This window comes from Populus euphratica, unplaced genomic scaffold, assembly GCF_000495115.2.
Source record: "Populus euphratica unplaced genomic scaffold, PopEup_1.0 scaffold86.1, whole genome shotgun sequence".
NCBI classification, from domain to species: domain Eukaryota; kingdom Viridiplantae; phylum Streptophyta; class Magnoliopsida; order Malpighiales; family Salicaceae; genus Populus; species Populus euphratica.
Genome location: NW_011499880.1, coordinates 360,504 through 423,667, shown reverse-complemented (window position 1 = coordinate 423,667; position 63,164 = coordinate 360,504). Strand labels below are relative to the sequence as shown.

General features: G+C 31.9%; 5 protein-coding genes across 11 annotated transcripts; 3 read left to right on the top strand and 2 right to left on the bottom strand.

The window, feature by feature from the left end:
• Positions 1-18,757: 18,757 nt before the first annotated feature.
• LOC105129175 (NAC domain-containing protein 18-like) lies at positions 18,758-20,670 on the top strand. Its single transcript, XM_011031133.1, has 3 exons — positions 18,758-19,113; positions 19,223-19,530; positions 19,671-20,670. Exons 1-3 carry the CDS (start codon positions 18,906-18,908, stop codon positions 20,220-20,222), a joined length of 1,068 nt encoding a protein of 355 aa, XP_011029435.1. The 5' UTR covers positions 18,758-18,905; the 3' UTR covers positions 20,223-20,670.
• Positions 20,671-24,599: 3,929 nt separating this feature from the next.
• Positions 24,600-25,495, top strand: LOC105129174 (uncharacterized). Its single transcript, XM_011031132.1, has one exon. The coding sequence runs from the start codon at positions 24,850-24,852 to the stop codon at positions 25,177-25,179; it is 330 nt and encodes a 109-aa protein (XP_011029434.1). The 5' UTR covers positions 24,600-24,849; the 3' UTR covers positions 25,180-25,495.
• A 1,579-nt stretch (positions 25,496-27,074) lies between these two features.
• On the bottom strand, positions 27,075-30,945 carry LOC105129173 (mpv17-like protein). The gene is made up of 7 exons (XM_011031131.1): positions 30,375-30,945; positions 29,556-29,696; positions 29,352-29,465; positions 29,090-29,263; positions 28,460-28,575; positions 27,542-27,626; positions 27,075-27,423 (listed from the first exon to the last, which is right to left on the bottom strand). The coding sequence occupies exons 1-7, from the start codon at positions 30,849-30,851 to the stop codon at positions 27,418-27,420; spliced, it is 1,113 nt and encodes a 370-aa protein (XP_011029433.1). The 5' UTR covers positions 30,852-30,945; the 3' UTR covers positions 27,075-27,417.
• Positions 30,946-43,037: 12,092 nt separating this feature from the next.
• On the top strand, positions 43,038-54,391 carry CLUB (TRAPP II complex TRAPPC10/CLUB). Of its 4 annotated transcripts, none has more exons than XM_011031126.1 (22): positions 43,038-43,238; positions 43,316-43,545; positions 43,650-43,831; positions 44,419-44,602; positions 44,901-44,991; positions 45,676-45,836; positions 46,352-46,441; positions 46,552-46,713; positions 46,979-47,040; positions 47,212-47,302; positions 47,690-47,853; positions 48,000-48,213; positions 49,220-49,765; positions 49,867-50,079; positions 50,182-50,575; positions 50,671-50,761; positions 50,905-50,989; positions 51,188-51,377; positions 52,446-52,744; positions 53,674-53,764; positions 53,867-54,057; positions 54,088-54,391. In XM_011031126.1, exons 1-21 carry the CDS (start codon positions 43,175-43,177, stop codon positions 54,040-54,042), a joined length of 3,780 nt encoding a protein of 1,259 aa, XP_011029428.1. In that variant the 5' UTR covers positions 43,038-43,174; the 3' UTR covers positions 54,043-54,057; positions 54,088-54,391. The 4 variants fall into 4 exon arrangements, with proteins under 4 accessions (XP_011029428.1, XP_011029426.1, XP_011029427.1 ...); XM_011031124.1 differs by having other exon boundaries at positions 53,671-53,764; positions 53,867-54,046; positions 54,082-54,391; XM_011031125.1 differs by having other exon boundaries at positions 53,671-53,764; positions 53,867-54,051; positions 54,087-54,391.
• Positions 54,392-54,490: 99 nt separating this feature from the next.
• LOC105129172 (probable disease resistance protein At4g27220) lies at positions 54,491-58,689 on the bottom strand. Of its 4 annotated transcripts, none has more exons than XR_843018.1 (4): positions 56,685-58,689; positions 55,469-56,576; positions 55,336-55,409; positions 54,491-55,186 (listed from the first exon to the last, which is right to left on the bottom strand). XR_843018.1 is itself a non-coding variant. In XM_011031128.1 (4 exons), the coding sequence occupies exons 1-3, from the start codon at positions 58,433-58,435 to the stop codon at positions 55,404-55,406; spliced, it is 2,865 nt and encodes a 954-aa protein (XP_011029430.1). In that variant the 5' UTR covers positions 58,436-58,689; the 3' UTR covers positions 54,491-55,186; positions 55,359-55,403. The 4 variants fall into 4 exon arrangements, 3 of the variants coding, with proteins under 3 accessions (XP_011029430.1, XP_011029431.1, XP_011029429.1); XM_011031128.1 differs by having other exon boundaries at positions 55,359-55,409; XM_011031129.1 differs by lacking the exon at positions 55,336-55,409 and having other exon boundaries at positions 55,421-56,576.
• Positions 58,690-63,164: the final 4,475 nt, after the last annotated feature.

The window sequence follows — 63,164 nt, the reverse complement described above, 5'->3', positions numbered from 1 at the left end:
TTGTTGTTGTTGTTGTTGTTGTTGTTGTTGTTGTTGTTGTTGTTGTTGTTGTTGTTGTTGTTGTTGTTGTTGTTGTTGTTGTTGTTGTTGTTGTTGTTGTTGTTGTTGTTGTTGTTGTTGTTGTTGTTGTTGTTGTTGTTGTTGTTGTTGTTGTTGTTGTTGTTGTTGTTGTTGTTGTTGTTGTTGTTGTTGTTGTTGTTGTTGTTGTTGTTGTTGTTGTTGTTGTTGTTGTTGTTGTTGTTGTTGTTGTTGTTGTTGTTGTTGTTGTTGTTGTTGTTGTTGTTGTTGTTGTTGTTGTTGTTGTTGTTGTTGTTGTTGTTGTTGTTGTTGTTGTTGTTGTTGTTGTTGTTGTTGTTGTTGTTGTTGTTGTTGTTGTTGTTGTTGTTGTTGTTGTTGTTGTTGTTGTTGTTGTTGTTGTTGTTGTTGTTGTTGTTGTTGTTGTTGTTGTTGTTTTATAATTGTTGTTTTTAATTTGTACAATTAACCTCCCTGTGGTTCGACCCCGGTCTTGCCGGGTTATTTATTACTTCGACACTCCTACACTTGGGAGAAGACATCAACCTTTTAGTCGTGTCATAAAACAAACTAAAATCCAATATCTACAGATCCAGATATGACTCAATGACTGAACAGTGCTCCAGTTTGAATCGAATCAGAATCTCTTTTCTAAATCTAGCCTTTTCTTTATCCTTTCATTTTTAATAGTTAATCACATCAATCAATCCTTTGAATTGTGAGATATGTTTGTATTTAAATGAGTATTTATCATAAATTAAAGTTATTTTATATTATCAGACTTTTTATTATACAACATGTTCTAGTTAAGGAGTTATTGACACTTTAAATGCAAAATGATGATATAAAATCTTGATAAAAATACACTTTTAAATACTAATCAATGATTCTTGATTTATTTAATTAGAAGCATGCATAAACTTTTTTATTTATAAAAATATGTTGAAAAAGCTTGTATATATAAATTTTTTTACTGTAAAAAAAATATCTGACTGATGACAGAGTATAGGTTAGATAGGTAGTTTTTTACAAAACATTAAAGGATGTGGCTTAATAAATGTAGTTGCTACTGGAATAATTTTTTTCAAGTTTTTTTTATTTCACCTTTTAAACACCTATTATTCTTCTTCTTCTTCTTAAATTGTATCATTATTGTTTGAGGACTGTACTTTGTAATTTTATTATTATTTTCTTTTTGGGTTAGGTTATATACTAATCTTATAGATTTATTTTTTTCCCTGATTTCAATCTTAAACATTATCAATTAGAAGTGAGGTTTTATTTTTTTTTTGTTTTCTTTTTATGAATTTATTGTAGTCTTATTATTTAGATCTTGGGTTTAATAGATTAACTAGAATTGACTTGAATTAGTTTTTTTAGCAGCTTTTTCTAATTAATTTTTTTTAATTTTATCTTTTAACATTGAGTTGGTTAAGAATTAGGCTTCATATTTTATTTTTATTTTTAGTTTTTTGCTTTCTATAGAGTTATTTTAATCTCATGACTGGGCCTCATAGTTTTGTTGGTACCTTTTTAAATTGAATATTTGTATAACTGGGCCTCATAGTTTTCTTTGATTTACTTTATTTGGGGTTATGTCGATCTTATAATTCAATTGCGAGTTTGTAGATTTATCTAACTTGACTCGATTCATTTTTTTGTCCTTTTTTAGTTGATTTTTTTTTAAATTCACTTTTCAATAGCTAAATCTCTATTTTTTTTTAGTTTTTTTTATTTCAACATTTAACACTGAATCTGTTAGAAATAGAGCTTCATTATTTTTTTATTTATTTTTTATGAAGTTATCATAATATCACGACCCGACCATGATTTTTGAAGGAAAACTAACTTCACTCAATCTAGTTTTGCTATTTCTGTATTTTAAAAGAATTAATTATTCTAGGCATGTTTGGAATATGGTTATAATTGTTTTTCAAAGTGTTTTTTACTCAGAAATATATTAAAATAATTTTTTTTATTTTTAAAAAATTATTTTTAATATCATAATATCAAAATAATCTCAAAACACTAAAAAAATTAAATTAAAACAAAGAAAAAAAATTATTTTTTTAAAATATTTTTAAAATACAAAAACAAACAAAACTAGCATTTCTTTCTGCTCATGGTCTCTGTTATACTAGGTTCAGGTCTGTTTTGTTTTTCTTTCATGCGTGAATGTCATTTCCCTCTTTCTCTCCAAGTGGTTTTTATCTCCACTTTGATGTCTATCTTGCTATCGCTGGCTTATCACAAAAAGAAAGAAAGAAAAAATCTAAAATGCAAACAATTTTGACGAACAGGACCATAATTGGATAATGGCCTTCGAGATTTATCTCAAATCACCATCAAACCCTGAAATCACATCCAAAGTGTTTTGAAGTGAAATATTGGCACGCAGCAAGATATGTGATAACATTTCTTGTCGGTTCAAGGTGATTCAGTGGACTTGAGTTTAAATATTGGCCATGCGTCCCTTTCATCGTTTTATCTGCTTGGTTCATGCCAATCGCCAGTTTTTGACCTTAATTGTGAAAATGGCGAGTGATTGTGTTTGCGACACTATAAATTACAAGATCTGCTAGGGAAAAATAGCTTGCATTTGGGAAAGTAATCCTAGCTACGATGCGGATCCGGCAAAGCAAGAAATCCCCACTAACACTTGTTTCTTTAGCTTCCTTAACCTCTCTACCTGTCCTCTGAGTCACCATAATTTTCCTTGTTAATATGCTTATCTTTCCCATCTGAAAGGGAAATATATTTTCATGACTGGTAAAAAGATTGATGTTAACATCACAATCATGTTTTTATTTTCTGATTTTCAGGTTTGTCGGGCTTGTTTAGAAACGCGAATAAAATTATATTTTTTAATTTAAAATATTTTTATATTTTTAAATAGTTTTAATATACTAGTATTAAAAATAATTTTTAAAAACTAAAATAATATATACCTTTAAAAAAATATTTTAAACCCTAACAATATCATATTCCCAATCAAATTGTTACGGAAAAAAATAAATTTCAGAAAAGATAATGACATCGGGTTTGTCTTTAATACACCTAGCTACCATGCTACATGGCGATAGCATTTTTTAACACATATACGTACGGTGCTAGATTTTGGAGTTAGTTTTTTTCCCCTTTTTTTTTGCTAAATAAGATGTATATTAGTGGTTGCTTGTGGAGTTAGAAGGCCATCACAACAAATATAAAAAATTAACTTTTAAAATTGTATTCTTAAAAAAACCTATCATGTATAAGTTTAATTTTTTACATATAACAACCATTAAATCGGTAATCCCTTGCTAGCTACGTTTTAAGAAATCTTTAATTGAGTTAGTTTTATTGCAAATCCTAGTAATTAGTTTTATTGCAAATCCTTGTAACATTTTATTACATTACAATTATTATATATACCAAAACATTTAAGTAAAATATTGAAGCAACTCATAGTAGCCAAAGTTTTTTATATTTTTATCCTTAAATTTTTTGCCCGCTTAATATTACAAGTGACTTATTACCCGTTTATTAATAATAATAATCATAATTATAACAATAAAGAACAGATGATATGAGGGGAAAAAAAAAAACCAAGTGCGGGCTCGAGCTTTTTCATTAAGATTAGGTGGTTTCTGGCCTCTTGGCATTTGACTATTTTTTTATTATTACTTTCTATCAATAATTTCTATTGAATTAGTTTTTTTTTTAAGTAGTGATTATATATATATATATATATATATATAACTTCATGATATTTCAAAGAGATTAATTTGATTTATTTTATAAAAAAATCTAAAGTAAAACGAATGTAAACATTTCATGGGCTTCTATCTTGTTTTTTTTAATTATGAAAAAATTAGCTTTGTAGCTTAATATTCAGTTAGTATTAACAATTTTTTTTTATTTATCAGTTTATATATTTTTTTATTTGTTTTATAAAGTATAAATAACATATTTTAGTTTATTAATTAAAAAATATTAAGAATTGAGTTTATTAATTTATTTTAGTTTACTTTCTATAAAATTATCTCATTTTCAAGTAAATATCATGACATTGGGTTAGTGCTAGATTTTTCTATATGCTTTTTTATCATATGATTAAAAAAAATATTTTTGCAAAAATAAATAAATTATACCAGTGGAATCCATAACCTAAGTTGTGAGTTTGACAAGTTAAATCAGGTCGATTTAATATATCATTATCTCAATGTTAAAATAAAAGGATATCATCTTGAATTTTTATATCAAATCATGTTTTTTTTATTATTCAAGTTGTTTTGCACAAGTCAAATCGAAAAGATCACATTAAGACAAATCTTAAAAGTTTTGATTTAAAGCCTAAGCTAAGTAATGCATCAGATCAGGAGATTTTAAAATTAACTAGTATTAACCAGTTGAACGAAGTTTAATGATATTATCAATGAGTTTCTTGATATTATTTTTCTATGTTTAATTTTTTTATTCAAATCATAACATTGTGTGGAAACTGTAACCACTAGAAGTGGAATGTATCTATATTTTTTTTATAAACATAACCCAAGAAAATACATGTTTAGGCTAAGACTTCAAATAATACCAAAAAGAAAAAAGAAAAAAAGAGATATTTCTTTTCTTTTCATTTCCTTTCTATCATTTCTTGACTTGTTCAAAGTTGATCCATTTATTAACAATAAACTAAAATAGCAAGGGGTTTATTGTACCCTCTTTACAAAGCAATATTTATTTAAATAGTACTTTGATTTTTTTAATTAATATTTTTTTTTAATTTTATTATTTAATATTATATTTATTTTTTCATAAAATATCATACTCTCGTAACATAGATCAGAGATTTTGACTAGTTAACTTAGTAAACTAAGGTTTTTTTTTTAATTAACTTTTTTTTTAATTTTTTTTCTATAATATTGAGTTAGTTGAGAATTAGACTTCGTGATTTGTTTTATTTACTTTTTATTATATTATTTTGGGCTCATAATCTAAGAATAATGCTTACTTTACTAACCTAAGTTGACTCGAGTCATTTTTTGTGCCATCTTTTAATTATTTTTTTTGTAATTTCATCATTCAACATTGGGTTGGTAGGAAATTGACCTTCATAATCTATTTTGATTTGTTTTCTATATCCATCTTAGTCTCACGATCAAGGTCACAGGTTTTGACATTATATCCCCGGTTAAATTGAGTCATTTATTTATTTATTTTTTGTAAGAGTTATCTCTTTTTCATAACTCAAATCATTAGTCCTTTAATAATAAAACTTACTTTTTTTGGCTTTTCATCATCTCATGAGTCAAGTTGCAGGTTTAGCGAGTTAACTCAGTTAACTCTTTTTTTAATTGACTTTTTTTTTCTAAAATTTATCATTTAATATTGTGTTTGATTGAAATTTAGACTTCATAATTTATTTTAGTTTGTTTTTTATTATGTCTTCCAATCTCATGGCCCAAGAGGAGTGTTTAACGGGTAAACCCGAGTCTACTTAGTTTATTTTTTGTGTTATTTTTTAATTAAAATTTTTATAAATTTTATATTTTAAAATTGGATTCACAATGATAATTAAAAACTGAGCTTCATAATTATTTTTTATTTTCTCTTTATAGGTTTATCTTAGTTTTATGATCAAATTTATGAATTTGACAGATTAATCCAGGATAAATCAAATTATTTTTTCTTGTTTTTATGAGATTATCTTGGTTTGATGACTTAGATTATACGTTTAGCGGAATGACTTAGGTTATTTTTTAAAAAAAATTGATCTATTTTCTTGATCTTGGGTTATTTTTTTAAAAAAATTGATCTATTTTCTTGATCTTGTCCTTTAATATTGGGCTAATGAGATATTAGAATTCATAATTTGTTTCGATTAGCTTTTCATAAGGTTATCTAGGTTTTATGATCTGGTTTGTTTTTTAAGTTGTTTTTAAATTATTATATTTTTAATTTCATCCTTCAACATTTAATTAATTGAGAATTAGGCTTCATAATTTATTATAATTTGTTGTCTATGAGATTATCATAATTTCATAACTCGGGTCATGGATTTGACATGTTAATCTAAATTAATCCAAGTTAATCCAATATGTTGTTATCTTAATGTTAAAAAAAATATTATCTTGAAATTTTTTTAGTCAAATTATATTTTTACACGTTGTATGAGTTGTTTTAAGACTCGTAAAGTTAACCAAGTTACATTGGACAAACCCTCACATGATTTTTTCGCTAAAAAAATTATCAATATCTAAATATTTTTCTTATATATAAGAAAAATTTGACTGACACTCAACTTAGCTCAAGTCAATGATTTAGTCATCTTCCAATATTGTTTGAAACAAAATAAAAAGGATAAAAATTTCAAGATTTACGATTGGTAATTATAAAATATTCAATTTATACTAGTTAGTTTCCCATATGTTATTGTGAGGAAATTCTTAGCTATTTTATTTGACCTTGTTTAATCAGGGAAATTAACATCGTGGCCCGTCAACCTAGTCTTCAAGTAAACTGGGTAGAAGTTGACATAGTCTAGTTTGTCTAATTTTATAGATCCACCCTTAACTTAGTTGACAGGTTCAAAACTTGGTTTGATTTTTTTATATGAAAGAATTAAAGCTTTATCAATGTAATGTTTTTTCATTTAAAAAACATAAACCAATTTAACCTACATAATCCATAACTTAGGTTATGGCCTCTATTGCCCCTAACATGAAAAATAAGACTTTAAAAATTAAATGAACTTATAGAGATATAGAATGATTCATTACCTAGTTTTTAAGAAAACTAAAAATTCTAAACTATAAGGGCAACATTCTAGATTAAGATGACTTAAACTGATTTAACCTATCTAATCCATGACTTAGTTTATGGCCTTATTGGCCCCAATATAAAAATAAAATCTTAAAAATTAAATGAATTTATAAAAAAATGAAATCACCACTTAGTTTTTAAGAAAACTAAAAATCCTAAAATATATAATAGTCTTAGAGATTTAACTAAAGGGATTAACTTAGCTACGTGTTTTCTCCTAACTTTATTTCATGTATGCCACTAATTGTATAAATTATCTCTATATCAACTTGCAAGTTATTTATCATTAATTATTAGTTGAAAACATGTTAGGCTTATGATGATACCTAAAAAAGAAAAACCAATGGACCTAATATTAAAATCAATGTTGAATCAATGCATGATATTAATCTGATAAAAACTCATTTTAGGGTTAAAACGTTGTATTATACCTGGCCCTAAAAACTAGAAGACAAGCTAGCCTAATTATTCAGGAATCAAGCTTTAACCAAAACATGTTGCAATCTTGATGAAACTTGTTAATGTACGCAATTTTAATTATGGTTTTAAAAAAATATTTACACACACACACACATATATATATATATATATACACACACACATAAAAATGGTGACAACACAATAACAATGTTTATTCAAAGCCATCAAAAGTAAAATAAAATAAAAATACATTTAAACAAGTTGCTAATTATCAAAAATGAAAAATAATTTAACAAAGTGATAATATTGTTATTCTGAAGCAGTAAAATTAAAAACATATATGAGTGAAAAGTTATGATTTCTAAAAATGAATTCTTTCACACACATGCATATGTAAAATGATAACATAGTTTTATGAAATGATAATAACACTATAAAAAAAATAATGTATAAGTGAAAAGTTATCAATTTTTAAAAATAAATTTTTTTCACAAGCATGCATTTATAAAAAGATGACAGTATATTTTTACAAAGTGATAACGATGTTTTAATGACTAGTAAAAATAATATAATAAAAAAAATGCATGAATGAATAGTGACATAAATGAATATTGCAACAACATTTAATTGCATTTGTTAATAGTGACATGTGCAAGCTATGAGAAAGAAGTAAAAAGAAGAAGAAATAGGAATCTGACTTGCCTAACGACTGGTTCTAGGCGAGGAGAAGCTATTATGGTGGCTGGTAGTGGTGGAGAGGGTGGCGGCATCGCTAGTGATGGTTGATTTCATGTGATTTTTCATTTCTTTTATCTCTCATTTTCCTTTCTTTCTTCTTCTTCATCTCCTATCTAATGGATCAAAACACCTTTGTTTTTGCTCAAAAACTCTCATTTCCTTCTCTCTCTTTGTATTTTTTCCTCTTTGCCTCGGGTTGCATTATTACTTACTTTGCCTCACTATTTATAGACAAGGATGATGGTTTTGTAACCCTTGTTGGTGGCATGATTATGATCATTGGTTCATTTTGATTAATCTTCACCCTCACCATAGTTGATACTTTGGCCAAAATATATTTGAGCTGTTATTTCTACACTAGTTTTGATACTGTTTGAAAGGGTCAGTATCATAAAATTAAAAAATGGTAACGGATTTGCCGAAAACAAATATTATATCACTATTTTCTAATGATAGTAATGATGGGTCAAAAAATTTCAAAATAATTACTAAAAGAATATTTTTCATTGGTAATTATCAAAATAATAGAATATAAATAATTAAAAAATATAAAAATATTGTATTACTAATTCCATCAATAAAATGATATGTCAACATTTCATTACAAAATTCTATTATAAATTCTATTTATAAATTTAAAAGTATTATAACTAATATCAATCTTATTTCCTTCTTCTTTTTTCTTTCTCTTTCTCTTTAATTTTAATTCAAAACAACAATCATCTCTCATATTTTTTACAAATCTAGGCCCCATCGTCACAAATTCATATACTCAACAATCAATAGTGTTAACATCATTATCTTGATATAATTTTTTTAAAATATTCCTTACACCAAGTATAAAAACTTGCACATTTATATTTTAAGTTAATGTATTGATGTTTTTTTATAGTATTTGTTGTGTATTTTATTTGTATTTAAGTGTTTTACAATCTTTTCATATAGAATTGAAGTTTGGTTTGTATGTTAGGATTTGGAGAAATTTAAATTTATTTGTAATTTGATTAAATTGATTTTTATTTTCTAATTTAGATATGTTATATTAAAATAAATATTAGGTTATTTAATATGTAACAATCATAATTTGTTAATTTTATGCTTATGCTGGAAACTTTACAGCTCTTCACGAGAAGAAGGCACTATTTTAGTGTTATATATCAAAACAGTGATTTTTTGTCTTTTTTAAATTTATTGTAATTTTTTTAATTTTATTTTTTTTATATTTTTTTAATTTTTAAATTTTTTTTGTAAAATAATATTTTATTTTTTATTAAATAAGTTTTTTATTCAAAAATTTTTTTTGCTTTTGAATATTTGGCACAGGTCAAAACTTGAGTTATGTCAACCTTGACTGTGTTAAGTAACCTTGCTTCATTAAAAAAAAAATTATTTTTTTAAATGATTATAAAAATAAACATTTGTACAAAAACAACAAATAAAATTATAAAGGAGAACCATATTTCTTCGATCAAAATTATATTTTTTTATAAATTTATTTATATATTATTTTAATAAACATGGTAGACCTCTGTTTTTTTAACTATAAGCACTATTTTTCAAATAAAAATCTATCATGTTCTCGACAACTAAGATTTTTTTTATAAATATCAAAATAATGTTTATGTATGTTATATATGATTGCAGGAAAAAAAATTAGTTAAAATCAGGTCAAGAGTCTATTAAAAAACTTAAAGAAGGAAAACTTTATTTTTATTGAATATTCATTAGTGTTTTTTTTTTTTGCAATGCCATTTCCATAATAATAATAAAAAAAATTATCATTCTCACAAAAATCCATAGTATTATTTAAAAATTATGATAAAATTGAGAAATAACTTAAATTTTATGTTAATCACTTTTTATTGTGCATTTCAATAATTAAAAAAAAAGTGAAAACAAAATATAAAGGGATTAGGCGCCATAGGGGTGTATTTGTTATTATGGCAGCTGTTATAGTTGTAATTTGAAAAAAGTTATTTTATAAAAAGTGTTTTTGATTAAAGTTGATATAATATTTATATATGTTTGGTTAAAACTGTGGTTGAAATTGAGGTTGAATAAAAAATAGTTTAATGTGTTTGGTTAATAATGGTTTTGAAATTGAGGTTATAAATAGTTTTAAAAAATATATATTAATATTGATGATTTTTAATTTAACTATTGTAGATTTAACTATTGTTACTATATCATGAAATAAATAATACTTTATATAAAATATTTTTCATTGTTCCATTAAACTATCTATAATTTCATCACGTATGAAATATATCCGACAAGGACTACAGTTTTTTTTATTTCTTAAGCACGCGACAACATCAAGTAAAATATAATTAGGAACAAAATTGGAATTATGATGAAATTCTACAAATGGTATACCATCAAGCAATCTTTGTCTAATTTACGTAGTATCATTGAATAATGTTAAACACTAGTTTTTTGAATAAAATACAATTAAAAAATTAAAAATAATTTTTATTTTTTATTGAACTAGATCAAATCCAGCTCAATACATGTTGAGCTTTAGATCCGACCCGATCCACCCGAAACAGTATAGCATGCTAACTGTTCAGTGAACAGTGTAGTGTGTGCAGTATGTGAAAAGCAGGAATTCCTTGCTTTTCTTTCTTTATATTTTGAATGCAAAAATAATATGGGAGTAATAAACAATAAATTTTATTTTTTTATTATCAAATAGCTTAAATTTACAGTATAATTAAAACATAATCACAGCCATGTAAACATGTAAACAATCTGGCTTTAAAGAGAAGTGGTATTCACGTTTAGCCCAGTGAAAAAAGGTCCAACATGTGTGGCCTTGTGTGTTTGATCTCTCTCTCTTTCTTTCTTTCTTTCGTTTCTTTTTTTTTTTTCACTTGCTTGCTTGCTAAAAGGCTTACTGCATAATGTTTGCTGCAAGCCTAGTTTTCAGTGGTTGGAGAGGAGGGCAAATTCAAAATCTAGTTTTTGGATCTGAAAATCAAAATTTCAATCTATTTGCATTTAAAGAACTTAAAAAACACCATAATCTCAAAAAATGAGATTATTAACTTAAAAAATCCCTAATTAGTTTAAAACTAGAAAATTGAATAAAAAATAATCTTTTACAACCTAATCTAGATTTTTTATTAATATGAAAACTTAAAAACACTTCCATAATACTTCTCTCATCAAGAGAAATGTATTAAAACTAAATTTGGTTTTTTTTTTTGTTGAAACTCATTGACCAACTATTTTCTCTTTCTTTCAATGTAAAGTAAAATTTATGATCAAAACATTATATTGTCAAACTAAGAGATTAAAAATCAAATTTATAAAAATCTTTAGGCAAATATATGTAAGAAGACATGTTTTTTAACATAATTTTTCCTTGCCAAATTTGATCTGAATATTTTTTTTTTAAATCAAGTATAAACTTAATGTCGGACTGTTATTTTACACTAAAATATCTTCATTGAATGCACAGTTCAAAATCAATATAATATTAAAGAGTGCATCTCCGCATGGTCCACATTGATTTACTAATGGCAATTAGTTTTTGTTAATAATTTTCATTTTAATGCCCAAAAGTTAACCTACTGTTGCATTACTAATAAGGTATGCTGAAAGTGTTGTGTCCTTCACACAGCTCTAATCAGCAGCCTCCACCAACTTCCATGTGGAAAAGAACATCTAACATCAATCACCAAGCATCGGCGGATTTCGATATATCATCTCAGATATCAGTTAAGGCGTCTCTTCTTAATTATTAAACCAAAGTGGCTTCTTTCTTTCTCCTTATCTGTTGAATTTTATGTATGTCGTAGAATCCCGAAATGAAACTTACGGAAAGTGTAAGAGTTCCAAATGCAAAACAAATGCATCTTAGCAAACACGTATTCCCTTCATTTGCACTAGTTTTTGTATTTTTGGACAGGATACAGGAATCTGTTTCTCATTTTGGTAAGTCTGGTCCATATAGTAGGAAAATCGTGCTTGTTCATATGTTTTGCGATACCAAATGGAGAAAACTAGCTTCAGCCAATGGTTCATATGTTTTGCGATACCAAATGAAGAAAACTAGCATCAGCCAATGTACCAAAGATATGAACTATTTTGACATTTGACAACGCTTATACGTGCACATGATCTTTCCTTCCCTTTGAAATATATAATAACTTTTCCATGATCACAGAAACAGATTTCCCATTTTGATCTCATACTTTTTTCCTGTGACTGGGCTTTCAAGATTACGACCTGTATACGCATAAACAACTTGTTACATTGCATTTGGCTGGGAATTTAATCTCTGCCACTCAATCGTTTACCATAAACAAGTTTCTGTCAGTCATCGGAATAACACCTAGATATAAAGATATTATAAGCATATGTATGTGTAACTTGTTGGGGAAAAATCAAAATCAAAATTCAACACGTAAGTGTTTTTTTTTAGCAAAAAGCTAAATTAAATGAACCAGTTTACAAATAGTCAAATATATAGTGTAAGATACGATTGTAATTCTAGATCATTGAGCAAGATTCATGCACAAGGCTTTTCTTCCCTTGGAATATCCCGGTGCTCGTTTTGCGATTTTAAGCCTCAAGAACAACGAGCAATGATAAAAACCATCTATTCTTTAATTTGGATTTAAGCAGGTAATCAAGGAGAGGTCTCACAGAACACAATGGCTGTAGTACTGTCATCACCAGTTTCTTTGTCTTTTGATGCTTTTATTGCATTCACAAAAGTAATTTTACTATGACAAGCAATCAACGGGGACAGAATCACCACGTGCAAGAATGCAAGCTATTTGCATGATGGCGTATAGATTATAGGATAATGCCGTATAAAAGCTAGCACTCAACTTTTGGAGAAATGAAATCAATTGAAATGATCAGAGATTGTGAGTATGATGCATACAGGCCCCTAGTTAAATTTTTCTTATTGAAAGTTGTCACTAAAATCACGGAAGGCCTGTAAAGTGGGATGAATTAAGATCTCTTATAAAGATCAAATGCAAAGATGTAGCTCAAGGCCCCTGTACATGTTCTTTTTACGTTGCCATCTCAGAAACGCAAGCCCTTATGGCCTCCTTTGATGTTTATGAAGGTGGTCAAGATTGACTAGCAAGTGGCTTGGAGCTCAAATAAATGAAACTTTAGTTTTGCTGAATTTTGTGCACTCTGCCAAAATGAGTAGCGAGATATCCATCGCATGCTCAAGCGTCCTGGAATTGGTACTTGATCGAATCTGTTAAAGTAGAGAGAATTAGGCCTTTCCTATGGCGTAAATCAAGGAGAATTGCCTCAAGCCTCAGGATTAAGCTATGTTTGGTATCAAAAGAAATATTCCCATGGAAAATATTGAAGCCACGACGGAGAAAAAGAAAAGGATGTCTGCCAAAAACATTGAACCATGTCTTAATGCACGTAGAAAAATGATATAATACAAAACTAATAAAGATCGAAATATGCTTGTCAAAAGGCTCGTTCAAATCTAAAGTGAAGGGATCTTATCATGCATGGAAAGCAATTGATATTAGCCACATCCACTGCAAAGATATCAACAAGCTATATCAATTTATGAGAATTCCGAAGCATTTTGACAGTAATTTCCCTCAAAACAGGAGGACAAGCCACCACGAGCTTCTAATTGAATTTGTATGATATTTAAGCAAATTGGTAATAGTAAATGTTAAAATGTTTTTATTTTGTTAAAATTAAAGAATCGAACTCGAGACTTCTTTGAACTATAATATTAATAGACACAATGCCTATACATGCAAGGTTCAACGGCATTTATGCTTGTTGCAAAAATATATTTGAACAAGGGTGTGTGTGTATCGTAATAATTAAGAATCAATAAAAGTTCTTGTATTGCATTGTACGTATCCCCTTATTATTATTATTATTATTATTATTATTATTATTATTATTCTTTCGTTCGTAAATTTAATAAAGTGGTGGGACTCCTCAATCATAAAGACAAATGAGTTTAGTAGAGACATGGAGAAATTTGGGTATGAAATTGCCATATTTTACTGTTTTTTTTCTTTTTAATATTTTTTTTAAGAAATATAGAAAAATAAATGTGTACAGATTGTCAAAGGAGGAATTAGATGAAAAAACATTTACATAAAAATCAAAGTAAATATTCTACTCAATCTTAGTGTTCCTAAAAAATCAATTATATTGAGTTCATGTTTGAAGGGATCTCGATGCCAGGCTTAAGGTAACATTCAATGTCTTACACGACATTGTTTCACTAAGAATTGCCGTGCATGTTCAATTTAATAACAAATTATACAGGTTTTATGTTAGATTTACTGCTAAAGCAGCTTTTGATACAGGTGTTGATTAGAATACAACTTTCTTTGATATTGTAGAAGTTTATGAATCTATGGTGAGAAATGGACATTATTTTTATTTTTATCTCACAAAACAACAATGGAAAACTTACAGGCATCATTGTGTATTTGGAAGTTGTCATTTGGTGCTGTAAATTCTGAAACTCTTCTAGGAATGTGCACTGTTGAAATTGAGTTGCGATGTCCATCTGCTATAACATCAGTACTGTCATTCATTGGCTGCTTAAACATTTATCAAGGAAAAGATCATGGAGTGGAGGTGGTTGTTGCAACCAAATATGCAGAATTGCCATGCATGAAGGCTAGCTCGCTAAAGTGTTCTAACTCCATTGCTAGGCATTTCACGAGGCTATGTGATTTCAGTGCGCAACTTCTTAACAAAATACCATTATTCATGAAGTTTTTGTGATGGTTTCTGATCTTGGAACATAGGGAAATGAAGGTGGCACAATATCTATTAATTACACCATTATTTTATTGAGAACTTGACTTCAATTATGCTTTTCAATCCTATGTTTAGTGTATTTCCTTCTCAGTATTTTCTTGCTTTGTTTTCCAAAAATAATTCTGAAAATTGCTTGCTTAATAAAGGGTTTTTCTCTACAAGGCGAAAAGGTAGAGTATATTGCAAAGTTTCTGCTGCATTTCCTATTATTTTTATTCTGCATGCTCGAGCATGGTCTCCTAGGTGAAGTTGATTTTCAAGTTGTTGACATATGGTTCTGAATACAACCCTTGAGATGATACTTATAATTATTGGAGGAAAAAAAAAACTGAATATGATTAGCAAGTTAATATTGTGGAGAACAAGCTTTGGTTGTGTCAGTCAATCATCTTTTATTGATTGAGTGATGTTATTTGCCCCGCAACGATCGAAGAGTAAACATCTTACAGGAAAACATTAACAAAAATATAAAACGCGCATTGTGTATCAATACTCTGTTTACTATGCTGATATACAGCAGTGAAATTACCTCTTGTTTTTTAAAGAAAAAAAATGAGGTGCCTAGTGCAATTTGATCATTATTAAAATATTATTTGGGGTATATATATTTTTTTTATTTTTTTTAAAACAGTAAAATATCTAAATCATTCTAGGTTAAAAAAATTAAACTTCTTGATTGAGGGTTTTTATATTAAATCCGTTGGGTCTATTTTTTGTTGATATTTTTATTTTTTTTTTTGTTTTTTTTATAAAAATTTTGTTTATTTTCAATTTAGTACTTTATTTTTAATTTGTTATATAGTATTTTTTACTAATTTGAACCTTATTCTTTTAATTTTTTATTTTTTTTCATGGTTTTTTTTAATAAAATTTTTGTTGGTTTTCAATTTATTCAATCCAAGTTTAAGGTTTTTTATTTTTTTAATTTGATCTTTATTCTTTTGATTTTTTTATTTTTGTTAAAATTTTATTTTCAATTTAACTATTCAATTAAAAATTTATAGTTGCTCTCTAATTTAGTTTTTATTTCACCCTTATTCTTTTAATTATTATTTTTTTAGATCCTTTTATGTGATTTATTATTTTTTTTAATTTTATCCTTCAATATTTGATTTCCTAAAGATTGGGTTTTATGATTTTTTTTTTCATATGTGGTACTTCCAATCTAATGATTTAGATCATTAATTTGACATGTGTCAGCCCTATTGGTATTTTTAAAAAACATAATGGTCCATGGGCGCGGGCTCCCTCATTTTTTTTTTAATTTATACCTTTTTTAACATATATTTTCTTAAATATTTTTTTAATTCATATCTAGATTTAAACATGTTCTCTCTCTTTTCTATTTTTTTTTGTTATTTAGCTTTGTTTTAACATTGATTTTTTTATTATGTATTTATTTAGTTTTTAAAGAGATTATTCTAATTCATCTATATATTTTTTTTGTAGATTAAATTTTTTTATGTAAATGAAAAGGACTTATTTTTTAATAATATTTCTAATACATATAACCTTGCATAATATTATTTTCTTTCCTTTGATTTTATTCAATTAACATTATATGTGTGTCTATTTCTATTATCATTTGATTAAATAAAAAATTAAATTTAGTAAATAAAGTTATTAAACATAACCAAATAAATAATTTGTATCGTAAGATCAGATATCTTAATCTATATTTATTTTTTATTTTTTATTTTTTTAATTTTATAATATTTTTATTTACTAGCAGGGATAATTCTCCCTTAGAAATAATCATAAACTTTTTGTTATACATTCACAATTAAAAACCTTCACAAAGTCAATTGGGATAGTATTCAAATTTGAAGAGTGGATTGAGACAAAACAAAGTGCAATGCCAAAGGTGGATCCAATGAACCAGTCATATATGATCGTAGTCGAGCTCTATCCACTTGTAGCCTTTTTTATTCTTCATGATAAGAAGGAGCATTTTTATGAGTCATGCGATGTACCTTAAGGTCCCATGCATGTTGATTTCTCTGGTTGGTGTGAATTTAATTAAAGATGGAGTACAGGAGGACCAATAAAGAGGGTTGGTAAGTTACAGTCTAGCCATACAAACCATGAACACCTTAGACTTCACACTCTTCTTCTCCTTGCTACCGATCCCAAGTGTGAGAAGGGAAGGGGGAGTTCAGGCTAACAAGGACGGGAGATGTGAAAGGGCTGGTGTTTTTCCTGCTGATAAGAAACGGACTTACAGGAAGTGACATCCATTTAATGGGTCCCGTTGGTCTATCACGCAAGAAGCACTGGACCCCACTGAGCTGCTGTTTCCGCCATGAACATTTTCTTGCCACGCCCGACGGTGACGAGGGGTGTGGATGGTAGCAAGATTCGATCTTTTGTGTCCATTGTTGGGTTGCTGGTCAAAGGACTGCAGCCCCATGGACCTCTCATCTTCCACCATTGTTTTCTACTTGTTCCCACTCTTTCCATGGTATTATTATTCGTAACAAGAACACAAAAAGAGAGAGAAACCCGCCTTTTTTTCTCCCTTTTTAATTGTCTTTATATTTGTGTACAATAAATAGACAATGAAAGCATATTTAGAAGACACCATCCACTGCCTTGGAGAAATTTAGCGTCTTATAGATTGGGTCCTTTTTCTTATTTTGTAAAAGAAATGGAGCGAATTTTGATGCAAATATTTATGGACCAATAAAATGTGATATATACTTTATGCCCAACAAACACACATATCATCCACTTAATTCTAATCTTGAAAAATTAGAATTGGTTATGTTAAAACCATTGAAATTGTGAGTGACCGGTTATCATAAAATTTAATTTAAGCTCTTGGCTTATAGAAATTGCGTATCATGGTTATCCCAATATAGCAATAAATAATATATCCTCAAATTAATTTACACCGTTCTTTACCAATTAGAATAATGATTTGATTAAGTTTTAATTGATTTTGCTCAAAAATTTGGACCAAAACCAAAGCAAAAGAATTAATTAAGTGGAGATTAAAAGTCCTAAACATGTGCGTGAGCCAAACCAAATGCATCTAATAAGTCTAGCTAGCCTGTACCCAAGTCTAATAAATTGGCTCTAAAAGATGGGGAGGACCGGGGGACCCTTAAATTCAAGGGATTAAACCAAAAGCATGATATTTTTCCTAGACAAGATATGTCGTATTTACAAGATGGAGGACACCTTGGTATGCTATTCAACCCATTAGGAGTATCTTCATTAAATAGATATTTAAATGCTCATTCGGTTTAATGGGAAATATACTAAATAGACATTATTGAATAGAATTTTTTGATGAAAGATAATAACAAGAGGCTTCAAAAAATAATTTTTTTCTGAATTATATGAAGTTGGTAAACAAGTAGAAAATCTATAAGTATTTGAACTCGAATATCCAAGAAAAAGTAAAATATTTGATGGAAAAACTAATCTTAGGGTGTGTTTGAAAAGTCCCAAAAATTTTAAAAATATTTTTTTGTTTAAAAAATAATTTTAAAAAATTAAAAAAATTCATTTTAATTTATTTTTAAATAAAAAATATTTTAAAATATCATTACTATTATAACCCTGAATACGTCATGAGACCACATCTACCACGCCCTAAACCCTCCTCCTAGGTGTTGGTTTGTGCCATGACTTTAGGATTACACGTGTCTTTCTATCAATGGCTCTGTTCCTAGCTTGTGTCATTATTTAGCTTGATGGGCTGCACTTTTTTTTTTTTGTTTTTTAAAATTATTTTGATGTATTAATATTTTAAAAAATAATTTTTAAAAATAAAAAATATTATTATAAGATATTTTTAAATAAAATAAAACCTGCGTATGCTTTTGTCAACCTATGCATGAATTTAGCTGAGACAACATGGGTGATTAGGTCATCACAATGTTAAAATTACTAATCAACCCCTTCAACTCTATTACGTGTCAGATCATAATCTGGGGTTAAATAAAGTCCCTTGGTTTTTAATTCTTGCCCTAAATACCCATCAGAAGTGGTACCTGTCCTTATAAAAGAAGGATCATGCCACCTTAATGCAACATTTGAACCACCTCTCTAAATTGTAGCATGTTCTCTGATAATAAACCCTCTAAATCTTCTCAGGACTCCTCAATTTCTCAAATTCGCCACTCCAGCAATTAATGGAAAGCACTGATTCATCCAAAGGAGGTGCCGGAGGCGGTGGCGGCGGCTCTCAACAACCAAACCTTCCACCAGGGTTCCGGTTCCACCCCACAGATGAAGAGCTAGTTGTTCACTACCTCAAGAAAAAGACCACTTCTGCTCCTCTCCCTATGGCGATTATAGCAGAAGTTGATCTTTACAAGTTTGATCCATGGGAATTACCAGGTTACATCCAAATCTGCTAACTTGGAAATCCGATTCTTGTTACTTATTGTGTACTATTATATATACATATAAAGCCTAATTATAAATGGTGGGTTCATCTTATTTTCAGCTAAGGCCACGTTTGGTGAACAAGAATGGTACTTTTTCAGTCCGAGGGACCGGAAGTACCCAAATGGAACTAGGCCAAACAGGGCAGCAACTTCAGGGTATTGGAAGGCTACGGGAACTGATAAGCCAATATTAACTTTAGGTGGTACACAGAAAGTTGGGGTAAAAAAAGCCCTGGTCTTCTATGGTGGTAAGCCTCCTAAAGGGATCAAAACCAATTGGATCATGCACGAATACCGGTTAGCTGATAACAAAGTCAAAAACAAGCCACCAGGATGTGACTTGGGAAACAAGAAAAACTCTTTGAGGGTAATCAGTGATCACTTTCTACCGAGTTTTTTTATTACGTATGTATTGTCTTTTCACTTTGGATACTTTTCGAAAACACAGTAAGACTAATGGTGATTACTGTTTTTTGTTTGTTTGTTTGTTTCTACCTTTCTTTGTAGCTTGATGATTGGGTGTTATGTCGAATATACAAGAAAAACAACACACATAGACCAATAGATCACGATAGAGATGATTCTATGGATGATATTCTTGGATCAATACCGCCTTCGATACTGGTTGGTAACCATCAGAATGGAACGCTTCATCTTGCTAAAGGCACAAATTATGAGACATTGCTTGACAATGACCATAATTTATTCGAAGGAACAATAAGCAGCAATGACGGCATCAGAAGCAGCAGTTCTATGTCTCACGTGGCTTCTACAGTATCCAAGCCAGATCACCTACCTAGGCTTCCACTCAAAAGAACACTCCCATCACTGTATTGGACCGGCGAAGACATGGCTGTCCCTTCATCAAGTAAGAGATTTCAAGGGGATATTAATGGAGATGAAAGTGTTGTGGGGAATGGTGGGAACGGTTCCATAGTTACTCCTCTCAGTCAACTTCCACAGACATCTCAATTGCACCAACAGACAATGCTGGGGTCTATGGGAAATGGAATTTTTAGGCCACCATATCAAATTCCAGGCTTGAACTGGTACTCTTAAACTGATCTTAATTCATTGGTCTATGCATATATTATATTTAGACCTATGAATCCATTCCCAGTGGATAATATGAAGCATTCAAATGGTGTTCAAGTTATATGCTTGTTTATATGGACGGTCGTCGATTGATCAGTAGTTGTATCAGCTTTCCATTGGGAGTACTTTGAGATTTTGATTGTTAGGAAGAGATTAGAGAGTCATTCAGTGGCCTCCAGTTTCTCCAAATGAAACATGTAGCTGCCAATTTGAAGCGAGGCCGTAGATACAATACATATAGATAGAGATATTTATATATAGTTGCATATATATATATTCTGTAAATGTTTGCTCTTGTTATATTGTTATTAAGGAAGCAAAGAAAAATAGGAGGTGGGATCCTGATATGGAAAAATAAAATTGTTGATCAGTGATATATGTATATAAAAAATTGTTCTGCTTTACGATTAAACCTTGTATGCACAACAGTTTATATTTATTAAAAGTTTCTCGATTATTCCAATAATATTTATTATTGGGCATGGTTTGCCTTTGTTTTATATTTTTGTTCATCTTGATCATTTGATAATTAAGCTTGTGCAATGAGTAGCTTTTATTGCTCAGTGATGCTTGGCGTTGAAAGATGGCATGCTTGACTCTTTTGCATAGTTTTTTGTTGAATGCATAAACCCTAGAAGGTAAAAGTTCTTAGTTCTTTCGGTTACTTTATCTTTTCCAGCCATGTTCATGGTTGTGAAGAATCTGTAGAGAAGCATGTATGAATTCTGATTATGGCACTGGTATAATTTTCTTATGGGTTAGTACATATTTTTTGGGTTTGTAGCAAATCTGGAACACCATATTTCTTCGGAAACTTCATTTGTTCTTGGATTTTCCTTTTTTTCTTCAAAATACAACTTATTGCAAGAAAATAGTTCGAGAATTTGTGATTACTATCTTCCATGCTGGAGCATACAAATCCTGAGAAACTTGATAAATTTTCTAGAATGGAATTATTTCATTCAACTGTTTATAATAAGGACAAGAATCATTAGCATTTATAAGCGAATATTTAATCATTGTCTGAGAAATCAAGAAAAAGAAAACAAACGGGCTAATACGATTGAAATGGACCGATCTTAATTAATTACTCTATTAGTGACTTGTTTTTATTGTTCTTGTCTAGCTCTATGGTCTTGGAGTCCCTCTACCAGCTTATTTTATTACTATTGATCAAATAGAAACTGATTAATACATAACAAAAATTGTAGATGACACAAAGTAATACAATGTTGGTGATGTATCAGCTGCAGATGTTTAATATACTATAGGAACGTGACAAGATTAATTGACACACATTGTTGTCGCATGAGAAAGGTTGATGATCTCGTGAGCAATAAGCAAAAACAAAACAAAAAAATTGATAAGTCGAAAATGAAGTTTACTGACCTCTTCTTTGTTCTTCCTTGCGCAAAACTATCAAAAAATTATATAACTTAAGGACTAAGGTATGTCTTAATGCTGACTTCACAATCGTGAAAGTTATTTGCACAAACAAATACCAAGATTTGTTATTTTCTCAAGAAAAAAAAAAGGAAAGAAAGAAAGAAAGAAAGCTAAGATTTAGCTTGTTTGGATTGTATCTATACACATCTCTTAATTTCTTGAAAGGTATTCATGGATAGTTCCTTGCAAGAATTTTCCATCAACTTTAATTTGTATGGAAAGCTATGGAGTCTGTGGACATGACAGAGCTTTCAGGTATATGTTTCTACAGAGTTAAAGCAGCTGTAGCAAGGTATCGAATTTACAGAAAGTTGATTTTCATTTATTCTAAGAATTAATTAAATATATTGTATCTTTGGTCTAATCTCCAAAAGAATGCTAGATATTTGAGGGTGGGTGTCCTTTTCTTGATTTCATCCCCCAAGTGATGAATGAATGATTAGACATAGCTCGCAAAGTATATTCCATGACCTAGAGGCGAAGGTCGCACAAATATTGACAACAAGAGGCTACCTGACAAATGGCTTTTATCTTGCTGACTATGGGGCCATCTCACCATCATCAAAAGGAATCATTACCTTAGAACCACACAAAATTATTATATCCTCTAATTGCATTCCTTTCCAAGGAAAGAGTACAGAAAAACTTTACAAAGAAATCAATTTATTACTGCTTAGTTCTGGAATGTAAATTGATATTTTGACAGAATTTTCCATTATCGTTGGATCCGAATCTCTTTTTTAGGATTATGCTTTCAATTAATTAGGCCTTGAAAGCTTTGCAAATATGATTTAGAGATGAATACTAGTTATAATTAGCTTCCACGATAATCTTTTTTTGACATGCATGCTTACATGTGGATTTCCTGTGATCGATGCTTTAAGAACATGAAATATTAACAAGTTGAGTGGTTAACTATCAACTTATGAGAAAGAAAAGAGGGGGCAGTCCTTTTTTCTTTCTTTGATCAGAGAGGTCTTCTTGCACCCAGGTCTTTCTCTCCGAAAAAAAAAATGGCCATTTTCAACGTAGATATGCAGTGATATTCAGGAATGCTGTTTCATTTTCATAAATGAAGGTACCGAAAAGGATGGGGTTCTCATTGATGAGGCCATGGCCAGCCAACTAATATTCTATACAATCTTTAGGCCCATGATTGAGCTTGAAGATCTGTCAAGAGGGATTAACATCTTATTTTATCTGCGACCCACAAATTGACAGATGCTTCCCAAGCTGTTCCAGGCAGCTGAAAAGTACTCTGGACCATTGATGATTTCTAGTTGACAAGGGCCAAGTTGCCCCATTATCCTAGCTTGTTATGGCAAATGGTAGGCAGCAACGTCTAGCTCATAGTTGAACATTTAGCCATGCCCCCACAGAGAAAAAAAGGCAAGAAGATCAAGCTCATTAATCATATTTGTCAATCGTCATCATTACATGAATGAATAAATAATTGAGGATTTGGGTTGCATATAGCTGGCAGTGGGTTGGGCTTGGAACAACCGCGGGTACATATGTCATTCTTGGTGTATCATGGTAAAATGTTACAGGATAATTTTCAAGAGTTTTTTTAATTAAAAATATATTAAAATGATTTTTTTAATCAAAACATAAAATTATTGAAAAAAACTAAAATATAATTTGAAAAGCATAAACTATAATGTCAAATGGCTGGAAACTTCATTTAAATACTCTATTACAAATCTATAAGCAAATTCTCTTGAAAATAGCATGTTCCTATGGGGAAATAAAAAAAAAAAAAAAAAGAGAAAAGAACAAATTCTCTTGAAAATAACATGTTCCTATGGGGAAATAAAAATAAAAAATAAAAAGAAAGAGAAAAGAAGAAGCAGCAGCGCAGCAGGATGCCAGATATGTTTGGTTGAGCTCATGCAAACACCTGCCTACCCTGATGAGAGTCGGCGGCCTAGCGGGCCCATTGGGCTTTACTGAGAAAATTTCTTCCGAATTTGGGATACAAGAGAAATTAAGAGGTCACTGAATCATTTACAAATAAAGTGTCGATTAGAAGTTTTAGAAGCGGTTGAAGTTGAATTATACTATGAAAATACCAAGAGATTTCAATCAGGCGAGGTGTTTACTATAAAAAAAAATTTTTAAAAAAAAAGTTGAGGTGTTTAATAAACTAGAATGCTTGGAATCCAATTTACTTGAGTTCTTGAAGAAACAATCAAATGTTAGAATATTTTGTTACATTAAAACACTTTTTAATGACAAAAAGAAACAGTTCATGTTTTTCTAAGATTAATTCTCTTTCATTGATTCTTAGTACGGTTTTTTTAATTATTAAGGAAAAACATGCAATTGTTTTAATGTCAAGAAATCCTTAAATTAATTTTTACATATTGGTGGTGAGTCATTTTCTAGTCATAGCTATAGTTAGATCTCTTAAATGATGCGTTAATGGGGGAAAAATTCATTTTTGAAAAAAAAAATCAAAACTAGAACAATAAATAATAAGTTAAAGTAACATTGGGGTTAATTTCCTCTCTTTTTGAGAGATCTGATGAAATCCCCTTTGTAATAAAAAAAAAATCTGAAATGATAACATGAAATAAAATTAATTATCATTTACATTAAACTCTCCAATGGTTATATATAGAAAAACAAGCAAATGAGATTCCGTAACTTTCCTTGAAGTTATTCGTCATTATATATATTAAATCCCTTTAAAACCGAATCGGAGAAGGGCGTAAATATCACTAATTAAGAAAAAAAAAAGAGTAAAGAAACTAGAAGAGGAAGAGGAAGACGAAGAAGGTTCCATTAGTTGGAGTTGGTGCTTGTGAGTGCTTGTCAAGGAAGCCACTGATATTCCGCGTAAAACAATGTGGTTTGACAAGTAGTCCAACATTTGAAAGTCAAAAACAAAGGTTTGAATCCATCAAGTCTCAAATGACACACTACCAAGTGTTTAACAAGTCAAGGTCTTCTTGCCAAGCCAACCATATGGAATCATGAGAAAAACTTTAAGAACAGCCTTGTCAAGGCATGCATCATTGCATTTCTGTATAAAAAGCTTTAACATGTGATAAACCAACTGTGGCAACGCAATTCTTCGCATAGCCAGCTCAAGATCATACCTCTCTCTCTCTCTCTCTCTCTCTCTTTCTTGGCTCACAAAATGGAATCCATGTCTCAGAAACAGGCTAGGGGAAGGTTACAGCTTCCAACAAGACAAGCACATGGTGAGGGCAGTAGGGTTAGAAGAAATAATCAAGTTGTATCAATACCTCCTAGGCCACGCTCAACTTGTACTTGCTTAAACCGTCCGGGGTCGGCCAGGTGTAGCAAGCATGGCTACATGGTGCCCGGTGACAGGTTGATGAGAAGACATCAAGCAAATAAAGAGATATTAAGAAGGGCATTAGCACCACCAAATCGGAGGTTAACCCTTCGGTGGTTTACCTTCCGGCCAACGCCTAGTCGGCTTTCTAACATGTCCATGGCCTAGTTAATTTGCAATATCTTGCTTCGTCTTTTTTCTTCTTTCGCGAGGGAGTTTGAACAGATGGCTGTTCTGTATTTTTCTCAAAAAACGATTTTGTCTATATGTGAACTAATTAACAGCAGTTCTTTTTCCTTTTTAAACATCTTATGACTACTACATTAATACGGCATCGTTGTTTTTCAAGCTTCTGGGAAATCATATATCTGCTTGGATAGTCGATGTAATCTTGACACTTTCATACGGTATTGGTATGCTTCGTTGAATATTCAACTGAGAATGATTAATGAATTAGTTCTTGAAGTTGTGTTGAATTTAGAAATTCATAAGGCTGACCTTTTCTTGGTGTTAAAAGGAGGGATGATTTGGTATTCTCCAAATTTCATTAAGAGAAGAAAAATCCCAGAATATAATAGTAAAAGCTAAAAATTATTGAAGTGCTTTTTCAGTGCATTTTGAAGATGGCATGTGAAAATGCATGCAGCCACAATGTGTACGGAATCATGATCTAGCTGGATTATAGCAGTGGACGCGTTTTGAAGTCAAAAAGATACAAAAAAAAAATACACACACATATAATTTAATTTTTTTATTTTTACTTTAATATTTTTTTATATGTATTTTCAGATTATTTTAATATGATAATATAAAAAATAATTTAAAAAATAAAAAAATATTATTTTTAAATATTTTCAAATATAAAACATTTTAAAAAACACTAGTTACTTACACTTTCAAACATTTTTTTAATCCATTCTTTTTTTATGGTTTTTTTATGTTTTTTTCAATATTAGTTTATTTTATTCTTCTATTTTTTTATTATTAATATAAGTATATATATATATATATAATTTTTTTTATTTTTTTACTTCAATTTTTTTTATGTATTTTCGGATCATTTTGATATGATAATACAAAAAATAATTTAAAAAATAAAAAAATATTATTTTAATATATTTTCAAGTAAAAAACATTATAAAAAATAACAGCTACTACACTTTCAAACATCTTTCTAATCTATCTTTTTTTATGGTTTTCTTATATTTTTTAATATTATTTTATTATTTTTTTAATTAGTTAAAGCCAAGTGCGAATATTATATTTTATTATTATTATTAATATAAAAAATAACAGCTACTACACTTTCAAACATCTTTTTAATCTATTTTTTTTATGGTTTTCTTATATTTTTTTTAATATTAGTTTATTTATTTTTTTAATTAGTTAAAGCCAAGTGTGAATATTATATTTTATTATTATTATTAATATAAATATTTAAATTAATTTATACATATTTCAATTAATTTTATAAATTTTAAAATTAACCTAGCACAAATATTGTATTATTTTGATTTGCAATGTTGTTATTTGTCTCAGAGAATCAGATTCAGTATCAATTAATTATTGATGGTCAGGGTTATCATGAGCGATAATAGAACCTACTCAATTGTCTGGATTGTTGGAATGGAGACAGGCAATGAATCATTCAATCAAAAGTCAATCATCTAGGTGGTGGATGGTGACCAAGTAGTAAGGACTTGGAATCAAGAGGTTTGTTCCCTCTGTGTTCTCAGGTTCGAGTCCTTCTAATTATTGTTTTTTTGCGTTAGAAAGAAGAAACGAATAACACGTAATTGATGGTCAGGGTTATCATGAGTGATAATAGAACCCACTCAATTGTCTGGATTGTTGGAATGGAGACAAGCAATGAATCATTCAATCAAAAGCCTCTTATGTCCCAGCTGCTCTATCATCGACTTTCTTCCCTTCTCTAATAGCACTGCGACTGCAACTCGTTTTCTTTCTTATGGACGAGGGCAACTGTGGTTGCAGATATTCATCATTATATTTGTTAACTGTGCCTGCAGATTTGAGATTGAAGCTGCCATTGGAATGGTGGGTTTTGAAATTGTATTTCATTTGGGTGATCAGGCATTTCTTTATATATGCTTACCTGGTAAATTCTTCTATATTTCATGGAAACTTTCCATTACTATGATTTTTACAGCTGTTAGGAAGTATCTCAAGAAGAGTATAATAATCATCAATAAACATAAATACGCAAGGTTGCAAGATGCGTGGGGTATATACGATAGCCAGTCTGTCCAGCAACTTTCGGCATTGCAATTCTTGCATCATCAAGATATGGTCACGCTGTGGTCTCCTCTGTCAAAGCCCTCATGACTGCATTGAGCTGAGCAACTATCCCGTTTTCTATATTGCTCGTAATTTTTTGCACTTCATCTACTCCTGTGAAGAGAAAAAAAATGGGTGAGAAAAAGAGAAGACAACTTAAAGCATATCATAACTTCTTGTGCAGCCATTGGTATGTCCAAATAAGACAGTATAAAACAGTTGTGCGGTATACCTCAGGGGAACCTTTGGACAGAGAACTGGAAGACGCTTCTACTGTTGCCTCTGATATTCGTGCTTCTGATTTCTCGTTTGAATAACTACCAAAGAGGAAAAAAAAATCAGCAGAAAAAAAAATTCCTTTCATCACCAGACCAAACAGGGTAAGGACAGAGAAGACTTTGCTGTGCCATGTCATGTTAAAGAGCTTCTTGTGCTCAGGGAGATGCGTGGTCCTCCGTGTCCACTTCTCCAACCCAAAAGCATAGACTTATGGGTTCATCTTATATACAAACACTTTGCTTTTATATTTATCACTCATATTTGCATCCAACATGTCAAGACCACTGGGCAGAGTTTGGCATAACTTCTGCTTCTACTTTTAAGTGTTTTTCAAAAGTATTTTTGGTTCGAAAAAGCATCAAATTAATGTTTTTTTTAGTGTTTTGTGATGGTTTTGATGTGTTGGTGTCAAAAATTTAAAAAAAATCAGAAAAAAAAATCATTTTGATGCATTTTCAAGTGAAAAACTATTTTGAAAAGTACTCTGCACCACAATTCCAAATACCCACCTGCTGGAAGATTCTAAATAAATTTCTAGCAGAATTGTAGGAGGGACCACTGGAGATCTCCAAACCAGAAATTCATGTGAGAAAATTAGGAAACAAAAAACTTATATACATCCATATTTCACTCGGAAATATTTAGTGTATCAAAATTGTCTCTAAGAAATAATAATAAATAAATAAAAAGCGTATCTCAGTTGTGTAATCGAAATATCCAGTGTGTTCGAATAACTGGGAATTGTAACTGTTAATTATTTATCTAGCATGCGTTTCCTAATCAGATTTCCTATGAAAAAGAGTCCATTAATGTCTTTCCAGTCTTCATTACCTAATGTATGACAGTTCAGAAGAAATAATATGCTACTTACGTGGAGAGTATGGTCACCCAGATGAGTTCTACACAATCCACCCAAAGGAGTCTTTGTTCTACAGGAATCACACCATATGTAATAAGATGAGCAAACGGCCAAAGCTTCCATCCTGCCTGCACAGCAGCCCACATTAAACAGTGCAAAATTAAGCCAAGTTGTTAGCAAGAAAAAACTAACTACTAAATTCATGTGTTTGATCCAATAGTCCAAGTAATAAACAAAAACCAGACTTCAAACACATAATTCGACTTAGATAAACTAAAAACGAAAATGCTCCTCACCACTTGACCATTTTGAACAGAAAATCAACAAATTTGAAACTTGTTGAGTTGATGCTTGTCAGTTATAAAATAATGCGTGCGCTCATTAAAGATTTAGAATGTTTGCAAACTAACATTTAAAATTATGAATAGAAGATAGAGCCATACAAATGAGACCAGCATGCATATTAAATTCATGGGTATCAAACATCCAACTATTAATGCAGAAAGGAAATATTCAGAACCAGTAATGTGGTTTTGCCAGATAGCAGTCTTTCTAACTCCATTACCAAGTGATAATAAGAGCAAACACTAGATCAAAGTTTGGTTCTGGACAAAAAGTGGAAAGGGAAGAAGGTTCCCTTACTGTAAGCATCGGCCAAAATGTAGCTGTCAGTTCACTGAAAATGCTGGCGGGAGATTCCAGACGCAAGAATCCCAACACTGTGAAATAAATGCTGTTCCAAGCTGCTGCCCACATGGTTTGGTCGAAGGCCACTTTGGCAGGAACCACCCACCAATCTTGGAATGGAAAAAGCTCCTAGAAGACAGTAAATTGATTGAGTAAATCACTGAATACATCATTATGCCTATTAAACTTCAAAGGAAACTTGAAGTACGTTAATCACCTCGCAAAACTGGTAATAGTAATGTGAAAGGGAGCCGTGTAATGTAAAGCCAACAATGCCTGATCTAAACATTCTTGTGCGGTCAAACTCAAAAATTGGTTTACCTTCATAGCACTGAAGATGAAACAGAAACAACCAAGTAAAAGGATGTATACACAAGAAAAAATAGAATATCACAACATTGGTTTCACAACATTTACAAACCTGTGCAATCCAATCTCCAACGGAGTAGACCACACCACTAATCATCATTTTCGCTAAAACTGGGTTTGTCTTTAGAGCTTCCTCATAAGCAGACCAGTTGTGTTGAGGTGCGTATCTTAATATTTCAAAGAGTGTCCACCCCTAGTAGAAAAGTGAAAAATAGATCTTGAAGATCTAGTTGATAAACAACTACAGAACTTAGGAATACAAAAAGACATCAAGAAAACAGAAAACACATCCAATTATGTCATTCTGCAATGCTTACGGAAAAGAGAAAAAAGAAAAGTTAACATCAATAGCATGCAACATCTTAAATTTAAAACACACCAAGAAGGATTAGATGGATGAATTAAAACAACCAGAATACCAATTAAGGGTTTTAATCAATCTTCTGTACAAGAAACCAAGAATTCTCTCAAGTCTCAACTCCTTAATATCAAGCTGCGTATCTTTGTTTGACCCGTAAGTCAACTTTATCACCATAACCACAATTTTCTAGCAGTCTTAGCCTCCTAGACAAAGCCTTCAGCTTCCACAAAAAATCAGATCTGAATTGCAAAAGATTTGAATTGCAAAAATTGAACAAAAGGCCACAAATCCAAAGCTAAAGGTGAAAGCCACAAAAATCATATTGCTTCAAAGCCAAGAAAAGGGAAATTAACTTGAAGCTACTTTTATTTCTCAAGAAAAGCTAAGCATGAAGAACAAATTTCATAAGTAGCATGAAAACAACAAAAACAAAACTCTAAACAACATATAAAGCAACCAATTATGATTTGATTTGTTCTAAAGACGCATAATAAATAAGCTTTTACTTACGTGCCAGTAATCATGGTCAATTGTCAGCAACTTGGTTATGGCATAAGTACCAGCAGCAAGAACAATCGTTGCATTGATGGTCCTATCAATTAGCCTCTCGGACTCCAATTCCCTCTCTCTAGTCTCTCCATCAAGACCAGAACTTGAAGCTGAAGAGAATCCTTCAAAAGAGAGCTGCCCTTCTTTCCCCCCAAACCCACTCACCTGAGGAGCCAACTCGGTCCCTTCTCTCTCTACTTGAATCGCTACCATCCCTTCTTGCTGGTCTACACTGTCACCACTTTGTACTGGAATAACATCAACCTCTTCTTGGAAAACAGAATTCAAGTGCCAGCTCGGTATGTTTCTAGAGAAAGCTTGGCTCTTTGGCAATTTTGGGGATAGAAACTGAGGGTTTTGCAGGTTTTTTGAAATGGTCTTTTTGGGTTTTGAAAGAGGAAGCAGACTGTGAGGAGAAATGGTGGGTAAAGCAGCCATTTTTTGGCTACCGAGTTGAGGTTGGGAGGAACTGAGTTGAGTTGATCGAGTTATCAATCTAACTGTTTGCTTCTCCAAGTTGGAGTGTGTGGAGGTTGTTAGGTTATAATAATATGTTTTTGATTCGGTGTACTACGGACTATGATATCACATGAGCGTACTTGGGTTAATTTTCATGAACAACTTTGATGAGGGCTTGCTATGTGGGGTAGGGCAACAATAAATGCTGATTGGTTTTCATGATGAGGAGATGAAATTTTATTTTGAGATAGAATGTAGAGGATAATTATTGGCTGAAATTATGAGATCATGAATGCAGTCCACATAAAAGAAAGGCCAGCAGCAGCTCAATAATTGGGAAAATCTAAAATCAGTCCTTTAACCATACACGCAGTTTAACTAGATACCTAAACTAAATATTTAATCAGTTGAATCCTCTTAGTAGCAGACGAGAACGTTTCCCATTATTATTATTATTAAAAGAAACTAAAAGAGAGTATTTATATTGCTCTGTATTCTTTACTGTTAATATGGATTGTAACAGTAAAATGATAATTTTGTTTTTTATTGACAAAACACAAATAGCCTTAAAAGTAGGGGTATATTAGTCCTTTCACTATTTATTTGCATGGTAAAATAACTAATATTTTCTGAGTTAAAAAATAATGCAACGGTAGGGAAGGGCACTCTCAGTTATTTCATTTAAAGTGCGCGATAAAATTACCAGAATGTTCTTACGTTGAAATTGTCTTTCCCTTCTAGTCAAAGGGTTTTATTTTCTTTTACACTTGGTTTTTTCAGTAATTATCAAGTCTGGTTAGGGGCACTTCAGTATTTAAGTATATATAATATTAATTTATTTATAAAATTTAGTTGTGCGTGAGTGCTCTTACACTGTTTGAAATAAGGATATAGCGTTATTTGATGGCCAAACTCTAACTTTCATAACCACATTTTAATTCTCACGACTTCACCTCTATTATTCAGCAGTATGTATGGCAAAAAAAATATCAGGTTTTCATTGGTTGCCATTTCTTTTTTATCCTCTCATCTTCAGTTTCTAAGCCTTCCTTGCACATTTTTAAAATAATCTTTTAATTTTTTTTAGATTTGATCTTTATTTTTTTATTATTTTTTTATTTTAAATAATCAATGGAATTGGAGTTTTCTTTCCATTTAATCTTCATTCAATTTTCTTACTTTTCATATTTAATCTTTTGGCTGTTAAGTTTTTTATAACTATTTTTATAATTAAATTATCCTTTCAATTACATTCCTTAATATTTTATATCATTCTCTTAATTATTTTTTTAATTACATCTCTTAATATTTTAACTTATTTTATTTTATGTCAAATTTAACCTTTATTTTTTTTATTTCTATTTATTTTTTTAATTCTTTTTTATTGAAATTTTCCTTTTTTATTGTGTCCCTCAACATTTTATTTATCGAGATTTTGTTAATCTTTTATGTCACAAATTTAAAAGAATAGATTGGATTCACTCAGATGTTTTTGTTTCATATTTTCTTTTACACTTGATTTTTTTCATCATTCTATGGGATCATTTCAATCTCATATGATATGTCACAGATTTCAATTGTTAACGCGGCTTGACCCGCTCCAATATTTTTTATTTTTTTTTGTCTATTTTCTTATCATTTTATTAAATTAATCAAGATTTAACCTGACTCTCTGGTTTTTCTTTCTTCTATAAAAGCGTTATCATCGCCTAAATAATTTTTTAACACATTAAAAAAAAATTGTATGGCTCATGGCATGGCACAAGCTCTAATCTATCAATATCTATTAGTATTTTACATCTAAAATATATATAAATTTATTTAATAATATAGTATTTGTTCATTGTTTCAAGAAAAAAATGATTGAGACAATAAAGACATAAATGAGTTTTGATGATAGGAGCACTAACATAAAAGTAAATGTCTTTGTGACAGTTTTAGAATGAATTTTATGTACTTCTAAATGTGTCTCTAGAGATAATATTTATTATTTTTTAATTTCTAAAATATCCTTGTAAACAACTCATAATTTTAAAATTATTCAACTAATACATGTAAAAATAAAAATGGTTTTATTATATTTTAAAAACTTAACTCAATGATCGATCTCTAATAAGGCTCGGGTCATAAGTCAGGAAAGTCAAATTGAGTTAACCCAACTCAATGTAAAAATAAAAGAAGTTATTATCATAATTTTAAAACCTGACTCAGAGGTCAGCACAAAGCAAGGTTTAAGTCACGAGTCAGGTTAACTATTAACCCGAGTCAATATAAAGATAAATATGATTATTATTATAGTTTTAAAACCCAACTTAGAGATCAATTTGAGGCAAGGCCCGACTCACGAGTCAGGTTGATTATTAACCTTGATTAATGTAAGAATAAAAGTAGTTATGATTATAGTTTTAAAACTCGATTCAAGGTCAACTCGGAGCAAGCCTCGGGTCACGAGTCAAAAGGATCAACTTATATTAACTTAGATCAAGGTAAGGATAAAATAGTTAACATCATAGTTTTAAAACCCGACTTAGATATCAATATAAGATAAGGCTTAGGTCATGTATCGAGAGTGTCAACCTAGGTGGCCTCAAGTCAATGTAAGAATAAAAATTATTATTATCATAGTTTTAAACTCAACTCAAAGATTGACTTCGGTCACAGATAGGGGGTCATCTTGGATAGAACTAAGTCAATGTATGAGTAAAAATGGTTATTATCATAGTTTTAAAACCCGAGTTAAGATTCAACCAAGAACAAGGCTCGATTCACAAATTGATTTGGGTCAATCCAAGCTTATTCAATTTTTTTTTTAATGCAACCTTGTTTTGACCCCAAAAAATCAATGGTATTTTAACCCCCCTTTTTTACCTTGGATCACGGGTTAACTCGGGTTTTTGATCTGGTCAGATTGGGTCAATCATTCATCTATTTTTTCTTAAATCCAAATTGGTCCAAACCCAATATCTTGGGTTAACCCGCCAGACTAGTCTAGGTTTTATAACTAAAGTAATTGCAATATAATTAGTTTCAACAATCAATATAAACTAAAAAAATATATAAATTTAACAATAATACATGTTAAGAGTAAAATAGAATTTTTATATTTTTTTTGTTTTATCCACCATAACTAAACGGAATTAAGAGATAATTATTTTATTTTGTATATTATTATCAAACATAATTATATAATCATTTTTTATCTATTATCTTTTTCATCTTTATTATTTTCATCTTTTTTGTTTTGGAATAGTAATTAATTACTATCCAAAAAATACATTGTGAAGGAGCATTTGACTTTTTTTAATCTAACAATAGAAAAAACTAGCCTTAGATATCTTGATAACTCAATTTTGTTTTAGAGATCATATTAAGAATTATTTCATATTTGAAGGACTAATTTGAGGTTCGTTCATAGTGAAATGGATAGACTTCGAAACAAAAGAAAACTAATTTATTTATTTCGTCCGTGCTATTGAAAAAGAAAGAGTTCAAGTCGCCGAAGTTAGAATTAAGCTTTTGGGTAGGGTCTTTTTAGTGTGTGATCTGTAATATAGTGTTAGATAGTTTTTAAAAATATTTTTTAATTAAAAATATATTAAAATATTTTTTATTTTTATATTATTAATTTAAAATTATTAATATTTTAAAAAATAATTTATTTTTTAAATAAAAATAATATAAAAAACACTTAAAAAAATAAGTTGAATTGTGTACTCTATAATTTAAAACTACAACGCCAGTTCAGAGAAGGTCCTGATATTGTGGGTCCTATGAACGTATATGGATTCGTCATGACACATCCAATGAACATGAAAAAGACGTTCCTAAATATCTCTAATTGGGTGATTCTAGATAATCTTAGTTTCATATGGCAGTATGTTTTACTTTTCACCAAAATTTGTAAACCATATAGTTTTTTCAAGGTTATGATTTAAACAGTTTTTTTTTTTTTTGTTTTGGTTTGCACTGGGAAAATAATCAAGTGGTGGAGAGTGCGTGAAGCTTTAGGATTCTCGCCTATTTTTTGTGGTTGACATGATCACCCTGGGGTTGGGTGAGACCTACAAGGCTTCCTAGAGATCATTGTGCGGTCGAGATGAATATATTCATATAAAAAAATGAAAAAAAAAAAAATCTTAAGTGTGTCAAAGACCACGAGACACCTACGAGATAACATACCTGGACGCTACCATGTTTACACGCTATCACAAATTTATAAAACAAATATATTTAATATTATTATAATTATAAATTAGCACTAAATAAATAATATAAATTAAAAGTATAATAGAATAAATTTTTTATGATGGAAAAAAAAATTATGTTGGTGATAAAAAATTTAGAGACTGAATAAAATAATTTATAGCAATTTACAGTGTTTTGTGAAGAAAGATATAGTGTTTTCACCATATAATTTGGCTTTTTTGTTAATGAAAAGCAAAAAAAATTACAAAACTAAATTTTTTACCAATTTAATATTAAAAAACCAACAAAGATAATTTTAGAAAGAAAAACACCGAGGAAAAACGTCGTAGCAACTGACAATATTTTGTGAGGAAAACTGTAGTGTTTTCCCCAATAAAATTAAAATAAAAACTATTTAGAGAAACATTGTAGCAATTCACAGTGTTTGTGAGAAAAACAACAACGCTTTTCTCATATGATTTAATTTTATTGTAATTATAATTCTTAATCAACGTAATATTAAAAAAAAATCAACAAATATAATTTTAGAAAAAATCATATGGGAAAACACTACAAAAATTCACAGTATTTTAAAGAAAAAATTAAAAAGCTAAATTCTTAATCAGCTCAATATTAAAAAAAAATCAACAGAGATAATTTTAGGAAAAAAAACAAAATAAACACCAAAAAAGGGGAAAAAATCATGTTGGAAATACTATAGCAATTCACAGTGTTTTGTGATGAAAGCTATAACGCTTCCTCACATGATTTAGCCGTATTTATAATAACTTGTAATTGTAATTCTCAAACAACTCAATATTAAAAAAAAATTGACAAAGATAATTTAAAAAAATTATAAGAAAAAAATCATGCGGAAAGACACCGTAGTAATTCATAATGTTTTATGAGGAAAGCTATAGTGCTTTCCCTATATGATTAAGCTTTATTACAAAGTTAAATTCTAACCAATTCAATATTAAAAAAATATTGATGAAGATAGTTTTGGAAAAAAATATTACAAAAAAAAAAACAAAAGAAACTAGGGAAAAACTATGTGGGGAACAACTGTATAAATCCATAGTGTTTTGTGAGGAAAAACTTGTGTTTACTTGTAATTGTAATTTTTAACCAGCTTAATATTTAAAAAATAAAATTAACAAAGACAATTTTAGGGAAAAACATAACAAAAATAGACAAAAACTATATACAAAAAAACACTGTAGCAATCCACAGTAATTTTTTAGAAAAGTTATAGTGCTTTCTTCACATATTATAACTGTAATTTTTCATTAGCTCAATATTAAAAAGTAACATAAAAAAGATAATTTCAGAGAAAATTATAAAAAAACCATGTGAAGAAATACTATAGCAATCAACAATATTTTAAAGAAAAAAATTACAAAACTAAATTCTCAATCAGCTCAATATTAAAAAAAATGATAAATATAATTTTAAAAAATAAAAAAATAAAATAGAAAAACTATATGGAAAACACGGCAGCAATTCACAGTATTTAAAAACAAATTACAAAGCAAAATTTTTAACCAGGTCAATATTTAAAAAATAAAATCAATAAAAATAATTTTGAAAAAAAATAAATGCAAAAAAAAAGAAGAAAAAATAGGAAAGTTGGAAAAAAAGTAATTTAAAAAAATAAAAAAATACAAAAATACAAAACAAAAAAGGAGAAATGCAATGTGGGTTACTATTGTAATTCACAGTATATTGTGTGGGGGGGAACAGTGATTCCCCCACACAATATATATATATATATATATAAATAAAAGATAAGTGAAATTAAAAAACAATTATAATTTTATAATTTATTAAAAAAATAATCAAAATAATAGACACCAAATTTAAAAGATAAAAAATTAAAGAAAGTGATATTGAAAAACATTTAAATTTCATGGCATATTAAAAAAAATGGTAATAAAAAAAACAAGAGCATATATGAAGGGGAAATAAATTGTAGCGGTGGTCTAATTTGTTAAGGGGCTAGAGCAAGATTCGAGAGTGGAAAAAGAAAAAAGAGAAGAGAAAAGTTTATCATAAATGTTATACTTTATACGTGTTCGGGGCACATGTTGCCTTATCACGTTAAGAACATTGAAAACTTTCAAATGTTGTGCTAGAAAACGATGTTTAGTACCCGAATGATCCTTTATATACTGTCTACACAATAACACGTGCTAGTCAAATGCTAGAGTTTTTTTTAATTATATTTAATAAATATAATTTACAACAATGTCTTTGATTATTTTTGAAATTTACAATAAAACCAATGAAAATGACAAAAAAATTCATTGGATGAGAATTTTGTTGGTTTTGTTTGTAAAGGCACCAAATTCATTAAATTGTTCTAAAAAAATTCAAAATGCCCAATAAATAGTAGGCATTAAATTATTTTATTCAAGGGTTAAATTAATAATTCCACTATGCAATAAAAATTAAAATGTTTAATGATCAAGAGGCAATCTCATTTTTACATTATTATAATAAATAGTAATTTATATCTACATCTACAATAATTTCTCCTTTACCTTTAGTTTTTTTAACTAGTTTCAACTTGCAATATACTTCGAGTCAAATAAAAAAATTGAATATAAAAAAATTATCCAAGCAGCAAGAAATTATTTGGTATTATTATTAAATTTGACCTGACAAGTCTATCTTAAATTCTCTAATTCTACTCTTTGCCAAACTCAAGTTTAAAATTAAATGAGAGTTGTTTTAATGTGACTCGATTGACTTAGTAAGTTTAGAGTTATCTCAAATGACAATTCATGATTTGGATTTAAAAAGATTTCAAGATGGCATCCTTTTTTTTTTTTTAATATTGATACAATAACATATTAGATCAACTCAAGTTTTATGACTTAACCTGCAAAACCTACAACCTGAATTATGCACTCCATTGAATTTAACAACTTTATTTATTTTTTAAATCTATTTTGTACTCAATAATATGATAATAAAAATAAACGCTTATAAAATTAAGTATTAATCAAATGTAAGGATATTTGTTTGAAATTGCGATAACTACATAGAAAACAAACTGAATAAATTATGAAGATCAATTCTAAATCAATTAAATATTAAAATATAAAATTAAAAAAAATAAAAGCAAAAAAGGATTCAATCAAAAAAATAGAAGATGGAGTTTAATAATAAAGAAACTATTTAACATTGTTATTAAATTCGACCTAACATGTCAACTTTGAAACCTTCATACCTCTTTGGTTAGCCCAAGTTTAAACTTAATATGTGTGGAAGTTTCTCCTATATGACCCAATTGACTTTGTATGTCCAAATACAACTTGTATAATTGATAAAAGCATGATTTGACTTAAAAAATTAGGATGATACTTTTTTAATATTGAAACAATTATATATTAGGTTGACTTAGGTTTTGTGGCTTAATTTGTCATCGAATCTTGGACTCCACCAAGTCTTAAAACTATTATTTATATAGTAATACAATAAAAAAATAAAAATTTTAAAAAATTAAGCATCAATCAAATATCAGAATATTTGTTTAAGTACCAACAAACCAAAAAAAAAATGATGATCTATTTAAAATCAATAAAATATTAAAAAATTAAATTAAAAGAAAAGAAAGAAACCAAAAAGACATTCAATAAAAAAAATAATAGAAGATAAAATTAAGAGAGAGAAGAAGTTCGAATAAAAAAAAAAAGAAAAAATAACACCTACTTCACTATTCATGTAGTGAAATAGATGGGGAAACCCAACTTTTTTAGTACAGTAATTAATTTATAATCAAATTAAAAACTCTATTTCATACCATTATGCCCAAAAAAGAATTAAATCAAAAGGACAAAACATCTAAGGACCAATTTAAAAAATGAAGAAGAATCCATATAGTTTGTTAGGTAATTTTATTATTTTTGAATTTTAATTATCATATTTTGAACATTCCAATCTACCATCCCCAGTAATTTAAAATTAGATCATCTTCATTTTCATTCTTACACGTTCCAGGGCCCAAAACCTTGCCAATAAACTAGGTTAAAAATCTAGCATTTTGATCTGCAACTTCGTTGTGCTAATTATCTTCTTGTACATTATGTTTGTTAAAAGGAATTGGAGAAATGACCGCAAAGAGGTGAGGGATTGGATGTATTCATCACTTCGCAGGAAGGAAAAAGGAACTAAGGTCATACTAATATTTTTTTTTATTTTTCGTGTTGTATGGAACTTACATTTCTTTTATCAAAGAAAAACTGATATGATGCAGAGAAGTCCTCAGAAACCTCACTGTGTGCCATTGCAACTGCCTCATAAACTGATAGTGGAGGAACTGGCAATTCTCTGTCTTTACACATGGAAAGTGGAGGTAACTAGACATCGAAGAACCAAATGCTGTTTCGTACAAAGACTCAAATTGGCCTGATGGCATTGTTTCCAAGGGAACACCATAACCACTGTTCTTATCAAGTCGATTGTCAGTGAGAACAGCTTGGTAAGTGCAGCTGAGCTTTGCTCAATTATATATATGCCCCATCAACTTCCTGGAAACATGAGTCTGACTGAATTTGAGTCCTTTATCAGGAGGGCAGCACATTCCAATAACTCAATGTTTTAGTTTTGAGGCATGAATTTCACAAGATGAAATAAAAAACAAAGCTATCTGGATAGAAAAAGGTGAAAGTAAACAAAGATCAAACCTAGTGTGACAGAAAAGAATGAACAAGAGGATGCAATGGCATGTATCCCGAAACTACACAGGAGAAAACCAAATCGATGGGAAGTTACAATTTCCACAAGGCTGAGGTGAGGTTCAATTACCTTACCAGCTTTGCAAAATTCCCTGCTGTTATGGTGCTGAGTATCCATTTATAACAATCTGAATTGATGGGCTAATATCATCAGTTGATGTTAAATGTATGGTAAAAGGAACCAGCATTCATTTGGACGTTAAATGTATGGTAAAAGGAACCAGCATTCATTTGGACTAACTACAAGTGAAGGTATATTTATCCAACAAGGATCTGATATTCATTGGTTACAGGTATTTAGGCATGCAGAAAAAGCTAAAACATATGTGAAGTCTAGTGATGGTTTTTAATATGTATCGAGTTATCCATACGTTGGAATTTAATTAGTTTAGAACCTCTGTCTAGTATTCTATCTTATCATATTTCCTATACATCATGTAATTAATTCAATATTTAAACTTGTAGTTATTTTCCTGAAGAAATGGAGTTTGCTATGATGGTTGTTGCAGATGGATTGACTTCTCAAGGCTGAGGAATATGTTGTTGATAAGAGATCTGTTGTTGATGAGTTTGTAAAACTGAACTCTGCTGTAACTGAATCTTGTTCTTCTACATGCCCCCGCAATCGAAAGGTAAACGACGGAACCCTAAGATTGTCACGTAGAAACTGAAACTGAGTGGAAGACAGTGGCTTTGTGAGTGTACCAGCACATGGGTCCTTTGTAGAAACAAATTTGACAAGCGGTTGTCCTCGTAGAACTTGATCATGGACAAAGTGGAGGTCTATTTCAATGTGCTTTGTTCTAGCATGAAATAACAGATTGCGGGACAAATAAGTCGCACCTATGTTATCACACCATAGAATAGGTGATGGAGCAATTGGAACATGAAGATCAGTACTAATGACAGACTTGATGGAGCAATTGGAACATGAAGATCAGTACTAATGACAGACTTGATCCACTGGATTTCTGAAGAAGCATTAGCCAGGGCCTCGTATTATGCTTTCGTGTTGCTGCCAACGATAGTTTGTTGTTGCTTGCAGCTCCAAGAAATTAAATTTGCACCCAAATAGCCACAGTAAGCATCAATGGACCTTCTGTTGTCACGGTCAGATGCTTAGTCATCAGAAATTCAGAATCATTGAATGTATGAAGTCGAAAGGTATCAGTTGCCTGAATAAGTAGGGCATGATGGATTATGTGCTTCAAATATCGCAATATGCGTTTGACTGCTTCCCAATTTTCTTCCATTGGATGATGCATATATTCGCCATCTTTGTGAACGGCAAAGGCAAGGTTAGGACGTGTAAAGGACATGCATTGTAGGCCTCTAGCAATGCTGCAATATAACCGAGGATCATGAAAAGAGATGCCAGTAGAACTGAGTAAGGGTTATGATGTGGACATTGGAGTAAGGCAAGGCTTGGGCTTGTCCATTTTACTTCGAAGAAGAAGATTCAGTACATATCACAGCTGAGATAAGTAGATTCCAGAATCATCCCTATAGAAAGAAATACAGTGCACCCTTTTTTCTTAATTCTGCGTGGCTATCCCATCTTGGTACATAAACATGAGTTCACTTTTTTGTTTTATTTTTGTTTTATTTTTATCATTCAATATTAAATTAAAAAAATTAAAATTTATAATATTTATAATTTTTTTATAAAGTTATCCTAATCTTGTATATTTAGTTTATTTTTTTATTTCAATTTTCAATATTAAATTTATTAAAAATAAAACTTCATAGTTTTTTTTTATATTTTTTTATGAGATTATTACAGTTTAATGATGTAGATCATAAGTTTAATATCATGGCTTGAGTTAACTTCATATGTTTTTTAAAATTTATCTTTTTAATTATTTTTTTCTATTTCATCAGTTAATATTGAGTTGGTTAAAAATTGAGTTTTGTAATTTTTATTTTTTATTTTTTCTATGAGATTATTTTGATTTCATGACCTGAGTCACATACTTTAAAAGTTAATTCAGGTTGATTTAAGTTTATCAGTTAATATTGAGTTGGTTAAAAATTAAGCCTTGTAATTTTTACTTTTTATTTTTTCTATGATATTATTTTGATTTCATGACCCGAGTCACATGTTTTAAAAGTTAATTCAGGTTGATTTAAGTAGTTTTTTTTAATTTTTTTTTAATTTAATATTATTTTTTAATTTCATCTTTTTAAATATTAAGTATATTAAGTTGATTATAACTTCACCTTAATAATTTATTTCAATTATCTTTTATAGGGTATCATAATTTCATAACACGAGTAAAAAATTTATTAAGTTAGTGAAGTAAATAATTTATTAAGTTAGGCGTGAATTAATTTAATATATTATCTTATTACTATTTTAAAAATATATTATTCAAAGACAAGTAAAAAATTTATTAAGTTAGTGGAGTAAATAATTTATTAAGTTAACGGGAATCAATTTAATATATTATTATATTACTATTTTAAAAATATATTATTCAATATAAATTATATTTTGAATTCATAATTATTTTTTATTAAAAATATATAAGCAACACTTTAATTTTTTTATATTAAAAAAATTTGATTCTACTCCCATCACAGCGCAAGCCAATAAGGTTCAAGTTCAAAGTTTTGCCCAATATTTAATAAATTAATGGGATATAATTTCTTACTATTTATTTTCATATTCTCCCACTCTGAAAAAGGATTATTTATTTAGGATTTTTAGCTCAGTTAGCCATAGTTATAACTTCTTAATCACAAAATTAGTTTGTTTTTTTTATGAGCAAAACAAATTGAATTTGAAAAAAAAAATCTAACATTCTACTTGTAATTGAAAAATAAACTGGTGTTTTTTTCATTCATAAAATTTTAATAACGTAAGAAATGATTTTTTTGGGATAAAATTTAAGAAATTATGTATAATTGACAAGATATATATTTCACTCTAGCAATTTTAATCATTTTATATAGCAACTCCAACACGCGAGACAAAATTGCATGACAAAATAAGCAATGTGGGCAAAAACTTAATAATGTATAATTAAAGTATTAAAGTGAAACTCAATGCTATTTACAAGGTCAAAACTGATTATATCCCGTGATCGGACATCATAATTCCCACCACCAAACACCATCCATCATGATCCCACACATCAAAAAGACAGTTGAGCAATCCAACGGCCAAGGCGTCAGATCCCAATCACCAACCATTATGATTTATGAGTCGCGCAGCACTAGATCCCGGGACTGTGATTCATCCCGACTTCCCAGAGTAAACGTTCTTCTAGACTGAAAATAACACCAAGCAAAGCTCGCTCTCTCTCTCTCTCGCCGATCTGATGGACTCCTTTGAAGGATAAGTAAAAAACTAAAAATTCCACAGATCCAACGATGGCAAACTACCTAGCTCAATTTCAAACTATCAAAAATAGCTGCGATCACGTCGTCATTGCAGGTAACTCTAAATAATGATTCGCATTTCCTGATCAGTTTTCTGTTTGATTGATTAATTTAGTGTAATGTTTTTGGCAGTTGAAGATGTGAGTGATTTATGGCCGAACATAAAATCAGGATTCGAAGAGAGAGTTCCAATTAAAAGAGCTAGTTTAAATAACAAGACTCGAAATCCAGTTCTCGTAGAGAATTTTCCTTGCGAGTTTATATTAACTACTGACTCAAGACTCCGCAGCCGGTTTCCTCAAGAACAGTCTTTGTTTTGGTTTCGCGAACCGTACGCTACTATTGTTCTAGTCACTTGTGAGGTATTTGCTTAATTAAACTCGCCATTTGACCTAAATTTTTTTATTTGTGTGTGTATATATATTTCAAAAGGATTTATTTTGCGTTTTTATTTTATTTTAATTAGGATCTTGATGAGTTTAAAACGATACTTAAGCCACGGTTGAAGTTAATTGTGCAAAATGACGAGAAGGAATGGTTTATTGTGTTTGTGTCGAGAGCGCATCCGAGTAATGATAATGCTGTTAAAATGGCGAAAAAGGTTTATGCTAAGCTTGAAGTTGATTTCAGCTCGAAAAAAAGGGAGAGGTAAGCATGTAGCTGTAGGTCGCATTTTAATTTTACTTTGATATTTGAGTTCTATTTTTATTTTTTTTATTTTGATTCAGCTGGTGCATTTTGTTAGCTGGATTTGTCTTGCATTCTTAGCTTTTCTTGAGTTATTATTTGTTGGAATTTTTTTTGTTTAATTTTATAAGTATTCTGGTAAAACAATATACTTTTGCTTCTTTTGAAAATTTGTGATGTTTTGATTTTTAGATATGACTGCTATTATCCTTGAATTGAACAAAGTTGTGATGTGTTGATATATTCATGCATTATTGTTTACTTGAATAGCAATTGTGAATGCTGGTATCATGTTCATCAACATGAGTGATGTAAATTGGGTTATCTGACTTGAAATGCAAGGCCAAAACTTAAATAAGTTTATACATTGACCGTTGCTTTAGTTCTCTTTAGCTGAATATTGCCTACACTGACCTTTGCTCCAATATTGCACTATTTTCTTATTTTTCGTTCTCTTTTTCAGAAATGCTTTAGTCATGGTGGTTGGTGTTATTCACAAAAGGTCTGGTTTCCTTTTTGTCTGTTTTTTGAACATGTGAATTATCCAGGTGCTGCAAATATGATATTCATGGCCCTGAAGCAAATTTTTGGGATGATTTAGAATCGAAAATTATGGAGTGTGTCAGAAACACACTGGATAGGCGTGTACAATTTTATGAGGATGAGATACGTAAGCTCACTGAACAGCGGTTCATGCCAGTCTGGAATTTCTGTAATTTCTTTATATTGAAGGTTGTTCCTTTTCTCAAATTATTTCAATAGTCTGATAAAGGTGTTATATCTACCAGCAGAAATGCCTGATTTGGATTTAAACTGTTGCCCATTTTTTGTTCTTGTGTATATTTTGTTTATCTTGGAAAAGCATATCTATGAAACATTGTCTTATAGTTGCCCATCATTTCTGTTTGTTCACGAAATATCGGTATTGATCCCTGAGAAGATCCCTATACATGGGGAGGCTTAACTCTTAAGAAATCTTTTAGTTCCTTGTAGCCATATGCCTACCTCTAAATATATTTTCTGTTCTCAGGAAAGCTTGGCTTTTATGTTTGAGATGGCTCATCTTTATGAAGATGCTCTACGTGAATATGATGAATTGGAACTCTGTTATTTGGAAACAGGTAAGCATGTGTGTGCCTGTGCTGATGTTGTTTGCATCATTTTCCTTCTTGTTTGTTCAAGTACTCAAAACATTTGTCATTCTTCACTGTTTTGAAATTATGGTGTAATAGTAATCTTACTTTATTTCTTGTAGATGAGATATTCTTTTTAATAATCTGATACTGCTATATATGTCTATATTTTTCATGTTGAAAGTTTCGTAAAAAATCAAACTAGTGTATTCTTATTGTATTTTGAATGATAAATTAAACTGTAATCAGCACTGATCACATGGTCATAGATCTTTTCTCTGAACATCATGATTTCAAATTGATAACTTAATGTTTTCTGTTATCCATGTCTGAGTTTTCTAACCTGAACCTTTGTCCTAATTTGTGTTTTTGTTTTGTGTCTAAATTTTTGTACTTGTTGACAAATTCAGAGCATGAATGATAATATTATAGCAATATTTCTGTAATCTTTTATAGAAGCACTGTAACTTCTTTTATTTTACATTTAGGTGTTGAAGAAATATTCAACACTGGAGCTTTCTGAGCCCTCATGATCAATGCCTTTGAGTTTTCTTCATACTTACGATTGTTTATATACTTTTAGGAGTATGTGTTTTTAGCATTGATGAATAGCTGAACATTTTATGCTGCCTGAGCAATAATGAACCAATAATTTATACAAATTTGATGCAGTTAATATGCCTGGAAAACAAAGAGATTTTGGAGGAGTAGACCATGGTGATGATTGGGCAGCACTGCTTAATTCTGAAAATAAGCCATTGACGCAGATCGTTCAAGATGATTCATTTAGAGAATTTGAATTTAGGCAGTATCTCTTTGCTTACCAATCAAAGGTATGGAAAGCTGAGAATTATTTCAATCCACTAAAATGGTACTATGATGCAGTTAATTCCAGAATGAAAGAGAAATATTTCTGATTGTTTGCTTTATCAAGCACACAGATCTGTTTGTCTATATGTGCCACTGCTTTCCTTGAACTTCTTTTTTCATAATTAATTTTCAGGATTCAGTAGTTAATTTAAATATTGCTCATTAGTTGATTTTTGTCCTTATGCTTCATAATTGAATAACAGTTTGAGTGGATCTTGGATATGTGCTTGTATTTTTTAAATGCTATTGTTTTGCCCCTCCTCTGTGTGTGTTTGTACGCCTCTGTTCTGTGTGGAGTTTTGGTTGATTTGTGTCACAAGAATTGGTTTTGTAGCCCTTTTTTTTAAATATTGCATGCTATAGTGTTCTCACGCCAAATGTTCACAAGAGTTTTTTGCCATTATACATTACTCTTTAAGGAATCCAGTTCAATTCCTGGGATTTTTACTTTAATCTAATTATTCTGTTGGACTTGCAGCTTTTATTCAAGCTGAATCGCCCCTTTGAGGTTGCATCAAGGGGTCATTCATTTATAATTGGCTTCTCAAAGGCCCTCACATTGCATGAGGTATATGTTGGTTGTTTTGTTAAGTAGTTGCATTGCTGGGTTTTTTACCATAGTTCAGAGGATTTTATATCTGATCTCTCTTTTTCCTCTCCTATTGGCACTCCTCTTAGAATATGCTACCTTTTTGTATGCGAGAAGTTTGGGTAATAACTGCTTGCTTGGCTATAATCAATGCTACTGCTTCTCCTAATTATGATGGACTTGTGGCACCTGACATAGAAAAGGAGTTCTACCGCCTCAAGGGTGATCTTTATTCTTTATGTCGAGTTAAGGTAAAATACTTGCTTCTTTTGGCTCCATTTTCTAAGCAGCAAATGTTGCTGCATCCTTTACCTTTTCAATATTTTTATCCTGTATGAACCTATTCTCTTTTGTCAAAGCAAGAATGACATTTGAAAAAAAAAAAAAGATTTTGTTTTTTTTTTTTTGCACCTGAGACTTGGTACTAAGACTATTGTGCACGACAGTTGTGTTCTTTTGTTACTTCAAATTTTGCTACAGAAGGGGTTTTATGAAATGCAATTATGATTGTTGCAGTTCATGAGGCTGGCCTATTTGATCGGATATGGAGCAGATATAGAAAGAAGTCCTGTCAACAGGTGAAAAATCGAATTATAAAGTGCAAATCTACTTGTCACCTCTTGTTTATATTCCACTTGGTCCTGTAACTAGAAAGTAAATATTTCCAGTGTCAAAAAGTTATAATTGAGCTATTTATAGAGACTGATGTTTTGTGTATCTTTTAAATTATTTTCTTTTATTTTTTACAGTGCCTTACTCAGCATGCTACCTTGGCCCAAGCCTCCAGTTTGGCCATCGGTTCCACCTGATGCTTCCCCTGAGGTTCTTGAGAAGGAAAAGGTACGCTTTAGGATGCCGTGTCCAAATTTGAACCAACAGAAGGGCATTGGTATATTTTTCTCTTGGTTGTTTGTTTGTTCTCTTACTGTAGGATTGTGTCATTACTGTAGTTTTCTTCTATTTCATACATTGCTTACCTCTTCTGCTAATTACTAAGGGTGACTATCACGAAGTTCGTTGCTTCTAGATGATATAACACTCTTACAAATGAATGAAAAGGCAATTAATGGTATCTCTACATGGTGAACCCAATTGATAGCCAAACCCAATTCGTAGCTAAACATTTCAGTCCAATTTCCCTATGCTGTAGTTTTTCTCCTGTTATTCAAAAAATGGCTATTTAAGTTTCCCCTGATAGAATTGACGACCACGTTTATCTTTGTACAGGTGATCCTTCAAGCTAGTCCTCTAATCAAACACTTTGGCATCCAGAGGAAGCCACTGCCTCTTGAACCTTCTGTACTTCTGCGAGAGGCTAATCGGCGAAGGGCTTCCCTTTCTGCTGGGAATGTGTTTGAGATGTTTGATGGCCGCCCAACCTTGATTGATGGGTAATGGACTTGGGAATTGAGGCAATGTAGTACTATGGGTTCTCCAAGAAGCAAATTTTTTTTTATTGATATCTCATAATCTTTCATCATTTCTTTTTTTGGTGTATGCCAATTTTATTGTTTATCTAATTGATACATAAATACAGATCAGCTTCAGATGCTTCATCAAGGACCCCCCTATCTAAGAAAATGAATGCGATTTCTATGTCGCGGACTAATTCTTCACCCGGAACTTTTGATGGTTCAGTAGATCGACCAATGAGACTTGCAGAGATTTATGTTGCTGCCGAACATGCTCTGAAGCATACAATTTCGGATGCAGATCTTTGGAAAGCTTTGTCATCTGTAGAGAAGTTTGAGGTATCTATTTAATCCAACATTGACACAGACATGCATTTTTTTTTTTTTTTGTGAATGAAAATTTTCTTTAATTGAAAGGAACCACATAGGAGCTCACCCTACTACAGAGCAAACAAAAACAATAGAAAAAAACTCTAGAGCAACTAATGATTAACAGAGTTGCTGAAGTTCATTTGGCACAACTATATCTAGGATTGACAAAAGCTTGCTGGAGAATCTTCGTTTGAAATGGCCTGAGCTGCACTGAATAATGACTTGTGCAATCAGAGCTGCATTGCCTGGGCTTTCTTCTGTCTCTTTCTTTCCATAGAACATGCACATATCTGCACTAAGCTAATCTCATCACAGTGGAAACCAAAATCTTTTGCAAAAGCTGCTTAGCATATCATCAACCCAATTCCCAGAATGTCTATTTGCTGAACTAATCTGCAAAATCTTGCTTGTTATTTGAAATTACTTTTCTAAAAGAGTATTGTTTAGACTGCCTGATCATCCTGCAAAGGATCAAGTACCAACTGTTAATTGAAATCTTAACTAAAAGAAGCCAAAAAAAGAATTGCCATTGTAGTGCGAGCAGAGACCTGGCCACAGCAAACCATGTGCTTTTGCTTCAAGTTCTCTTCATTTCTGTATATTCATTCATTTTAGTTTTGTGCTTTGATTAAATGCAAAACCTTCTAACCCATGGCATTGTTGTTGTTAAATATTGGAATTCTGAGAACTGCCTACTTCTGACAAGATATTTTGTCAGTCAATGCCTGGAAACTTTTTGTGTTCAATGGTGAGCCATAGCTATATTGTAAAAAAAAGATGCATGAATGATGGAAGATTATTGCTAGATTAAGTTATTTTCAGTGCTAATAGAATGCCAAAAGTTTCAACTGATTTTTCATTTTCTTAATAGAATTGAACAGTTGGTAATTCTGAAAGAGATCAGTTCAAGGTTATAGTTTGCTAGTTCATTACCCCCCCTCATTTCACCAATTTTATGTTCTTGTCATGGCAGCAAAAGTATCTCGAGCTAACCAAAGGTGCTGCAGACAATTACCATCATTCCTGGTGGAAAAGGCATGGAGTTGTTCTCGATGGTGAAATAGCAGCTGTTTGCTTCAGGCATGGAAATTTTGATCTAGCTGCAAAGTCTTATGAGAAAGTTTGTGCCCTTTATGCTGGCGAAGGATGGCAGGAATTATTGGCTGATGTCCTTCCCAATTTAGCTGAGTGCCAGAAGATGCTGAATGATCAAGCTGGCTATTTAGCATCTTGCGTGAAATTACTGTCTTTAGATAAAGGTTTATTCTCAACAAAGGAGCGCCAAGCATTTCAGGCAGAGGTTCTTCGTCTTGCGCACAGTGAGATGAAGGACCCTGTGCCCTTGGATGTTTCATCACTGATTACATTTTCTGGAAATCCTGGACCTCCCTTGGAGTTATGTGATGGGGATCCTGGTATTCTCTCTGTAACTGTTTGGAGTGGCTTTCCTGATGATATAACTCTTGATTCACTTAACCTCACTTTGACTGCTACATTTAATGCTGACGAGGGTGCTAAGGTACAATTTTCTTGGACATTGATAGTTGTGACTTGATTCTATAGAGCAGATATGATATGTACAGAATTCTTCACAACTCAAGAAACCCTCTCACATTTCAGGCATTAAGGAGCTCTACTGCCACCATACTGAAGCCTGGTAGGAATACCATTACCCTTGCTTTACCTCCTCAAAAACCAGGTTCCTATGTCTTGGGGGTTCTTACTGGGCAGATTGGTCAGTTGAGATTTAGATCTCATAGTTTTTCGAAGGTTGGCCCAGTGGACAGTGATGATTTCATGAGTTATGAAAAGCCCACTAGACCTATACTCAAGGTATTGGTTTTGTGTTTCATACAAGGATCATGTGTTCTGGTCATTCCATTTGGTTAAATAGGTGCATTGTATTGCTTATCTAATAAAGCCCTTCTTTCTTAGGTTTTCAAACCAAGACCACTAGTTGATCTTGCAGAAGCTATTTCATCTGCTTTACTGATAAATGAAACTCAGTGGGTTGGGGTTATAGTACGGCCTATTGACTACTCTCTCAAAGGTGCTGTCTTGTATATTGATACTGGTCCAGGTCTGAATATTGAAGAGTCGCATGTCATTGAGATGGAGACCTGTGTCAATATATCACAGAGTAGTGCTGAAATGACAAACTCTAATGGCACACAAAAGGATTGTTCTTCAGCTTCTAAAAAAGAATTTCAGCAGTTAAAACTTCAAGATGGTAGAATAGAGTTTCCTGCTTGGGCAAGTGATGTAAATTCTGTTCTCTGGATTCCTGTTCGTGCAATCAGTGACAGGCTTCCTAGAGGGTCATCCTCAGGTGATAATAATGATTTGCCTATAAATTTTTGCATGTATACTTTCTGTTGTAACTGATGATGTTCCAGTCTTATAATATTTTTCCTTTCGTGGCAGTCACCTCTCAGAAACAAAGCAATCTAGATGGCATGAGGACAATTGCTTTGAAACTTGAATTTGGAGTATCCCACAACCAGATATTTGAAAGGCATTGTCATTTTCCATCACTTCTCTGATTATACTGCTGATAATAAGTTATTTTATGTTTTTGTTTTTCTCATTCCCTCACCTATAAAAAGTATAAAAGATGTTATTTAATCATCCAAACAATCATATTGCCTTGATCTGCAGAACTGTAGCAGTACATTTCACTGATCCTTTCCATGTGAGCACACGTGTTGCAGACAAGTGTAATGATGGTACTCTGCTGTTGCAGGTATGCTGCAAATATGTTAAGCTAGGATATTTTTTACCCACCAAACTGATGCATTCCCAAACTGTTGACATTTTGAGGGAGACCATCTTAGCCAGTTCTTATTTCATGCTATGATAGAATTATAAATATCACAAATTATATTTATTATGTTCCTTTTCAATTTCATTTGAATTTCAGAATAGTTTGTGTTGCTTCCAGGTGATACTGCATTCCCAAGTGAAGGCTACGTTGACCATATATGATGCCTGGCTTGAACTTCAAGATGGATTTATTCATACTGGACAAGGAACTGGAAGACCAACTTCAAGCTTCTTCCCACTCATGATTTCTCCAACCTCTAGAGCAGGAATCATGTTCAGTATTAGCTTGGGAAAAGTAATTGACAAAGGTATAGATCTTTTTATTGTATTTAAAAAGAATTTCTTGTACTCATAGCTGGTCCTTAGTCAAACATACACCTCATTCATTCACAAAGCATGCTATTATGTTGAAACTGTGCATCGAGCTTTTAATGTTATTAGAAGAGTGTCTTGCTTAGTCATATTTACTCATGGAGAATTTTCCTGTTTTCTAGAAAACAGAGAAATCAGGTTTACTGATTATTGTTTATTGAAATGCGTGTTTTCAATTTTCTAGGAAGATTGAAATATACAGTAAGTTTCCAAATTCTCCACTTTAGGAAATTAGGGCCTTGTTTGGTTCATCAGTTAGTTAATCTCTTGACCATTTATCCTTTTAAGGACAATCCAAACAAGGCCCTTGTTTTCAATTTTCAAAAGCTATTAATTTGTGGACGCAATTTTTAGTTTTCTTTGGAAGAATGATTTTAGAACAAAGATGAAAAGCAGATATGGAAATTGGAAAATTGTTTTCTGAAAAGCGCGCACAAGTGTTTTTAATCATTCTATATTCTTTCCCACCTTGCGTTTTCTCCTTGTTTCTTATTTTGTGAAAGAAAGGTAGTCAACTTTTTCTAATGATTCGCCACTGTACACTCTTACAAACCTTTTAATTTCTTTTGTTCAGGGGTAAAGCTGTCCAGGGCTCTTGTCATGGAGCCCTGAATGATTGATGTCAAGATTGAACATTTGAATTGTTTGTATCCCCTAGCTGTGGTTTAGTCAGGATAATGTTGTACTTCTTGGTTTCAATGAAAGATTGAGAAGCGAGGAGCTGAGCAGTGTGGTCAATTTGGTGAATTTAGAAGTAGAGTCGAAGAACATTTGAGCTATTGAAAATATCTATTGTCTTGCTAATGGTGTATTCTCATAGATTTCTGCTGATTCTTTTTAACTTGTTCCTACCCTTCTTAATATTTATAAATTCTCTAAGTTTTAATTTTCCCCTCCTACATTTGGCTCTTGTTGATACATGTTATGTACACACTGCATACTTTCATCCGTTGCTTTTTTGTATTTTCAGTGCATCATGTCTTAAAAATTCTCTTGGATTACAGATGAAGTGGAAGAACTGCAGACAGATAGCATACTAAATATCCGATATGGAATTTATGGTGAGCGAACAAATGGAGCACATCCTCCTGTTTCCATGGATGGCACTGAACCTGAGGATGCCAGGCAGGACTTGCTCTTCAAGAGTGCTATTGTACTGCAGAGACCAGTGCTTGACCCATGCCTGGCTGTTGGTTTTCTTCCTCTTCCTTCAACTGGCCTCAGAGTTGGACAACTCATCACCATGCAGTGGAGAGTTGAAAGATTGAAGGGCCTGGAGGACAATGGAATTTCTGAACACAATGTAAGTCTCGATGGAAATTTAAAATAAGAAGTTCCTGCAACTATCATGGGGTTACAACAACATTTTCTCACGTAGGTGGTATTGTCATGATTATTATATGCTTGTTACTTTCGTTCTTTTTAGTGCAAGTATTAGTCATGGTATTAGTGTTAATATTAGCACTGGATGCGTCACTGGACTAAGCAAATTCATTGTTCTGTTATCTCAGGTATTTGCTTTAGTCATTTCAGTTGGATTGGTATATTACCTGTTCCTTTCCCTGAACTGAGAGGAAAAAGAGCATTGGCATAGTCACTGTTGAATTGGATGTGATTTGTTGCCCTAAATTGCTTATATATTTTTCAAACAAAAGTTGCGAGTATTTATTTATTTATTTATATATTTGGTACAAGTTGCATATATCTCAGACCTTTATTAATACTGTGATTTTTATTTTTGCTTTTCCCGCCTCCTTTTGACATCTCTTCTTTCTGAAGCTCGGAAAGAAAAGCAAATGGATTTTATATTCCCAGTTCAGAATTTTTGCAATTAAAAAACTTGGGCTCGATGAATTTCTGTTTGCATGCTCTTTTAGTCTTTCTTTTACTTTTTTTTTTTCCTTTTTTGCTCACACATCTGTGATGCAAAAATTTTAAAATGGCTTGAACATGTGATTCTACTGTTTGTTGCCAATTCTTTTTTTTTTGGTTTTCTCTGCAATCAGCTTGAAGTTTAGTGTAATGAATACAAACTTTGATGATATCACTGCTGACCTTTGTTTTCTGGGGATCCTGATGTGAGACTTAAGATGTTAAAATCTTGAGAGAATGTCAGGCAGAAAAAAGGAAGCAACCTTGCAATTCTCACATTTGTGCATGTCAGTTAGATGATGTAAATCATGTTGTTCCCTGCAATGAATTCATAAATACTCTCTGCTATTTGTGCAGCAGGGTGAGGTGCTGTATGAAGTCAGTGCAAATTCTGAAAATTGGATGCTTGCGGGGAGAAAGCGCGGACATGTTACTCTCTCAACAATCCAAGGTTCCTAAACTACTTTAGTTCTGTCATCAATTTTTGTTATATGAAATATGTAGTGGCTTACAGGTATCATTAGTGATTTCCCTTTTCCTTCATATTGGACAGGTTCAAGAATAGTCATCTCAGTATTATGTGTGCCGTTGGTAGCTGGTTATGTCCGCCCTCCTCAACTTGGGCTACCAGATGTTGATGAGTCAAATATAAGCTGCAATCCTCCTGGGCCCCATCTGGTCTGTGTCATGCCTCCAGCTCTCAGCTCCTCCTTCTGCATTCCGCCTTGATTGTTATTAATTGATGCATTCCAGTTATTCTGGAAATGGTATTAGTTGATGCATTCCAGTTATTCTGGAAATGGTCGGATTGCCTTTTCAATTCAATCAAATTTCAAACACGGTAATACGTTAAGCATCCAGTTTTGCTTACCCTGAAACTTGTAAATTTGTAAGTTCCTGAAAGTTCGAGAATCAAGAACAGTTAGTTGAGACGGAGTGAATTTTGATAGGGTTAGGCTTTTTTCATTTTTTTTCTTAGTAATGCCGTTTGCTATGTAAAGTCCTTGCTTTTGTATAGTGGAACTTCGTATTCACGTACACCATGCAAATCAAAGCCTGACAGAGTCAACTTTTTATTTCTCGTTAGTTCTCCCTCTCTCTTTTTGATGGAACTATATTAACGACATTTTTTTTTAATTTTCTAGGATACATTGAATTTATACGACTGATATGGAGATTTTGCAGATGTTGCTTTATCTTCGAAACAATCGTCATTTTTGCGCCTTTCGGACAGAGGACAATACACGAATAATAAGTGACAAATACTGTTGTTGACTTCTAGATGGAGATAATGGCTTCTTCCATCTTTTTGTTGATCCCTTGCCATTCGTGAGAAGCTCTTTGCAGCGTCGCTTCCAGTTTTGGAATTGACTTTTAGTGCGTCAAAACAGGCTTCTGTCTCATTCATATTATATCCTTGCCGTCGGTATTCTCCAACCCAGTTGAGCTAAAGACGCTTTTCCCATCCTGCCACTTAAGTATACATGGTTTACAAACCCTCCAATTGACTCTTCTGAGATCAGCACTCCCCCCCTATCTGTTCTTCGTAAAGAGGACCTTTTTACAAGAACAGCATTGTGAAGTGTCAAAAAAAAAAAATTAAAATTGTTGCCAGCCAAAACTGAACGATTTTTTATTTTTATTTTTTTCAGTTTCTAGAATGATCACTTGATGCCTTCACTGTACTTTCTCCGGAGGCTTTGTTCCTTCTCCACATTTGGCTGATTGTCCTTCAGTATCGCTTTAATTTCTCCGAGGCTGCATGCATCTCTTCCCAATTTTATTCGCACCTTCCCTCCAAACTTCAATTCTTTAGGTTTCTGGTGATCATTCTAGGGGAGTGAACTTGGTTGCTTCTCAAATCTCTCTAGACCTGAGATAAAAAAAATGGCGCAAGTGGAAGTGAGGAATGATAAAATGGAAAAACCAATGGAAGGTTGACACTTGGACATACCAACAATGTTGAAACTGAAATGAGACAGATGGGAGGAAGATATCTAGAGATATGAATTACAAGGATACAAGATACAGAATGAGAGCCATACCATGCATATGGTTCGACTGCCGGCCTCCTTCTCCTGCTAATAATACTAAGCCTCCTGAATACCATGCATATGGTAAAACTGCCGGCCTCCTCCTGCTAATAATACTAAGCCTCCTGAAACACACAGAGGGGCTGAAGGACATCCTTGCTGTTGGAATTGCCCCACTCAACTCGTTCCCACCACTCTTTCGGATGTGCTTGGATTCTTCGAAGAGGTGTTTGGCCAATGCCAAGGACCGGATCAAGGAAGGGAATCCTCTTAAGCTCTGGGCAGTTGACCACAAGAATCTCTTGTAGAGAGCCACAGATCACTACCCCATGGAAAATGCTCTTCAGCCCCGGTAAATTGCTTAATTTCAAAGCCCTTAATTTTGAGAGATTGGTAACTGTGTTGCGGTTGCTAATGCTATTGCTATCTTTAACCATAGTGCCTTCTTCTTCCTCCTCCATAGCTATTATCTCCATTTTGTGCCAGTCATCAACTTCAATCACTTCCAAGTTTTTGAGATTTGGCAACAAGTCAAGGGAGAACAGATTCTTCATGCTTGGACATGCACCTATTGTCAAGGACTTAAGATGGGCAAAGGTAGAATTAGATTGCAGTGGCGGTGTAGCAGATCCTTCTCTTGTAATGAGGACAAAGAAGTTCTTCAAAGTTTTAAGGTATAGAGACTCAAGTCTTTCAAATATTTCTGGGGAGGATTCTGACTTTGAAACTAAGCACTCTATCCTGTCACACTCCCACATCACGAAGGACTTTAGTGAAGGTGCATGTTTAAATGGAGAAACATCACACAAACTTCTTGCATCATGGCATCTTCTAATTGACAAAGCTGAAACATCTTCTGGGAGCTCAAGGAACCCTCCTTTTTCACCGATATTGCAATTATTCAGCAAAACTTCCTTATAAAAGACTTCCTCAGGTGTCATATAAAGTAAATAATCCATGGTTGGATCCACGCCTAGTTGTCCTATTAGGAAGAAGTATGTGATTAGAGGTTGCCTCACATCTGGAGATCTGAGGTACTTCTTGAAGTCAGAAAGATCACAGAATTGGTATCTCAAAGTTTCCAAGCTCTTCAAACATGCCATTTCCTCTACTCTTTTGGTCTTGAAAAAGCCCATATCCCGGTTAACGCTGAGGAATTTTAGACAGGAGAGATTAGGCAATATACCAGCAGGCAACTCCTTCAGACTGTTTCCATGAAGATTAAGATACCTGAGATGGTACAGCATATTATCCAAATGATGTCAGTAATTTTATCCTTTCTCACACAAGCTATTTCAGATTCAATGAATTTTCATCCATGTATTTCACTGTCGATACCTGAGATTGGACAGCATTTCCATGCCTTGAGGCAGTTCTTCAAGTGCAGTATAGCGGAGATCCAATTTCCTCAACTCCCTAAGCTTTGCTAATGATGGTATGTGCCTCAGCTTCTCACACCTTCTGAGATATAATGCAGTGATATTCACTAGATCAGAAAAGGAACCTGGCAATTTCTGGATAGCAGTACTTGATAGATTAAGAACCTTGAGCCCTTGCAAATGCTTGAAAAAGGAATCTGCAATCATTTCTAGCTCGATATTTGAGTTTAGAAATAATGTTGAAAGTTTGGGACACATTGGTGAACAACTTGAAGGAATTTCCTTGAGGCGATTTTCCATTAACGAAACTCTCACAAGATCCTCTTTCCACTCATCCTTGCCTGGTAATTCTTTTAGTCGCTCCCTAACTTCAACCATGACTGGGGAGTTCTCTCTGAGTTTCTGGAGAGCCATGTCTCGAATCAAGTCATGCATCTTGAAACATCTGTAGTTTTCTTTTCTTATATAACTTTGCAATAAGCAGGCATTTTCAAGATTGTTAAGCATAGCCTGAACTTTATCAAATTCTGCCTGCCTGCTCTTCATTGGTTGAATTATCCCCTCATCAATCAAATACCCTATCAAGTCCTCTCTATCCATAGTGAAACCCTCTGGAAAGAATGCACAGTATAAGAGGCACTGTTGCAATGCTGAGTCATTCAAGCGCATGTAACTAAATCTCAAAATATGGAATACCTCAGGTTCCATGTCATGTGGCCTAACTTCTGATTGTTTCAATTCTGTCAACGCATTCCTCCACTCATATAAGTCATCCACTCCCCTCATGCTTCCTGCCATTGTTATAATCCCAAGTGGCAGACAAGCACATTCAGCTGCAACCAATTTTGACATCTGTTCAACTTCAGGAGAGAGTGCAGCATCATGCCCAAGTTTTTCCTTGAACAAAGTCCAAGCTTCTTCCTTAGTAAGAAGCTCTACTTTGATTCTCTCTTGGCAACCCATCCGCCTGCAAATTTCCAATGATCGAGTTGTGAGAATCAGCTTGCACATGTTCACTTCAACAGGTATCCCCACCTTTTCTAGATGAAAATGATTCCACAAATCATCTAGAATAAGAACAGATTTTCCCTTTGCAACTAATGCTTTATACAACTTGGCAGCTCTTTTCTTCTCATCATCTTCATATGAAAGATTTAAATTAATAGCTTTGGCAATAAGATACTGCAATTTACTGATGCTAAAATCCTGTGATACAGTAATCCAAAACACATACTTGAAAGAAGTTGGTCTTTGTAGAAGCTGATTATGGATATGCGTTGCCAATGATGATTTACCAACACCGCCCATCCCATAAATGCCAATACTTGAGATTTCATCCTTCATCAACAAAGACCAGATCATCTCCCTATTTTTGTCAAAACCCTGACCTACCACCTCTGTTGTCAGTAATGCTTCTCCTTTAGCTTTATGTGTATAAAGCCCTTCAGAAACCCTACTTTCGTCGGCAACCATAATGAAGTCATCCGTCAAATCCTCCACACCCACATCTGAAACATCTGTCTCTTGCCCTTCCGACGAAACTCTACCTTGGTTGATAAGCATATACCCTTCTACGGTTATGCTCTCTGTCAATTTTTCTGTGTCTGAAAGATCTCCTCCATGCCCTTGAGAAACTGTTGATCTACCAGCTTCATCAACAACCACCAAGTCCCCCCCTCTCATACTCTCTACCCAATCTTCCATTTCCATATCTGGAAGATACTGTCCTTCCCTCAATTCTTACTCTATTGTCCGAGCTTCTACATCTGGAACGTAGCTTGTTCGGATGGACTTCGTTATTTTTATTTTTTTTTTGTCTTTCAATTGCTCGGTAGGCTGCTTCTTTTATAACATCAAGGGGTCCTTTTCCACATATATTAAACCTGTGCCCTTTTTCTCCTGACAATTGATATTTGACCCTTGAAATTGAATTTTCTAAATTTGCACTTGACGCCACCTCCACCATTTGTCTTCGCAACATGATCCCAAAATTGATCACTGTTTTACCTTCTTCTTTTGTGGGCCCAATAGGCTATATAGAGTATAGACTATAGACAGCAAACCAGCATTCCTCCCTGAAAACTATGACTCACAGTGGAAGTTTTTCAATTTGGTTTTTTCAAAGAGGACAAACCTCTAAAAAAAAAGGTCCCCCAATAGAGGAGAGCGTTCGAAAAGATCTAAAAAAATCAATTGTTAGCACATGATTAAAAAAAGTTGAGGATGAGAAATCGAAACCTGTTTTCATGGTAATAGCATGGGGTAGACTCATCCTATGGACACCCAGGTTTTGGAAATTAATTAAACCAGCCCTTGTACTTTAACTTTGGACTTATCAACCCATAAATTTTTGATACAGGGTCACATATGAATTAAAAGTACAGGGCTTGATTTAATCAATTTCCAACCCTTCATGAAACTCAATGGACTTATTCTTATAAAATCTAGTATCACCTGGTTGATTGATCTAAGATTTAGGATTTTGACCCGGTTTTACAAAGTAAAAAACAAGAATTGCAAGTAACTTAGTGAAACTTAATTATTTTTTTCATAAACATATTGTTTTAAATTAAGGATAAAAATCTTGATTTTTTGAAACAAGCAGTCACCATGTAAAATATCAAATCCCCTCTTCCCGTTAGGTTCCAATATGCTTCTTTTTTTTTTCTTTTTCCCTCGTAATTTTGTCAAGTACAACTAGAAAAAAGAGTAGGATTAATTCGAGGAAATCCACAGCCTCCAATATTTCACTGGTTGCAAATGTTTTTCGATGTCTTTCATATTAACAAGAAGAATTTAAATACAACTAGAATAACAACTGACCGAATTATCAGCACTTAAAAATAACATAACTACTAATGTTGATATTCAGCTAACAACCTAAGTTGAAGACCTATTTTTAAGCTAAAATACTTGGTTGTAATTTAACAGATTAGAAACAAATCTTAACCTGATGCCACGTATAATTATTGGATTCAATATCAAACTCAACTGGACTCTAGACTTAACTAATTAAATAATAAGCAATAAATATTGGGGTCCTTATGCAGACCATAATCCAACACTGGTGACATGACATTGTGCACATAACATTTGCCCCCCTAAATGACCTTGTCCACAAGGTCTGGAAATTCATTGACTAAGATAGAATATTCCACCCAAGATGCTTCCTCTGTACCTAGTCCTTTCCATTTCACCAATACTTCGGTCATTGCATGATTTTTTTTCTTCTTCAATCGTCTGTGCAATATTTCTTCTGGTTCAGGCCGAATAATTCCATCCTTGTCTGTTGGTGGAAGAGTAACAACCAAATGTTGTCTTTCTCCCAACTCCTTCTTTAAGCAAGAAACATGAAACACCGGGTGTATTTTGGCTGCAAGAGGAAGCTCAAGTCGATAAGTAACAGTACCAATCTTCTCCAGCACTTGATATGGACCATAGAATCGTGGAGACAATTTCAAATTCCTTCTTTGCCCCACCGATTGCTGCTTGTACGGTTGTAATTGAAGGTAAACCAAATCTCCCACATTGAAGCTTCTCTCAGTCCTCTTAATATCTGCAAATTTTTTCATTCTATCTTGTGCCAACTGCAGATTCGCACGAAGAATACGGACGATTTCGTCTCTGGTCTTCAAGGTACTTTCTACTTCTTGAATTTGTGTGGTGCCTGTCGTATATGGAATTAACTTTGGGGCTGGGTAGCCATAGACAGATTCAAAAGGGGATAATTTGGTAGAAGTATGAATGTTGGTGTTGTACCACCACTCAGCCAACGGAAGCTATTTAACCCATCCTTTTGGCTTGTCTCCCGAGAAACACCTAAGATATTGCTCAACCATCTTGTTGACAATCTCTGTCTGGCCATCCGTTTGGGGATGGTAAGCTGATGAAAATTTCAAAGTGGTTCCCTGCAGTTTAAAAAGCTCCTTCCAAAATGTACTCGTAAAAGTAGGATCTCTATCAGTAACAATAGAATTAGGCAACCCATGTAATTTAAAAATATTGGCTAGGAACACCTGAGCAATCCTTGAGGCAGTGTACGGATGAGAAATAGGAATAAAATGAGCGTACTTAGACAACCGATCCACTACCACCATAATAACACTATAACCTTCAGAGTTTGGTAATCCCTCAATGAAATCAAGGGAAATATCAATCCATACCTTCGTAGGAATTGGTAATGGTTGCAGCAATCCAGCAGGGTGAATATTCTCAGACTTGTTCAACTGACATATATCACATTCCTTGATAAACCTTCTAACCTCCTTCCTCATTCCTTCCCAATAAAACTCAGATTTAGCTCTATGAAGAGTCTTGTGGAATCCTGAGTGTCCTCCTTGTGGGCTATTGTGCAACAAATAAAGAATTTGTTCTTTCAACTCCCTTGAGGTGGGGATGGACAATCTTCCTTTGTAAAATAATAGTCCATCCTGCTGTTTATAATTCTGGGATGCAAGATTGCCTTGTTCTAGCTTTTTAATAATCTGCTGCAATTTAGGATCTGTAGCATAATTGGTTCTAAGTTGTTCCAACCAAGTGTTTACTAGTGTAGTAATAGTAGATAGGTTCCCTTCCTTCGACTCTTTCATTTTTTGGGACAGGGCATCAGCAACCTTGTTTTTCTTCCCTGGTTTGTATTCTACCACAAACTTGGTGCAGTAATAGTAGATAGGTTCCCTTCCTTTGACTCTTTCATTTTTCGGGACAGGGCATCAGCAACCTTGTTTTCCTTCCCTGGTTTGTATTCTACCACAAACTCGTATCCCAAAAGTTTGGTAATCCATTTTTGCTGAAGAGGAGTACCCACCTTTTGTTCCTGCAAGTACTTGAGACTCTAGTGATCCGTCTGTATCTTAAAGTTGTGTCCTAAAAGATAAGACCTCCATTTCTTCACTGCTAAAACCAATGCCATTAGCTCCTTCTCATAGGTAGATAGTTGCAAGGCTTTTCCATGAATTGCTTGACTCATGTATGCTAATGGCCTGCCCTGTTGCATTAATACAGCTCCAACACCAATACCAGAAGCATCACATTGGATAGTAAAAGGAATAGAAAATTCTGGTAAAGCCAAGACTAGAGGACTAGTTACAGCATGTTTAAGATCTTGAAAGGCCCTTTTTGCTGATTCAGTCCATTGGAATGCATTCTTTTTTAAAAGAGCTGTTAAGGGGGCTGCTATAAGTCCATATCCTTTGATAAATTTCCTGTAATATCCAGTTAAACCTAGGAATCCTCTAAGAGATTTAAGGCTAGTAGGGAATGGCCAATTAAGCATTGCTTCAATTTTGGTAGGATCAGCTCATACCCCCTCTTTTGAGATTAGGTGACCAAGATACTCAATTTCAGCACATCCAAAACAACACTTAGATTTTTTTGCAAAAAGCTGGTGTTGTTTTAAAATGTCCAAAATAATTTGTAAATGATGAACATGGTCAGACATATTTTTACTATAAACAAGAATGTCGTAAAAAAAACTAATATAAACTTTCGTAAATAAGGTTTAAAGATGTAATTCATAAGACTTTGGAAGGTTGTTGGAGCATTGGTAAGCCCGAAAGGCATTACCAAGAATTCATAATGGCCTTCATGGGTACGGAAGGCTGTTTTAGGTATATCCTCTGGTTGAACCCTAATTTGGTGATATCCCGACCTTAGATCCAGCTTACTAAAGATGGTTGATCCATGAAGCTCATCAAGAAGTTCGTTAACTATAGGTATAGGAAATTTAACCTTAATGGTTTCTTTGTTAAGGGCTCTATAGTCAACACAAAGCCTCCAACTTCCATCATGTTTTCTTACCAATAAAACTGGGGATGAGAATGGACTTTGGCTAGGTCTAACAATACCAGATTGTAACATTTTATGAACTATTTTTTCAATTTCAGATTTTTGAAAGTAAAGGTATCTGTAAGGTCCTACACAAACTGGTTTTGCACCTGACTGTAATACAATATGGTGGTCATGATTTCGAGTAGGTGGTAATCCCTCAGGTTCTAAAAAAAGGGTATCTGTCTACACAAACTGGTTTTGCACCTGACTATAATACAATATGGTGGTCATGATTTCGATTAGGTGGTAATCCCTCAGGTTCTAAAAAAACTTCTGAATATCGGTTAAGAAGGTCAAATATTTGTGGCTCAACAGAAGTTTCAATAGACAGCAAACTGGAATTTTCAAAATCAATAAGCTGAATAACTAGTCCTCTTTTATTTTGCCTAGAAACTTTACCAAAATTTTCTCCTTCTACTAATGAGATACCAGTTGATGTCATACCTTGTAGTCTTCTAGGATTGTCCATGACTGAGAACTCCATTTGAAGTCGTGAGAAATCCCAAAGGATAGGTCCCAAGGTTCAAAGCCATTGAATACCCAAAACAATATCACATCCTCCCAAGGTCAAAATGTAAAAATCAATGGTATAGAGATTACCCTGTATGTG

Excerpts from the sequence above, each read along its gene's own strand:
- LOC105129175 (XM_011031133.1), top strand. The coding sequence starts at position 18,906 with ATGGAAAGCACTGATTCATCCAAAGGAGGTGCCGGAGGCGGTGGCGGC. Across the intron at positions 19,114-19,222 it reads TGATCCATGGGAATTACCAG|CTAAGGCCACGTTTGGTGAA; the intron begins GTTACATCCAAA and ends TCTTATTTTCAG. Across the intron at positions 19,531-19,670 it reads ACAAGAAAAACTCTTTGAGG|CTTGATGATTGGGTGTTATG; the intron begins GTAATCAGTGAT and ends CTTTCTTTGTAG.
- LOC105129174 (XM_011031132.1), top strand. The coding sequence starts at position 24,850 with ATGGAATCCATGTCTCAGAAACAGGCTAGGGGAAGGTTACAGCTTCCA.
- LOC105129173 (XM_011031131.1), bottom strand. The coding sequence starts at position 30,851 with ATGGCTGCTTTACCCACCATTTCTCCTCACAGTCTGCTTCCTCTTTCA. Across the intron at positions 29,697-30,374 it reads TTGACCATGATTACTGGCAC|GGGTGGACACTCTTTGAAAT; the intron begins GTAAGTAAAAGC and ends CTTTTCTACTAG. Across the intron at positions 29,466-29,555 it reads TTGGAGATTGGATTGCACAG|TGCTATGAAGGTAAACCAAT; the intron begins GTTTGTAAATGT and ends TTTCATCTTCAG.
- CLUB (XM_011031124.1), top strand. The coding sequence starts at position 43,175 with ATGGCAAACTACCTAGCTCAATTTCAAACTATCAAAAATAGCTGCGAT. Across the intron at positions 45,837-46,351 it reads TCTTTGCTTACCAATCAAAG|CTTTTATTCAAGCTGAATCG; the intron begins GTATGGAAAGCT and ends TTGGACTTGCAG. Across the intron at positions 50,080-50,181 it reads CCACTAGACCTATACTCAAG|GTTTTCAAACCAAGACCACT; the intron begins GTATTGGTTTTG and ends CTTCTTTCTTAG.
- LOC105129172 (XM_011031129.1), bottom strand. The coding sequence starts at position 58,435 with ATGGAAATGGAAGATTGGGTAGAGAGTATGAGAGGGGGGGACTTGGTG. Across the intron at positions 56,577-56,684 it reads GAAATGCTGTCCAATCTCAG|GTATCTTAATCTTCATGGAA; the intron begins GTATCGACAGTG and ends GTACCATCTCAG.